Here is a 72,089-nt window from a genome sequence, read left to right on the forward strand (position 1 = left end):
CAATCTGCAAGACGCTATTATCACAAACCAATAATATCCTATGGAATCTAAGCTATGAATCAGACGACTTGGTTTGAGACCGAGCCATGGCGCCCCTGGTCCCCGGAATCATTCTTGCTTCCGAACTTCTCTTGTAGCTTGCCGTCTCTCCCTCCCTCAGTTATAACTTGCCGTCTCTCCCTGGCTCTCTAGTGCTCTACACACGCACGCAACAGAGCACAACAATTGGTGGTGTTACTAGTGAGAGGCGGCGACCTTGAGACTCACGCTGAGGAACCCCGACCCTGATGTTCTGCTCCCCCCCCCCATGTACACACGCCAGTGCACACTCCTGCATGCCCCTGCACACTCATGCACGTGCACGCACTCATGAACACTTGTTCATGTTACGCGCGCACACACACGCTAACACTCGTGCAGGTTACGCATACATACATGCACGCACGTACGCAAACTCTACGAAATATAAAAGGTAAACAATTACAATGGAAGAGATTTCGTTTGACAGAAAATCAGTATTGAGAAGACTGAAGTGAGGGAGAGGAGTTACCTAGGTGTGTTCCATGATGATACAGCAACAACACGAACACAAGAGTACAATACCACTGATTTGGTGAAACACTACACATTACATGGTAAAAAATAATAAAAAATCTCTTGGACGAGTTCAGAGAAATACCTTACAAAATACCTGTATTAAATACGATTTATTAAATGATAAAACATACGTGTATTAAATACAATGTATTAAGTGATGAAACATTCGTGTATTTAATACGCTGTATTAAATGATGAAACATAATTTATGGAAGGTAAGATGGAAAGAGAAGAGTCGAAACGAAGGTGGAGGTGAGGAATCACTGAGGTTACCAATATGTCAGATTGGTGTAGCAACTTAACAAGAGTTAAAGTGCGTGGAGAAGATAAATACTACTAATATTTATGAAGAAACAATGCTGTAACCGAGGATGGTAGCATTGAAAATATGCACAAGGAGCTGAGAGGGACAGACACGATGTTTATAATAAGAAAACCAGAAACAATGGGGCACAGATGGAAGTTAAAAATACAGATGCGTCAAAGAGACGTTAAGAAGTACTTGTCAGTCTCTTGGTAGTTGGGACGTTGTATAGGCGAACCTCATAGTTCAAAGAGGAGAGAAACCACTAATACCACCCACGTAAGAGGCGTTGCCCGGAGCCAGGGGTCGACCCCCCATACACAAATTGGCGCATACAAAAAGTGTAATAGTTGAGTGACTCCTGGGATGAAGGGCAGGTGAGTCAGACTCACTCACTTCCTGAGTCTTGGCAAACCTTGACACATTCACTGACTCACCGTCATTCACGGCTATCGCCCCCTCACCCACTTACTGGCGCCACACTGCCTCACTCACCCACACTTCACAAGCACCCGACTCCTTTACTCTGCCCATCCCTGACTCGATTACTTGATGCAGTCACTGGAGATGACTCCAGGAACGGTCAAGTCCACAAACACGATGACGCACCAATACAAGGTGTACACTCACTTATTCGCGAAGTAACTGTCTCTCGGTCACCGATCTTCCTCTTCCTGTTCCTCTTCCTTTTCCTCCTAGTCCTCTTCTTACACTCACTTCTTCCCTTCAGTCCTCTACATCCTGTCCATATTCCTGTTTCTCTTAAACTGCTCCTCCCTTCAATTCCTGTTCTTCCTCCCTCTTCTTCTCTTCCTCTATAACCCCAAGTTGGAAAAATCTTTGAAACCCAAACAACGTTATGACTCACATCAGAAATGAGAGCAGAAAGATAAACAAGAAGGAACAAGAGAAGGCAACGGTAATACTAAATAAGTAGTAAATATAGAACTGGAATGGTACATATATACTTACAAGATGGAGTAAATTAATTGGAGTGGATACCTTCATTAACAATGTTTCACCTACATAATGGGCTTCGTCAGGTTCAAGAATATAAAGTTGTGCTGTATGAGAGTATCTCAGTGTGAGCTCCGCACCAACCACTAGGTTATGTTGAAATAAAGTGAAAAGTGGTAATTAGAGGTGAAGAGGATGGCTAAGTGATCTACTGAGAAGTGATGTGAAAGATTCATCTCTCCCCTGGGTACGACAGAGTGGTTAAGTGTTGTACAGAGGAGTCAACTAGAAGGTTCATTTCCCCTCCTCAACCCCTCAGCAAATAAAAAATGAGTGAGGCCGAGAGACGAGGATGGTCGTGCCAGACTTATTTCAGAGGGTGAAGCCAGTTCTGAAAGTAGAATGAAGGACTCTGTAGACTGATATGGTAGATGTAGTGGACCATTTTAAGTGCACTTTACCTGTGGAATTTTATATTCCCACAATTTTCATAGTTAGGTAATGACTCATTACACACACTGAGAGTGAATCTTTGTTTCAGAACAGCATCTCTCATGAACGTGAAATGACTTACGAGGTGCTATCAAAAAGTTCCTGGACTGCCGCGAAAAAAATATAGGCTTACCTGATCACTTAGTTGAAGAACTTCCCTTAAGAGGCTATACACTGCTCTACAACTTCCCTTAGGAAGATAACGGACAAATTCTATGGCAAACGTGATAAGTATGCAAGGGATAGGGTTCATCTCTCTGGGGCTGGAGTGGTTGCATTAGCCAATTCGATTGAGGGGGTAATTGATGACTTGTCTAGGACTTTAAACTGATAGATTGTAAAGGTATAGAATTGTAGATGAATGGTTCAAAGAATCGACATGTTAAATTAGATGAAGCCACTGTGTGGCGAAACGTTTCCCTAATAAAGATACCCAAGAATTGCACATGTGTCTAATTTAACAGAGGTATAGGAGTTTGTGGGAAACAATCAGGCTGTAGTATTAGGGTTGAAAACAGCAGATATTACCAGTATACATCAGGGATATGTTTAAAAGACAATATTCAAAATAAAGTTGCTAGTAAAAGCAAATCACTCAATTTCAATATATCATGGAATTACCCAGATAACTGCAATCAAATCTCTGTCCCAGACTTTCGCTTGGCCGATTTCGTGGGACTGAGAAATTACCTGGGTGGGCTAAATTGGGATGACCTGACTATGAGTTACGTAGGTGGTCTTGGTTGCCAATACGACGTTTGATGAACATCAAAATGGTATACAATACCGACAGGTTGGTAGGTAAGACACATAGACAACAGTTAGGCTACATTCTCACTACTTCTACTACTACTATGCACCTCTCCTTCCGACAGTATTTAAGTCTCCGCACTGTCGCTTGATCTTCAGATAGTTCCTGACTATGGAACTGAACTTCTCCAGGCTGAGGGACTGACAACCTCAAATTCTACGACTTAAAGGGTGATGGACTGATTACATCGTCTTCACATCTCTACTGTTCCTGCCTACTTTCTGTATTCGACTGAAGAAGCCTACTGTGTAGGCGAAACGTTTCGGAATAAAGTTGCCTAACTGTTGCCTATGTGTCTTACCAATATGACGTTTTTCGAGCATAGTTCTAGCTGCCCAGACAACCTTTGTTTCGAGTAGGGAAATCAGATCTAACAAAAATGATCCCAAATGAATGAACAATAGATTAAAACATCTCATGGTCAAAAGATAGCAATATATAGGTGTATCAAAAGAGGGAATGGGCAGTTAAGAAATCAATATATTCAATTAAAGGAAGAAATAAAATAAAGAATAAGAAAAGCAAAAAAAGATTATGAGACTAAGGTCGCAAGGGATTCTAAGACTAACCCAAAAGGGTTCTTTCAGGTATACAGAAGTAAGATTAGGGACAAGATTGGCCCGCTTAAGAGTAACTCAGGTCAGATCACTGGCTGTGATAAGGATATGTGAAATTTTCAATACCTACTTCCTCTCAGTTTTTACTCAGGAAGATACTAGCGAAATTCCAGAAACAATAGATTATGTAGAACAGGACGATAATAACCTATGCACGATTGTGGTAACTAGTGACATGGTCCTTAGACAAATAGAGAAATTAAAACCTAACAAATCCCCAGGTCCTGTTGAACTGTTTGCAAGGGTGTTAAAGGAATGTAAAGAGGAACTTAGCATACCTTTGGCTAATCTTTTCAACATATCACTACAAACTGGCATAGTGCCTGATAAGTGGAAAATGGCAAATGTAATACCTATTAACAAGGCAGGTGACAGGTCCTTAGCTTCGAACTATAGACCAATAAGCCTTACCTCCATAGTGGGAAAATTTATGGAATCAATAATTGCCAAAACTATTCGTTGCCATCGTGATAGGCATAACTTGATTAATGAATCTCAACACGGTTTTACAAGGGGCGTTCCTGTCTTACGAATTTACTAACTTTTTTCATTAAGGTGTTTGAAGAGGTAGATCATGGTATTGAATATGATATTGTGTATATGGACTTCAGTAAGGCTTTCGATAGTTCCACATCACAGGCTATTGAGGAAAATTAAGGCACACGGAATAGGAGGAGAAATTTTTTCCTGGGTAGAGGCATGGTTGACAAATAGGCGGCAGAGAGTTTGTATGAAGGGGGAGAAATCAGAATGGGGGCACGTCACGAGCGGTGTTCCGCAGGGGTCAGTGTTGGGCCCGTTGTTGTTCACAATTTACATAAACAACACAGATGAGGGAATAAATAGCGATATAAGCAAATTTGCTGATGACTCCAAAACAGGCTGTCCAATTCATTCTAATGAGGACACTAGAGCACTCCAGGATGATTTGTATAGATTGTTGCAATGGTTGGAGAAGTGGCAGATGGAGTTTAATATAGACAAATGCAAAGTTCTAAATGTTGGACAGGGAAATAACCATGCCACATATAAACTAAATAATGTAGATCTTAATACTATTGATTGCGAAAAGGATTTAGGAGTTTTGGTTAGCAGTAATCTAAAAACAAGACAACAGTGCATTAATGTTCGCAATAAAGCTAACAGAATCCCTGGCTTCATATCTAGAAGTATAAATACGTAATAGAAGTCCTCAGGTTGTTCTTCAACTATATATATCCTTGGTTAGGCTTCATTTAGACTATGCTGCGCAGTTCTGGTCACCGTATTACAGTATGAATATAAATGCTCTGGATAACGTACAGAGGAGGATGACAAAGTTGATCCAATGTATCAGAAATCTTTCCTATGAGGATAGACTGAGGGCCCTGAATGTGCACTCTCTAGAAATGCGTAGAATTAGGGGGGATATGATCGAGGTGTATAAATGGAAAACAGGAAAAAATAAAGGGGATGTAAATAGCGTGCTGAAAATTTCCAGCCAAGACAGGACTCGCAGCAATGGTTTCAAGATGGAAAAATTCAGATTCAGGAAGGATATAGGAAAGCACTGGTTTGGTAATAGAGTTGTGGATGAGTGGAACAAACTCCCGAGTACAGTTATAGAGGCTAAAACGTTGTGTAGTTTTAAAAATAGGTTAGATAAATACATGAGTGGGCGTGGGCGAGTGTGAGTTGGACCTGACTAGCTTGTGCTGCTGGGTCTGGTGCCGTGCTCTTTCCTTAAGTGGAAGTGACCTGACTAAGTGGGTCATTGGGCTAAGCCGGAGGGCGACATGGACCTGCTTCGCATGGGTCAGTAGGCCTGCTGCAGTGTTCCTTCTTTCTTATGTTCTTATACACTGCTCTACAACTTCTCAAAACATTTCTGGAACTCTTTCTTTCCTAACAGCCTGCGATTCTGCTTGAATCTCCTTCACACAGTTAAAATGTCATTTTAATCTGTGGGAAGAGAAAGTCACAGTAGGGGATGACCGCCATATTGTTTTTGGCCAGAAAACGATGGTCATTCTGGTCTTAAATCAGTAAGTGGGGCATAAATTTCACAATGCTTTGACACGACTTTTAAGAAATTCCGACAGAACCTGTAATGTCCTGGATACTCTGACAACAATCTTCATGAATAACCTTCCTCATTATTTCAATGTTGAAACCAGTTTGTGACGCTGATGGACCACCAGAGCATTCACCATCCTCAAGTGACTTTAGTCCTGCTTGGAATCAAGAAAACTATTCAACACACACTGTCCGATCCATTGCTTAGTCGCCAAATATCTGCTGAAGAATTTTGCGAATTGCACTAGCCATTGTACCGAGCTTGTAATCAGATTACACACACACACCTAAGTGTTCTGCAAGGGTTGCTAAGTGTGTCAGGGTAGTGAACAATCCTAGAAGTGATTTTTAATCTGCCTGAGCCACATAAGTGTGGGGAGAGCCACAATTTTGTAAGTGATCTAGAAAATAAAAACGTTGTGGCGCAAAGTGGGCAGGCTAGTGTGTAAGGTGACGTTGTCAAGTGTCACCCAAGAAAGATAATAAAGTGAAACAATCGTGTGACCAGTGAAAGAAATACAGTGAATAGGGTAATTATTAACGAGAAGAAATTGAGGTGGATCTACGCCAGGACTTACATCGAGCTGGATCTACGCCAGGACGTCACATCGACCTGGACAATCTACAGTGCTACAGCTGCACTACAAGTACTGTATCACCTATGAGTGGTTGTTTGGGTGTGGGGTTCCAGGTTCCAATTAACCGCCAAACTGAATGTGAATAGTCTAACTCTCATAGCACGATAAAGAATAGGCACTCAAGTATTCAATAAGGTTTAGCAAATGGTAATCCATTGAACAAGGACTAACTCACTATAAGCAGGTCGAGCATAGGCAACACTGTAAGGGTGGGAGTCAGGTCACAAGAGGTTGTGGACACAAGCGACAACTGAGAATCTACATTACACTCCAAGCACAAGCCACCTACTTTTCAGACACATAATAAACCCACACATAATTCGACACATAATTACACAACACACACACACACACACACACACACACATACACACATACACACACACACACACTAAGTAAGTGCTGGTAAGTCCCAGGAGGTTGGGGTCAGGTCACAAGAAGGTGTGGGCAGCCAAGGACCACTGAGACTTACATTACAATGCACAAGCCACCTACCTTTCAGTACATAATAAACCCACACATAATTCCACACAAAATTACACACACACACACACACACACACACCACAGGGAGATTGACTGGGAAAACCTGGAGCCACATGGGGGTCCCGAAACATGGAGAGCCAGGATGTTGGACGTGGTGCTGGAAAACCTCATGCACCAACATGTTAAGGACACTACCAGAGTGAGAGGGGAGGATGAACCAGCAAGATTGGACCTTGTGTTCACCCTGGGCAGCTCGGACATTGAGGACATCAAGTATGAGAGTCCCCTAGGAGCTAGCGACCACGTGGTTCTGTGCTTTGAATACATAGTAGAGCTGCAAGTGGAAAGAATAACAGGAGTAGAATGGGAAAAGCCTGACTATAAAAGAGGGGACTACATAGGGTTGAAGAACTTCATGCGGGAGGTCCAGTGGGACAGAGAACTGGCAGGAAAGCCAGTAAACGAAATGATGGAATATGTAGCAGCAAAATGCAAGGAGGCAGTGGAAAGGTTCATTCCCAAGGGCAACAGTAACAACGGGAAGACCAGAACAAGCCCCTGGTTTACCCGACGGTGTAAGGAGGCAAAAACAAAGTGCAATAGAGAATGGAAAAAGTACAGAAGGCAGAGAACACACGAAAATAGGGAGATCAGTCGCAGAGCCAGGAATGAGTACGCACAGGTAAGGAGGGAGGCCCAGCGACAGTATGAAAATGACATAGCATCGAGAATCAAGACTGACCCGAAACTGTTGTATAGCCACATCAGGAGGAAGACAACAGTCAAAGACCAGGTGATCAGATTAAGGACAGAAGGTGGAGAACTCACAAGAAATGATCAGGAGGTATGTGAGGAGCTGAACAGGAGATTTAAGGAAGTTTTTACAGTAGAGACAGGAAGGGCTGTGGGAAGACAGCACAGAAGGGAACATCAAGAGGGAATACACCAACAAGTGTTGGATGACATACGAACAACTGAGGAGGAGGTGAAGAAGCTCTTAAGTGACCTTGACACCTCAAAGGCGATGGGACCGGACAACATCTCCCCATGGGTCCTTAGAGAAGGAGCAGAGATGCTGTGTGTGCCTCTAACCACAATCTTCAACACATCCCTTGAAACTGGGCAACTACCTGAGAAATGGAAGACAGCTAATGTAGTCCCCATATTTAAGAAAGGAAACAGAAACGAGGCACTAAACTACAGACCTGTGTCTCTGACATGTATTATGTGCAAAGTCATGGAGAAGATTATCAGGAGGAGAGTGGTCGAACACCTGGAAAGGAACAAGATTATAAATGAAAACCAGCATGGGTTCATGGAAGGCAAATCTTGTATCACAAACCTCCTGGAGTTTTATGACAAGGTAACAGAAGTAAGACACGAGAGAGAGGGTTGGGTAGATTGCGTTTTCCTAGACTGCAGGAAGGCCTTTGACACAGTTCCCCACAAGAGATTAGTGCAGAAGCTGGAGGATCAGGCACACGTAAAAGGAAGGGCACTGCAATGGATAAGGGAATACCTGACAGGGAGGCAGCAACGAGTCATGGTACGTGAAGAGGTATCACAGTGGGCGCCTGTTACGAGCGGGGTCCCACAGGGGTCAGTTCTAGGACCAGTGCTATTTTTGGTATATGTGAACGACATGATGGAAGGAATAGACTCTGAAGTGTCCCTGTTCGCAGATGACGTGAAGTTGATGAGAAGAATTAAATCGGACGAGGATGAGGCAGGACTGCAAAGAGACCTGGAGAGGCTGGACATGTGGTCCAGTAACTGGCTCCTCGAATTCAATCCAGCCAAATGCAAAGTCATGAAGATTGGGGAGGGGCAAAGAAGACCGCAGACAGAATATAGGCTAGGTGGACAAAGACTACAGACCTCACTCAGGGAGAAAGACCTTGGGGTGACCATAACACCGAGTACATCACCGGAGGCACACATCAACCAAATAACCGCTGCAGCATACGGGCGCCTGGCAAACCTGAGAATAGCGTTCCGATACCTCAATAAGGAATCGTTCAAGACACTGTACACTGTGTATGTTAGGCCCATACTGGAGTATGCAGCACCAGTCTGGAACCCACACCTGGTCAAGCATGTCAAGAAGTTAGAGAAAGTACAAAGGTTTGCAACAAGGCTAGTCCCAGAGCTCAAGGGAATGTCGTACGAGGAAAGGTTAAGGGAAATCGGACTGACGACACTGGAGGACAGAAGGGTCAGGGGAGACATGATAACGACATACAAGATACTGCGGGGAATAGACAAGGTGGACAGAGATAGGATGTTCCAGAGAGGGGACACAGGGACAAGGGGTCACAACTGGAAGCTGAAGACTCAGACGAGTCACAGGGATGTTAGGAAGTATTTCTTCAGTCATAGAGTTGTCAGCAAGTGGAATAGCCTAGCAAGTGAAGTAGTGGAGGCAGGAACCATACATAGTTTTAAGAAGAGGTATGACAAAGCTCAGGAAGCAGAGAGAGAGAGGATCCAGTAGCGATCAGTGAAGAGGCGGGGCCAGGAGCTGAGTCTCGACCCCTGCAACCACAATTAGGTGAGTACAACACACACACTCCCCCCTCACCACCAACATCTCACTACTTCCCCTGATCCCTCCCCTCCCTCGATCACCCTCCCCTCCCCCGTTCACCCTAAACCCTCCCCACCCCTCCCCACACCGCTCCCATATAGCCACAGTTCCTCCACTACTTCCACCCCCCCCCCCACACTCTGACATACACACTACTAACCTAACATACAGAACTACATAGGTTTCCCACTCTGAGGCAATCAGGATAAAACAAAAATGGGTTGCCAGAGAGCAACAAGAAAAACCAAGGGACAGGAGGAGGAAACTGCAAAGGAAGATTGGGCAGCAGAGCTCATAAAAAGGGATCATGAATGGGAAAAGAAACTAGAAGAACTTAGCATGAGAATGGAAGAGAGGATAGATATGGAAAGCAGGAAGTGGGAGGTGCATGTCAAAGCAGCAGAAGCTAGGATACAGAGTTTAGAAGAGGAATTGAAAAATCTGAAACAGCCTAAAGAACTAAAGAACATTTTGGGATTGACAACAGAGACTGCTACCTCAGCCACAAATAAGGGGACTGTAGGGAAAGAAGGGGCACAACTGCACAGAGAAGCTCTATCAGAGGAGACTGTAGAAAATGAAAGAGCTAAGCTTTATGTGGAGGCCCTAACAGACAACAACAGAGCCCAAGGAAAGCCGAGAAGGGAAAATGACAGGCCACTGAGCCCAAGTACATTAGCCAGTGAAACTGATGAAAGGAAAGCTGCAGTGGAGGAAACCAAATTAAATGAGGGGATACACAGGGATATGCAGTGGGAGAATGAAAGGGTGAGGTCAGTCTTTGTGTATGGGCTCCAGGAAGTCAAAGGGGAAACATATGAAGCAAGAAAACAAGGGGAAAAAAAGCAATTGAAAGCATCATGAAAGCAATAGGAGAAGACGATATGACCCAGCTGGAAAATTTTTGAATAGGGGGGTTTGTAAAAAAAAGAACCCGGCCAGTGAGAGTGACCTTCAAGGCAGAAGCAACTCGGACCAGGATTCTGCAGGAGAAAGCACGATTAAGGGACATGACGGCATACAGGAAGGTGTATCTTGACCGCGACAGAACACAAGAAAGGCAGAAACTGAGAGAGATGATACAAAGGTGAAAGGAGGAAAGAGAGGGGATGGAGAAGACAGACAGGAGATCCCAGACCCAGGAAGAAGATCAAATACAGCCTCCCTCACAACTTCCTATAGAAGCCTCCGAACCAGGTCAACCACAGTGCAACCAAATACTCTAAATCAAAACACCCATGCCACATCCAATGCCCCCACCCACTACATTACAAACTCCACCCCCACAGCAACAACCCATAGTTCCTTACCAGGTCTCCCACTTCCCCAACCCCAATATACCTCCCAGACCACAGTCTTAGAAAAGAAGTTGAAGGTGTGGTATACAAATGCAGATGGAATAACAAACAAGTATGAGGAGTGGCACGAAAGAATCAAAGAGACATCCCCAGACATAATAGCACTCACAGAAACAAAACTCACCAGAATAATAACAGATTCAATCTTTCCATCCGGATATCAAATCCTCAGGAAAGACAGAGGGAGGAGAGGGGGAGGAGGAGTTGCACTGCTCATTAAAAACCAGTGGGGTTTTGAGAAAATGGAAGGAATGGATGGCACGGGCGAAAGGGACTACTTAGTAGGAACAATCCAGTCTGAGGGACATAAGGTGATAATTGCAGCAATGTACAACCCACCACAGAACTGCAGGAGGCCAAGAGAATACGATGAGAGCAACAGAGCAATGATCGACACACTAGCCGAGGTGGCCAGGAGAGCACACATGGGGGGAGCAAAGTTACTAGTTATGGGTGATTTCAATCACAAGGAGATTGACTGGGAAAACCTGGAGCCCCATGGGGGTCCCGAAACATGGAGAGCCAAGATGATGGATGTGGTACTGGAAAACCTCATGCATCAACATGTTAGAGACACTACAAGAGAGAGAGGAGAGGATGAACCAGCAAGGCTGGATCTTGTATTCACCATGAGTAGTTCGGACATCGAGGGTATCATGTATGAAAGGCCCCTGGGAGCTAGTGATCATGTGGTTCTGTGCTTCGACTACATAGTTGAGCTCCAAGTGGAGAGAGTAGCAGGAATAAGCTGGGAAAAATCAAACTACAAAAGGGGGAACTACTCAGGCATGAGGAACTTCCTTCAAGACATTCAGTGGGAGAGGGAACTGACAGGAAAACCAGTACAAGAAATGATGGACTATGTAGCAACAAAATGCAAAGAGGCAGAGGAGAGGTTTGTTCCCAATGGAAACAGAAATAATGGGAAGAACAGAACGAGTCCTTGGTTCACCCAAAGGTGTAGGGAGGCAAAAACTAGGTGTACTAGAGAATGGAAAAGGTACAGAAGACAGAGAACTCAGGAAAATAAAGAAATCAGCCGAAGAGCCAGAAACGAATATGCACAGATAAGAAGGGAGGCTCAGAGACAATATGAAAATGACATAGCATCAAAAGTAAAGACTGACCCGAAGCTGTTGTACAGCCACATCAGGAGGAAAACAACAGTCAAGGACCAGGTAATCAGACTGAGGAAGGGTGATGGGGAATTCACAAGAAACGACCGAGAGGTTTGTCAGGAGCTCAACACAAGATTTAAAGAGGTATTTACAGTGGAAACCAGTAGGACTCCAAGAAATCAGAACAGGGGGGCACACCAGCAAGTGCTGGATGAGGTACATATAACCAAGGAGGAGGTGAAGAAGCTGCTATGCGAACTTGACACCTCAAAGGCGGTGGGACCAGACAACATCTCTCCATGGGTCCTTAAAGAGGGAGCAGAAATATTGTGTGAGCCATTAACAAAGATCTTCAACACATCATTTGAAACTGGGCAACTCCCTGAGGTATGGAAAATGGCAAATGCAGTCCCAATTTTTAAAAAGGGAGACAGACATGAGGCACTAAACTACAGACCTGTATCACTAACGTGTATAGTATGCAAGGTCATGGAGAAGATCATCAGGAGGGGAGTGGTGGGGCACCTGGAAAGAAACAAGTGTATAATTGACAACCAGCACGGTTTCAGGGAAGGAAAATCCTGCATCACAAACCTACTAGAGTTTTATGACAAGGTGACAGAAGTAAGACAAGAGAGAGAGGGGTGGATCGACTGCATATTTTTGGACTGCAAGAAGGCCTTCGACACAGTTCCTCACAAGAGCTTACTGCAAAAGCTAGAGGACCAGGCACACATAACAGGAAAGGCACTACAATGGATCAGAGAATATCTGACAGAGAGGCAACAACGAGTCATGGTACGCGACGAGGTGTCAGAGTGGGCACCTGCGACAAGCGGGGTTCCACAGGGGTCAGTCCTAGGACCTGTGCTGTTCTTGGTATATGTGAACGACATAATGGAAGGGATAGACTCAGAAGTGTCCTTGTTTGCAGATGATGTGAAGTTAATGAGAAGAATCAAATCAGACGAGGATCAGGCAGGACTACAAAGAGACCTGGACAGGCTACAAGCCTGGTCCAGCAACTGGCTCCTTGAATTTAGCCCTGCCAAATGCAAAGTCATAAAGATTGGGGAAGGGCAAAGAAGACCGCAGACACAATATAGTTTAGATGGCCAAAGACTGCAAACCTCACTCAAGGAAAAAGATCTGGGGGTGAGTATAACACCGAGCATATCTCCTGAGGTGCACATCAATCAGATAACTGCTGCAGCATACGGGCGCCTGGCAAACCTACGGATAGCGTTCCGATACCTCAGTAAGGATTCGTTTAAGACTCTGTATACCATCTATGTCAGGCCCATACTGGAGTATGCAGCACCAGTTTGGAATCCACACCTAGTCAAGCACGTCAAGAAATTAGAGAAAGTGCAAAGGTTTGCAACAAGACTAGTCCCAAAGCTACGGGGATTGTCCTATGAAGAAAGGTTGAGGGAAATCGGCCTGACGACACTGGAGGACAGGAGGGTCAGGGGAGACATGATAACGACATATAAAATACTGCGCGGAATAGACGAGGTGGACAAAGACGGGATGTTCCAGAGATGGGACACAGACACAAGAGGTCACAATTGGAAGTTGAAGAATCAGATGAATCAAAGGGATGTTAGGAAGTATTTCTTCAGTCATAGAGTAGTCAGGCCATGGAATAGCCTAGAAAGTGATGTAGTGGAGGCAGGAACCATACATAGTTTTAAGGCGAGGTATGATAGAGCTCATGGGGCAGGGAGATTATTATTATTATTATAATCAAAAAGAAGCGCTAAGCCACAAGGACTATACAGCGCTGAAGGGCAGGAAGGAAGCGAGGGCATCAGGTGGCAAAAGGGAGATGGATGAGTAATAGGTTACGGATAACAGCGGGGCAGTGGATGGTGAAAGGGTAAAGGGCAGCAAGAGACTGAACTAGAAAGGGCTGAGGGGAGTGCGAAAAGTATCATCAGAGTTTGTGGAGTAAATCAGTCGCTGTCAAGAAGTCAATGAGAGAGTCAGGATTAAAGGAGGGTCCATCAGCAAGAAGGGAAGGTAAAGAGAGAGTAGTAGAACGAAGACGACGGAGGTAAATTCTGAGTGCTCGTTGATAGAGAGGGCAGTCTAACAGAATGTGGCTAATCGATACTGGAACTTGACACTGCTCACAGAGAGGAACAGGGTGCCTCTCCATGAGATACCCATGAGTAAGACGAGTGTGGCCAATGCGAAGGCGGGAGAGAGTGGTCTCCCAACCTCGGCACTGATGACAAGAAGACGGCCAGTAACCTATGCTCGGTTTAATAGAATGAAGTTTGTTACCGAGCAGAGCTGACCAACGTTGTTGCCAACGGGTGCGAAGGTGGGTAGCTATTGCAGCAAAATAGTCCAGAAATGGAACACCTGGATAGGAAATTGGTAGGTCATGTACTGCTGACCGCGCAGCAGTGTCTGCCTGTTCATTGCCCTGTACGTCGACATGACTAGGGACCCAACAAAAAACAATATCTTTATGTTTGGTAGAGATACGGCGTAGCCAAAGTTGGATACGGAGAACTAGGGGATGAGATGTATCAAATTTTCGTATAGCCTGTAGAGCACTAAGAGAGTCTGAGACTACTACAAATGATGACACAGGCATAGATGCGATACGAATAAGTGCTGCAAGAATGGCATACAGTTCAGCAGTAAAAATGCTAGCTCAAGATAGTAAATGCCCCCGCACGACGCTGTCCGGAAACACTGCTGCGAATCCGATGCCGTCTGAAGACTTAGCCATCTGTGTACAGAGCGGTGGCATGAGAATGGGAGTGGAAGTGATCAAGAAAAAGAGAGCGGGAAGCCACCGTAGGCAGTTGAGCTTTCGAGCAAGGGAGTGAGAAAGAACAGACCCGAACAGCTGGAACTTCCCAGGGGGGTAGGGAAAAGTGAGATGCTACATGAACATATAAAGGTGGTAACTGAAGGGAAGACAAGAGTGAATGTAGGCGAAGAGAAAAGGGACGGAGCAAACAGGGGCGGCGAACGAATAAAGAATGTCTACTAATATCGGTGACCATTCTATAAATGGAAGGATTGTGTAGATCGTGAGAGCGTACATAGTAGCGAAGGCAATGGGCATCACGGCGATCAGACAAGGATGGAACATTTGCTTCTGTATAGAGGCTCTCAACAGGGGAAGAGCGAAAAGCACCAAGGCACAAACGTAAGCCTTGGTGATGGATAGAGTTAAGGCTAGAGAGAGTAGCAGGAGAGGCCGCGGAATAAATCTGGTCACCATAATCGAGTTTCGATAAAACGAGGGCTGAATGTAGGCGAAGCAGAGTTCGACGATCAGCTCCCCAGGAAAGATGAGCAAGGGTTTTAAGAAGGTTTAGCCGGCTGTGACAAGTTGCCTTCAGAGAGGTAATGTGAGGTTTCCAGGATAACCGACGGTCAAAGAGAAGGCCTAGAAACCTGACTGTATCACGTTCGGGGATACGGGAGCCATAGAGATACAAAGGATGATCGGAGATAACAGAGCGTCTAGTGAAAGTAATTTGGTGAGTTTTGGTACTTGAAAATTTAAACCCATGCGTGGTGGCCCAAGTGGAAACACGGTCGACCGCATGCTGGAGAGAAACTGCAATAAGGTGACAGTCAGCGCCTGCACAAGCAATAGCGAAGTCATCAACATAGAGTGATGACCAAATATTGGGTGGAAGAACAGAGGCCAAATCATTTATAGCAAGGAGAAAAAGTGTTGTGCTTAGAACACATCCTTGAGGGACACCTTCAGCTTGGACGAAGTCCGGGGAAAGAACATTATTGACTTGAACACGGAAATGTCTGTCAGTTAAAAAGTTCTTAAGGAAGGATGGTAGATTGCCTCGGAGGCCTAAGGAATGGGCCTGGGCCAAAATATTATACCTCCAAGTTGTCATATGCCTTCTCAAGGTCAAAAAATATGGCAATAACTGAGTGATTATTCGCAAAGGCATTACGAACATCGTATCCAAGCGTAGTAAGGGGTCTATGGTAGAACGACCCTTGCGAAAGCCATATTGACTAGCGGAGAGACTATTGCGAGTCTCTAAATACCACATTAAACGTCGATTTACGAGGCGTTCCATCACTTTGCAAACTGCACTAGTAAGAGCGATGGGGCGATAATGGGAGGCATCATGTCCTGTAGTACCCGGTTTGCGGAAAGGAAGAACAATGGCAGATTTCCACAGCTGGGGAAGAACTCCTTGTGCCCAAATAAGATTGAAGAGGTGTAAGAGGACTACAAGGGCTGACCGATGTAAATGTTGTAACATACGAATATGAATGTCGTCAGGCCCAGCTGCCGATGATCGGCAAGCTGAGAGCGTTGCCTCTAGTTCTTGAAGTGTAAAATGCACATTATACTGTTCTTCTCTGAGAGAAGAAAAGTCCAAGGGTACTAACTCTCTGGCAGACTTTGACGAAAGAAACGAGGGGCATAGATGGAGCCCTCGGGAAATACGGACCAGATGTGTGCCAAGTTCAATGGCAACGTCGAGAGGGTTTGCTACATCAACACCAGTGACCCGTAGAACAGGAGCCGGGTCAGGAGAGTATTTACCACTCAATTTCCTCACTTTTTTCCAGACTGCACTCATAGAAGAAGCAGAGGTGATGGTGGAAACATAGTCTCGCCAACAAGTGCGTTTAGCTTCACGGATGACACGACGAGCGATCGCACGCTTCTGCTTAAAATCAACAAGTCTCTCAGCGGTTCTATTGTACCGGTACCTGCCCCATGCAGCATGTTTCAAACGTACTGCACGAGCACAAGCAGGAGACCACCAAGGAACACACTTCTGAGAATGCCTGCCTGAGGTTTGGGGTATAGAATGAGAAGCTGCGGTATAAACTGATGTCGAGAAGATGTGTAGGAGCTCATCAATGGAGGATGAAGAAGGAACCTCACTAAAAGCAGTGAGGTGCGAGTAAAGATCCCAATTTGCCTGATCAAATTGCCAGCGAGGGCTACGGAAAGGTGGTGAATAGGAAGGAAAAGTAAGAATGATCGGAAAATGATCACTGTCATGTAAGTCTGGTAGAACAGACCAGGTGAAGTCTAGTGCAGTGGAGGAAGAGCAGACTGATAGATCGATGCAAGAGAGAGTATGAGTACGAGGATCAAAATGGGTGGGAGTACCCGTATTTAAAACATGGAGGGGGTGAGAGGCGAGAAAAGCCTCCAACTGAATGCCACATGAGTCACAATGAGACCCCCTCCAGAGGAAATGGTGGGCATTAAAATCACCAAGTAACAGAAGTGGTGGTGGTAAGGATGAAACAAGAAAGGCAAAGTCTGGGATAGAAAATGCTCGAGAAGGAGAGAGATATAAAGAACATATTGTAAACCACTTATTCAAGTGGATACGGGCTGCAGTGTAATGCAGCGAGGTATGGACAAATAGTTGACAGTACGGAATATCATTGCGTAGAAAAAGGGCACTTTCATTAAACGTCCCATCTGAGAAAGGATCCGAAGAATACAATAAATTATAGCCTGAGATAGGTTGGAAAACAGCCGAGTGTAATTTTGGTTCTTGTAAGCAAGCACCAACAGGGGAAAACCTGGAAAGCAACATCTGAAGCTCACCCCGATTACCCCTGAGGCCGCGGATATTCCACTGTAAATAGGCCATGATTGGCGATGAAGAAAATATCAGGAATCTGTAGGTAAAGGCACCTACGGACTAGAGGGGTTAGAAAAGTCAACGTGTGGTGGCATTGGAAGATGTTCAAGTAGTGAAGGAACGGAGCGTTGCGAAGAATGGGGTTGTGAAGATGGAGGAGAGGGAAGAGAAGGAACAGGAAGTGAATCAGTGTCCATTGAAGGTTTAGTCTCTGCAATATATTCTGAAATGGCTTCAAGTGTTTCTGAATTCAAAGATGTATGGGAGACCATATTGGAGATAGGAGGAGGAGGGTGAGTAAAGATTGGGACAGTAATGGACTGTACCAAAGTAGAGGGGGAGGGAAAAGTGTAAGGGACTGGAGATGAAGTGTGGGGGGGGACAGAAGAGGCAGAAACCTGGGAGGTGGCAGAAGAGGGAGAAACTTGGGAGGGGACGGGGGTGGAAGGCATAGTACGAGGAGGAGGGTGAATCTCCACACTTGTAATAGAGCCAGAGAGAGGGGAAGAACTAGGTACAGAGACTGGAAAGGTAAAGTGTGGAGGTGGAAGAAGGGAAGGAAGGGGCAAAGAAGATTTGAGCAATGTGGATTTTTTGGACTTCTGAGTAGAGGGGCGATTGATATTAGGTGTCGTCCGAGGTCTTGTCGATACTGGGGCTTGTGAGGAAGGACACGAAGATGTGTGAACAGACTGAGTTGTAGTCGGGACGTCAGAGCCAAGGACAGCAAAAGGATTAGATGCCGTAATGGCTATGGGAGGGGTAACAACAGAGGAGGCTGCAGAAGATGGGACCCCAGAAGTGGGGGGATGTTTGGAAACACGAGAATAAGAAACACGGGGTAGTCTCCCTTGGAGGCGGAGATGAGTAACTGCCATAGCATAAGGGAGACCTTCTGCCTCTTTGAGGCAATGGATTTCACGTTCATTTAAGTAGACCTGGCAACGGCGGGAGTACGAAGGGTGAGCTTCATTACAATTAAGGCAAGATGGAGGTTGACTGCAAGATGTATTAGAATGGTCGTCGGCACCACAGACTGGGCATTCGGCCATAGATCTGCAATATTTCGCTGGGTGACCAAAACGCCAGCAATTTCTACATTGTTGCGGTGTAGGTATCACCTTTCGAACTTGTAACCGATGTCCCGCGACATATACAGAGGACGGGAGTTCTCGGCTGTCAAAAGTTAAACGAGCCACATTGTAAGGGTAATGTCTCCGCCCCCGGGCAGGAAGGACATAAGTGTCTACTTTGAGGATTGGGAGATCCTGGAGTTCCAGCTGTTCAAAAATGTCATTGCCACATGAATGGAAATTCTGTTGGACTATGGTATGGGGCATAATGACAGTACCACTACAAGAATTGAGAGAAAGATGTTTTTCAATAGTGATAGGAGTAGTATCGATATTCGAAAGGAGAGAAAGATCATGAGCTTGGGTAGCATTCTGGACAGTGACGATGCGCGTACCGCTCTTGAGAGCGTGAAATGAAATATCTCTGCCAACATAACGCAGGAGCACTTTGCCAATACTATGGTCAGAAAGGTAGGCAGAAGAAGAAGTTGGTCTTAAAGTAAAGAATTTAGTCCATTGTGTGGTCCGAAACTGAGCGTGGAGAGGGAGTGCTTGACGTGTCGGTCTTTTCCGAGTAGAATGGGAAGGTAACGAAGGAGCATCATCAGGAGATTGACGTTGGCGTTTAGGAGTAGGACCGGGGTTGGTCCGGCATGAAATGGGCGGGCGATTCGAAAATTGCCATACCGTAGAGGGAGAAGCCGGAAGCATAGTCAAAGGAGAGCGGAGTTCAGACAAATCGAAGGAGTCAGTCGAAGCCCCGGTACCTGAAGCGGGTGAGGAAACAGCACCAGCAAGAGGTACAGGGGCATCAGGAGTGTCCGAAGAGTGGTCTAAACACAAGGCAGGGTCAGAATGGGGTGCGGTATCAAGAAGGGGCCCAGGGGTAGTGGTTTCATGGACTAGGGCTGCCATGGTTAGGTTACTCCTTTGCTTTTTGTTTTTAAGAAAAAAAAGAAAGAAGAAAAGAAAAAAAGAAAAAAAAGAATAAAAAAAGGGGGGAGCGGGGAGAAATAGTTCCCAGGAGGAATGAAAGGGCCAGAAATCTCCCTCCGCGCCCAAGAGGACCTCAACACCGCTAGTAGCGCAGATGCAGCATGGAACCCGTGTCATACCCTACCCTTCATGCCAGTAAACCAGCAATCCGGGATAGCAACCTCACATCTGCCAAGCTACCTCGGTGGACAAAAGAGAGGGCGGCCGGATATCCGCCACAAAGCATACCTCCTTCGGCCACCACCCCCGGAATCCGAAAGGTGGCTTCCAGAGATACACCCGTCGCCCAAAAGACACCCAAAGCTACTCCGGGATACCTGAGAGGGATCATCCCCAGGCAATCCAGATTCCACGGCAAACTACGCCACCGCCAAGAACCTCAACGGAATGGGATGGACCCCGGTGTCCTTTCCCCTACCTAGGAACTAGCGCGCCTGTGGGAGAAATCCCGAAGGCCAAAAAAGGAAGGGCAAAAGGGAGGGGTGAGGAGGAGGAGGAGGAATGGAAAAAGGGGAGGATGGGGAAGATGGGATAGGGGAGGGGAGAATGGGGGGTAATTAGGTTCAGTCTGAGGAAGAAGACCGACAGGGCTAATTCCTCAGACCAAGAGCCTCTTCACCACGCCAAGGAGCCCCCCTTGAAGAGGATGGGGCAGGGAGAGAGAGGACCTAGTAGCAATCAGCGAAGAGGCGAGGCCAGGAGCTGTGACTCGACCCCTGCAACCACAAATAGGTGAGTACAAATAGGTGAGTACATACACGGGACCAAAAGCAGTAACTCGACCCTTGCAACCACAAATTGGCAAGTATAAATAGGTAAGTACAGACACACACACGCTGTTCTTTCTTTCAAAGATTCCATTCTGTTCAATCACAACAACAAAGTGACATGACAAACAATGTACTCACATGTCTAACCATTTTAATGGAACGAATCCCTTCACTTCAGCATTTTTCCAGGTGTAAATTATGATTTGTCTGTTTCGCCTGCGTTCCAAAAACTACGTCTAGGGACTTCAAACTTTCCCAGTAATTTAGGTGCTCGGTTGAATTTTTACACTGAAAGTTTTCTGTTTATTCTCTAGCATCTGCAATTTCGCCCGCCTTAAAATGGTCTGGTTGTGCAGTAATATTCCAGCCGAGAGGACAAGTGACTTAACGAGCACCATCACTGGCTTGACATCTCTGTTTTGAAGGTTCTCGTTATCCATCCTATCATTTTTACTCTCCAGGGTGATGATACTGTTCTGATCCTTAAAAGCGAGATCCTCCTACATTACCACTCAATCCTTTACGTTAATTTTGAGCTAAACTGAGTGGTTAACTTTATACTCAGTTCCACTTTTTATTTCCATATCGAAGTAGCCGAAAATTGTCCTCATTGTACACCATATTGCAATCAATGTCCCACAGAAAGACTTGGTTTATATCTGCTTGGAAATTTTCAGTGTCCTCAGTGAATGACAAACTCATGCTAATTCTAGTATCGTCTGCAAAGGATGATACAGTACTATAATTTATGTCCTATGTCGAATATGAAGACGAGGAAAAGGACAGAGGGAAAATAACTAGAAATACTGACAAGAAGCAGTCTGGTGATTACTGATTCAGACCAATGCCATTGACAGCAGTCTCGGAGAAGCAGAGACAGTACTGGAAGGTCTGAAAATGGACCTTCCCTGTGAAAAATTTTTAAGTCTTTAACTGCGGAACAGGCAACTGAGTCTGTGAATTCATTGGCCAGAACGTCAGGATGTCCAGCCTCCCAGTATAAGACAGCCACTTTGTGTCTGCTGGAAAATTGCTTCCAGAGCTAAGAGACAGTAGTCAGGAAAATAAATTTAAAACACTGAAATAGCATCGATGGTTTACAGAAGGAAAAGATAAGTGGTGATAAACAAAGGAGCATACAATGTCTTCACTGTGTGGGGAGGAGCCCAACAGTATCTTCACTGTGTAGGTAGGAGCACCAGTGTCTTCACTGTGTAGGGAGGAGCACCACAGTGTCTTCACTGTGTAGGGAGGAGCACCACAGTGTCTTCACTGTGTAGCGAGGAGCACCACAGTGTCTTCACTGTGTAGGGAGGAGCACCACAGTGTCTTCACTGTGGGGAGGAGCACCACAGTGTCTTCACTGTGTGGGGAGGAGCACCACAGTGTCTTCACTGTGTGGGGAGGAGCACCACAGTGTCTTCACTGTGTGGGGAGGAGCACCACAGTGTCTTCACTGTGTGGGGAGGAGCACCACAGTGTCTTCACTGTGTGGGGAGGAGCACCACAGTGTCTTCACTGTGTGGGGAGGAGCACCACAGTGTCTTCACTGTGTGGGGAGGAGCACCACAGTGTCTTCACTGTGTGGGGAGGAGCACCACAGTGTCTTCACTGTGTGGGGAGGAGCACCACAGTGTCTTCACTGTGTGGGGAGGAGCACCACAGTGTCTTCACTGTGTGGGGAGGAGCACCACAGTGTCTTCACTGTGTGGGGAGGAGCACCACAGTGTCTTCACTGTGTGGGGAGGAGCACCACAGTGTCTTCACTGTGTGGGGAGGAGCACCACAGTGTCTTCACTGTGTGGGGAGGAGCACCACAGTGTCTTCACTGTGTGGGGAGGAGCACCACAGTGTCTTCACTGTGTGGGGAGGAGCACCACAGTGTCTTCACTGTGTGGGGAGGAGCACCACAGTGTCTTCACTGTGTGGGGAGGAGCACCACAGTGTCTTCACTGTGTGGGGAGGAGCACCACAGTGTCTTCACTGTGTGGGGAGGAGCACCACAGTGTCTTCACTGTGTGGGGAGGAGCACCACAGTGTCTTCACTGTGTGGGGAGGAGCCCCACAGTGTCTTCACAGCACCAGTGTCTTCACTGTGTAGGGGGAGGAGCACCACAGTGTCTTCACTGTGTGGGGAGGAGCACCACAGTGTCTTCACTGTGTGGGGAGGAGCACCACAGTGTCTTCACTGTGTGGAGAGGAGCACCACAGTGTCTTCACTGTGTGGGGAGAAGCACCACAGTATCTTCACTGTGTGGGGAGGAGCACCACAGTGTCTTCTTCACTGTGTAAGTAGGAGCACCAGTGTCTTCACTGTGTGGGGAGGAGCACCACAGTGTCTTCACTGTGTGGGGAGGAGCACCACAGTGTCTTCACTGTGTGGGGAGGAGCACCACAGTGTCTTCACTGTGTGGGGAGGAGCACCACAGTGTCTTCACTGTGTGGGGAGGAGCACCACAGTGTCTTCACTGTGTGGGGAGGAGCACCACAGTGTCTTCACTGTGTGGGGAGGAGCACCACAGTGTCTTCACTGTGTGGGGAGGAGCACCACAGTGTCTTCACTGTGTGGGGAGGAGCACCACAGTGTCTTCACTGTGTGGGGAGGAGCACCACAGTGTCTTCACTGTGTGGGGAGGAGCACCACAGTGTCTTCACTGTGTGGGGAGGAGCACCACAGTGTCTTCACTGTGTGGGGAGGAGCACCACAGTGTCTTCACTGTGTGGGGAGGAGCACCACAGTGTCTTCACTGTGTGGGGAGGAGCACCACAGTGTCTTCACTGTGTGGGGAGGAGCACCACAGTGTCTTCACTGTGTGGGGAGGAGCACCACAGTGTCTTCACTGTGTGGGGAGGAGCACCACAGTGTCTTCACTGTGTGGGGAGGAGCACCACAGTGTCTTCACTGTGTGGGGAGGAGCACCACAGTGTCTTCACTGTGTGGGGAGGAGCACCACAGTGTCTTCACTGTGTGGGGAGGAGCACCACAGTGTCTTCACTGTGTGGGGAGGAGCACCACAGTGTCTTCACTGTGTGGGGAGGAGCACCACAGTGTCTTCACTGTGTGGGGAGGAGCCCCACAGTGTCTTCACTGTGTAGATAGGAGCACCAGTGTCTTCACTGTGTAGGGAGGAGCACCACAGTGTCTTCACTGTGTAGGTAGGAGCACCAGTGTCTTCACTGTGTGGGGAGGAGCACCACAGTGTCTTCACTGTGTGGGGAGGAGCACCACAGTGTCTTCACTGTGTGGAGAGGAGCACCACAGTGTCTTCACTGTGTAGGGAGGAGCACCACAGTGTCTTCACTGTGTGGGGAGGAGCACCACAGTGTCTTCACTGTGTAGATAGGAGCACCAGTGTCTTCACTGTGTGGGGAGGAGCACCACAGTGTCTTCACTGGGGAGGAGCACCACAGTGTACTGTGTAGGAGCACCAGTGTCTTCACTGTGTGGGGAGGAGCACCACAGTGTCTTCACTGTGTGGGGAGGAGCACCACAGTGTCTTCACTGTGTGGGGAGGAGCACCACAGTGTCTTCACTGTGTAGGGAGGAGCACCACAGTGTCTTCACTGTGTAGGGAGGAGCACCACAGTGTCTTCACTGTGTAGGTAGGAGCACCAGTGTCTTCACTGTGTGGGGAGGAGCACCACAGTGTCTTCACTGTGTGGGGAGGAGCGCCACAGTGTCTTCACTGTGTGGGGAGGAGCACCACAGTGTCTTCACTGTGTGGGGAGGAGCACCACAGTGTCTTCACTGTGTGGGGAGGAGCACCACCACTGTGTGGGGAGGAGCACCACCACTGTGTGGGGAGGGGCACCATAGTGAAGGTTGGACCAGTGAATACCATACTGTCGACATTGTTTAGAAAAGTAGATACATTATTAGATGTGAGAACTAATGGGTGGAATAATGGTACACCTGTTAAATGTCTGTTCAATGGTACACTTGCTAAATATCTGTTCAGTCAGGCTGTTGCTATCAGCAGTCCCCTGGTCCACACAGCCATTACTGCTTCGTTGATCTGACACTTGATGGAGGCAGTGACACAGTTTTCTCTTGAAGACTTGTATACTTGTTCCGGAAATATTTCTTATCTGTGTTGGTAGCAAGGTGAAGACTTGGACCACATATGTTGACTGTTCTTTTATTGTGCCCAAAGCTGGATTTATCTTACACTTACCCCCATGTCCCTCATTCCAGTAAGTTACGTTAGTATGTAGATTTGGCATTCCAGTATCTTCCAAGTGTATATTATCAGGCATCTCTTCACTCCAGAGGTCATTCCAGGGGCTTTGTGGTGAACCCAGCAGTCTAAATGCTTTTTTGACTACGGGGGAATGGAGGTGTCAGGTCAGAGCAATATTCCAAATGTGAGAGCACAAAAGTGATTTGACATTCTCTCTATCTTCCCTGTAAGACAAATGCAGAGTGAAGATGTATCGTGGATGATTTATACGAGACGAAACGTTTCCTTAATAACTCTTCTAATACAGCATTTGTGTTTGACATGTGACGATATTAATCACAGTTTGTAACCTAGTTCCCTGTTTTGAATGTTCTCATTATTACCCTGTCATTTTTCCAGCGTTTGCTGCATCTGCTTTACTGTGTTCCCTAAGTGTAATATCATCTGACATTATTATTCTTAAATTTTTTTACTCGTACTTGTTTCTTCTGCTCTATGACAACCTCTCCCCTTTATTATGTGCTCGTTTCGAGTCCATTCCTTTCACGTCTTAGAAACTACAATGTGATCTACTTAGCTAACTCTTGGATAATATCTGCTGAGAGATCCAGGATGATCGCCCCCGCGGCCCGCTCTGTGATCAGGCATCGTGGTCGACTGGTGATTACTAGAAAAGGACAGGTGGATGAGAAAATGACAAGCTGATGAGAAAAATACAGGTGGATGAGAAAAACAGGTAGATAATGAGAAAAAGACAGAAAGATGTGAGGAGCTGACAGCCGGAGACGATGTCATTCTTTGCATCAATCAACAGGATAAGCTTGACTGAAAAATATAAATATATTGGAAAAATTGCTTACAATTGTAAGACTTTTTAGTGTGTAATGTTTTAAGACTTCACATGGAGTTTTAAGACTTTAAGGCCTTTTTTTTAGTGTTTTATGTCTTTTTACATAGTATTTTAAGACTTTTTTACATAGTATTTTAAGACTTTTTTACATAGTATTTTAAGACTTTTTACATAGTATTTTAAGACTTTTTTTACATATTTTAAAGATTTTATACAGCGTTGCAGGACTCTTTTACAATGCCGAGAGGAAAGTGTGTGTGTACTCACCTAATTGTACTCACCTAATTGTGGTTGCAGGGGTCGAGACTCGGCTCCTGACCCCGCCTCTTCACTGATCGCTACTGGATCCTCTCTCTCTCTGCTTCCTGAGCTTTGTCATACCTCTTCTTAAAACTATGTATGGTTCCTGCCTCCACTACTGACAACTCTATGACTGAAGAAATACTTCCTAACGTCCCTGTGACTCGTCTGAGTCTTCAGCTTCCAGTTGTGACCCCTTGTCCCTGTGTCCCCTCTCTGGAACATCCTATCTCTGTCCACCTTGTCTATTCCCCTCAGTATCTTGTATGTCGTTATCATGTCTCCGCTGACCCTTCTGTCCTCCAGTGTCGTCAGTCCGATTTCCCTTAACCTTTCCTCGTACGACATTCCCTTGAGCTCTGGGACTAGCCTTGTTGCAAACCTTTGTACTTTCTCTAACTTCTTGACGTGCTTGACCAGGTGTGGGTTCCAGACTGGTGCTGCATACTCCAGTATGGGCCTAACATACACAGTGTACAGTGTCTTGAACGATTCCTTATTAAGGTATCGGAACGCTATTCTCAGGTTTGCCAGGCGCCCGTATGCTGCAGCAGTTATTTGGTTGATGTGTGCCTCCGGTGATGTGCTCGTTGTTATGGTCACCCCAAGGTCTTTCTCCCTGAGTGAGGTCTGCAGTCTTTGTCCACCTAGCCTATACTCTGTCTGCGGTCTTCTTTGCCCCTCCCCAATCTTCATGACTTTGCATTTGGCTGGATTGAATTCGAGAAGCCAGTTACTGGACCACATGTCCAGCCTCTCCAGGTCTCTTTGCAGTCCTGCCTCATCCTCGTCCGATTTAATTCTTCTCATCAACTTCACGTCATCTGCGAACAGGGACACTTCAGAGTCTATTCCTTCCATCATGTCGTTCACATATATCAAAAATAGCACTGGTCCTAGAACTGACCCCTGTGGGACCCCGCTCGTAACAGGCGCCCACTGTGATACCTCTTCACGTACCATGACTCGTTGCTGCCTCCCTGTCAGGTATTCCCTTATCCATTGCAGTGCCCTCCCTTTTACATGCGCCTGATCTTCCAGCTTCTGCACTAATCTCTTGTGGGGAACTGTGTCAAAAGCCTTCCTGCAGTCTAGGAAAACGCAATCTACCCACCCCTCTCTCTCGTGTCTTACTTCTGTTACCTTGTCATAAAACTCCAGGAGGTTTGTGATACAAGATTTGCCTTCCATGAACCCATGCTGGTTTTTATTTATAATCTTGTTCCTTTCCAGGTGCTCGACCACTCTCCTCCTGATAATCTTCTCCATGACTTTGCACACAATACATGTCAGAGACACAGGTCTGTAGATTAGTGCCTCGTTTCTGTTTCCTTTCTTAAATATGGGGACTACATTAGCTGTCTTCCATTTCTCAGGTAGTTGCCCAGTTTCAAGGGATGTGTTGAAGATTGTGGTTAGAGGCACGCACAGCATCTCTGCTCCTTCTCTAAGGACCCATGGGGAGATGTTGTCCGGTCCCATCGCCTTTGATCACCTGGTCTTTGACTGTTGTCTTCCTCCTGATGTGGCTATACAACAGTTTCGGGTCAGTCTTGATTATCGATGCTATGTCATTTTCATACTGTCGCTGGGCCTCCCTCCTTACCTGTGCGTACTCATTCCTAGCTCTGCAACTGATCTCCCTATTTTCGTGTGTTCTCTGCCTTCTGTACTTTTTCCATTCTCTATTGCACTTTGTTTTTGCCTCCTTACACCGTCGGGTAAACCAGGGGCTCGTTCTGGTCTTCCCGTTGTTACTGTTGCCCTTGGGAATAAACCTTTCCACTGCCTCCTTGCATTTTGTTGTTACATATTCCATCATTTCATTTACTGGCTTTCCTGCCAGTTCTCTGTCCCACTGGACCTCCCGCAGGAAGTTCTTCAACCCTATGTAGTCCCCTCTTTTATAGTCAGGCTTTTCCCATTCAACTCCTGTTATTCTCTCCACTTGCAGCTCTACTATGTATTCAAAGCACAGAACCACGTGGTCGCTAGCTCCTAGGGGACTCTCATACTTGATGTCCTCAATGTCTGAGCTGCACAGGGTGAACACAAGGTCCAATCTTGCTGGTTCATCCTCCCCTCTCACTCTGGTAGTGTCCTTAACATGTTGGTGCATGAGGTTTTCCAGCACCACGTCCAACATCCTGGCTCTCCATGTTTTGGGACCCTCATGTGGCTCCAGGTTTTCCCAGTCAATCTCCCTGTGGTTGAAATCCCCCATAACCAGCAACTTTGCTCTGCTGGAGTGAGCTCTTCTTGCCACCTCAGCAAGTGTGTCCACCATTGCTCTGTTGCTCTCTTCATATTCCTCTCTTGGCCTCCTGCAGTTCTGTGGTGGATTATACATCACTGCAATGACCACTTTGTGTTCCCCAGACTGAAGTGTACCTGCTATGTAGTCTCTTTCTCCCGTCTCATCTATGCCTTCCATTATCTCGAATTTCAATTTGCTTTTTACGAGCAGAGCAACCCCACCTCCCCCCCTGCCCCTTCTATCTTTCCTCATGATCTGGTATCCTGGTGGGAAGATTGCATCTGTTATTGTCTCCGTGAGTTTTGTTTCTGTAACTGCTATGATGTCTGGGGACTTCTCATTGATTCTTTCTTGCCATTCCTCATGTTTATTCGTTAATCCATCTGCATTTGTGTACCAAACCTTCAACTTCTGTTCTAATACTGTGTGTGTGTGTGTGTTAATTACCATTTTGTCCTAGGCACATGTCGATTAGACACTAGGCCTGTTGTATATGCGTGCGTACGCATATACATATGTGTGTGTGTGTGTGTGTGTGTGTGTGTGTGTATACTCACCTAATTGTGGTTGCTGTGGTCGAGACTCAGCTCCTGGACCCGCCTGTCAATGTTTTATCCACAGCGGCATATTACCAACCATTCTGAAAAAAAATACTCCGCCTTTGCCTATGATAAATACCTCGCAACCACTTAAACTTCTGTAAATTCAACTATACCTTACCAAAATATAAGGTAATATAAATACCTCAAGAGCACATAGAGTAGAAGCTAGGCTGAAGTAGGTGTCTGTCACTTGAGTAACTTACCCTGCATGGCTCCCGGCTCTACCTCAACTGCCAGAGTCACACATCCTGACGGGGGGAAACAAGTTTGTTAGAATTGTAAGCAAGACACTACGCAAGATTTAAAACAAACTGGAACCGCAAGGGTATATAAATACCGACAAGGCGGAGTAAATAACACTTAGATACAGTTTTTTTTTCAAGTCAGTATAGAATGCACGAAAAAGATTATATGTATATACAGCACTGCAGATATTACCATACACCTAACCTTCCTTCCTGCGTGTGTGTGAACACACACACACACACACACACACACACACACACACACACACACACACACACACACTTCTGATGTATTCAATACTGACCTTATAAAGTCCACTGTATGGGCTTAACGTTGTTGTTAATACAGGTACTCACGGTGTCATTAACCACACTTCAAACAGAAGTCAAATACTCAACAAAAGTGTAAAGAACAAACAGGTAAATGACAAGTACAAGACGCGACAAAAACAAGTGAGGGCCCCGGGACGGGAGTATAACAAGCGAACAAAAACAAGTGGGGACCGGGACGAGTGTAACAAGTGAACAGAAACAAGCGAGACCCAAGGCGGGAGTGTAACGCGTGAGCAAAAACAAGTGAGACCCCAGGGCGGGATTGCAACACGTGAACAAAAACAAGAACACATTCAAGAGTACACATTCATTAAGAATATAACAGCATCAATGTTAACAACCAAGTAATAACATTAATTGTGAGTATGATGGCACCAGAGTAGACAAAGATGACACAAAAGAATGAGACAATTACAGCTGACCAAACATTTACAGTAACACTCCTATAAAAGTACATTACTTACAAGCCTTTACAAAATAAACAATAAAAAATACTAATTGCAAATTGTCAATAACAATACTATTACATGTACCACCACTACTACTACCAGTGCTACTATTACCACAACCCACTACTACTACTACTAATAATAATAATAATAAAATAATCTTTGGTCCCTGATAACTACGTCCTCTATCCTATTGTATCTCACCACTGAAAAGGTATATACCGGAAAACAAGACATGTTTCACTGGCTACACGATCCAAGAGCGGTATCCCTTATATCCCATTATCCCAGAAAGCAAAAAGGAATAATACAGAGTACCACACAAGTTTTTATTGGAGTCAAATATCATCACTGAAGATCTGACGTCAAACAGAAGTGGCATTCACAAGTTATCGCCTGGAAACTGATATCCTAATTTCAATAAAAATGGCAAACTGGCACCACCCATGTGGCCGAAAACCAATCAGACACTTCCACTAAGACACAACAGCCATTTAGCACCAAACAAGAGGCATTCTATAGCTATCAGAACGAGACCAATATTCCCACCAGTTTAATAGACCTGGCAAAGTACGAATTACAGCCTACATGGCCCAATATTATTCCTATTACAATCAGAACTAAGCGCTAAACACGCCTCAATAACAGTACGAATTTCCTTCAGAGGAAAATACACCATCACTAAGTCTGGGGCGCTCAGAAATTACATTTTTAAGTTACCAACGTAGAAGCCTAGCAGATTACATGAACCATTCACAAATTGTCAAATAAAAATCAGTATTTTAATGTTCCCAGATTCAATAAAAATGGCACTTATAGCCCAAAATCAATCCAAACTTTTTTTTTTTTTTGGGGGGGGGGGGATTCAGCAGCATTAAAGATTTGAAGCCAATCAGAATATGCATTCTCTAGTTGCTACACAAAAACCATTTAAATAAAATTGGCAAATTTAAAATCATACAACCCAAAATCAATGCGAAACTTCTCTTTTGTTCTGTTTCAAATTTTCTACAGTTCTATTACGATTTTTTTTTTTTTTACATTCTTTAAGAAATTGAATACATGGTTTAGAAAACCAACAAAATGATAAATAAGACGCTGTGCAATACTTGGGAATCATTTTTCTGACAGCCTGTCGTCTACCTAATACCTGTGCCTTCCTACCCACATAATGATTAGTAACAAAAAAAAGTGCAATACCGTGACTGGAACAGTACACAAGTAACCTGCAAACAGAAGAGAGGAGCTTACGACGACGTTTCGTTCCGACTTGGACCATAAACAAAGTCCAAGTAGGACCGAAACGTCGTCGTAAGCTCCTCTCTTTATGTGGGGGTTACTTGTGTATAATGATTGTTTCTGGGATCACTGCCCCCGCGCCCCGCTCCTGGACCAAAACTCCTAATTAGTGACCTGATTAACACTTAAAAAGTACTGATGAAGTGACAGGCGGCCCAACTAAGCACCACAACTCAGCTGATCAGAAACTGATAGATTTTCATTTTTTTTTTTTACACTTACATTATGAGTGATGATGAGTGAGAAACGACAGAACACAAGATGCAGCTGTACAGTGTTGACAGTAAGTTTCAGTAATACGGTCACATCAAGAACACTCAAGACGAGGCGCTGGCGCCATACCCACCCACCTAAGATGATGCTAAGTAGTTGACGGCGCTGTGATATCTCAGAGAGAGAGAGAGAGAGAGAGAGAGAGAGAGAGAGAGAGAGAGAGAGAGAGAGAGAGAGAGAGAGAGAGAGAGAGAGAGAGAGAGAGAGAGAGAGAGAGAGAGAGAGAGAGAGAGAAGTCAGTAACAAGACTTCTGGCCTGGTATAGAAGAGTGTTTCACTTGCAGCCACGTGACGCACACGCACGCGCACACGCCGGGTGGATGGTTGGGAAGGGAGAGGAGGTACGAGGGGGGAAGAAGGGTAGAGATGACTCACTCGCAGGACTCAGACCAGAGCAGATCCTCGGGCGCCAACACTGGATCGATGCTCTCCCTCCTTCACCCCTTCCCAACCCGTTCCCATAACCCCCTCCATCATCTCTCCCGCCCCTCCTTTATTCCCTCCTTCAATCCCTCTCTCAACCCCTCCTTTATTCCCTCTCACAACCCCTCACTCATCACCCACAACTTCCCTCACACCATTACTCCATCTCAGTCACTTCCAGGCAGTGATAGGAACCGTTGTTGGCCAATGATTGTGGTATTGCAGTCTGATGTCTTCACGTCTGGGACAGTTGACACCTGCTTCAAGACAGGTGTACCACAGCTCAACAATGTACAGCACTCCTTCACTGCCAGGATAAAATCAATGAAGCTTCACAAGGGCCAAGGGCACTGATTAATAATACTGATGTTAAAATTTGGAAAAAAAAAATATGCAAAATCTGGGAAACAGGCATTTTAAAGTCTATGAGTGAGTGAGTAACATTTCAGTGTTCAAAACACTGGGCATCTGTAATGTTGCACCCCTCAAGGAAGGTTCCTTGATGTTGGTGAGGGGCTCTTGATTTAGGGAATTGGATCTGTGCTCCAGTTCCCCGAATTAAGCCTGAATGCCTTCCACATCCCCCCCCAGGCGCTGTATAATCCTCCGGGTTTAGCGCTTCCCCCTTGATTATAATAATGTAATGTTGCAGCTAACTGCATATTAACACTGATGACGTCATCGTTTCCATATGGTTGGCAAATCTGTAACTGCTTGTGTATTTATTTCTATGCAAATTTATGTATTTTTTGTATGTATTACATATTATTTTTGAAATTTATATATCTTGTTCAGTTTTGGATTTCGACGCCCAGCTGCCATCACAGCATGGCTGTTCTAACAACTGGACGAGGTAGTGCTATAAGAATGATCGAAGATACGGGTATTGGAGTTAAACCCTCCAAGAAAGACCAGATATTGAAAACTTTATGTAAATATTACACTAAACCCAACGTGTTAATATAAAAATGTTAGCGGTAAAATCTAGGCTAAGAAACCTAAGGATGGCCTTCACATATCCAGATGCTCCCTTTAATTTACGCATGTGCGAGCAATGCTTAAGCACATTGTACCAGTGTGTAACACTGAAAACAAATCAACACTAGAAAAAGTTCAAATGCATGCATCCATATTAGTACGACGCTGAGAAATAACTACAGGGAGTGGTTGCCCCAACTGTCTCCCTGGTCTCTGAAAAACCAAGAATAAACAAGGTTAACTACGACACTTTACCCGGACACTAGCAACAACAAAGGGATACAAATAGAATCTAAATGCCGAAACTAATAATTGAGACGTAAGGGCAGTAAAAAAAAAGAAGTTAAATTTGATAAATAATGACATTAGGCATCAAGTCAGTACCATCTTTCAAATGTTAAATAGATGGTGGTATCTGGTTAGTCTACGTTGGTGTTGGTCATAATGCTACCCCACCCACTGATAACAAATGCTGGTGTACCAGCGCTTGGTATTCAAGTCACAAATAATGAACTCGGCAAATTATGTCTTTGTTTATATAAAATGGCAGAGTTAATTCACATCACAAAAGAGGAGAGGCAGAACCCAGAGGTAATACCGACTCCGGCAGAGAGAAGGGATGCCCTACACTACTGCTATTTTTTCCTCCAATGTGTACCACACCAGCACACACTTCCTTACTGCCACCCTCCCTCTCTCACCGGGCGTCTAACACTATAAAGATGCACTCACCATGGTGCAGACCCTACCCGACATGCTCGACCACCAGGGTACAGGAAGCAGCAGCAACACTACCACTAGCAGCAAAAACATCAGCATTAGTAACAGTACATCAACAGCAGTATAATTATTTATTATAATATAGGAAGGAAGCGCTAAATCCGTAGGGGTCACACCGCACCTAGGGATACGAAACATTCAGGCTCGATCTAAGGAAGAAGTCCCATTCCTTTGATCAAGAGCCTCTCACCGGCTTTCAATGAACCTAACTTGAGCGAAACAGTAGTAATACCAGAAGTAACAGCACAACTAGCACTCATAATAGTATCGGCATCAGCATCAACAGCAAGAAGGCAAGGTACTCGTCCCGCTTGCTCACTCTCATTTCTGACATGGACAGGGACATAAATTATAGCACTGTATCATCCTCTGCAGAAGATACTAAAATTTGTATGAAGGTGACATCCATAGAAGACATACATAGAGAGCCTCCAATCTGATAGAGATCAAGTCTTCTAGAGGACTGCTGGATAAAATTAAGTTACAAATTTACTGAGGAATGGAGGAGATAAAAACAAGAGCGGAGTACAAGACAAACTCAAACCACTCAACAGAATACATAACAAATACGAGACCTGGGAGTGATAATGTCAGAACATCTAAAGTTCAGGGATTATTATAATCAAAAAGAAGCGCTAAGCCACAAGGACTATACAGAAAAGTTCAGGGAGCACTGCTAAAAATGCTATCGCAACTGCAAGAAACATGATAGGTTAGATAACTAGAACTTTCAAAATAAGAGATGCCAAGACAATGATGATACTCTTCTGGTCACTCGTTCTCTCTTGGCAGGAATACTGTTGTGTACTAACGGACTCTTTCACGGCAGGTGAAACGGCTGAGTCAAAGAATATGCAGAGGACCTTCACAGCTCGCATAAACTCAGTAAAGCACCTAAATTTCCTAGTACTGTGTTCCTTAGAACGTAGGCGAGAAAGATATATTATAATCTACATCCTGTTCCTCATCCTCATATCAGAGAGAGATGTAATCCGCAGCAGTGTCATCCTTGCAGACGATACTAGGATCTGCATGAGACTGTCATCTATTGAGGACAGACACGGGTAACCTCCAAGAAGATGTAAACCAAGTTTTTCAATGGGCAACGGAAAACAATATGATGTTCAATGAAGACAGATTCCAACTACTCCGTTATGGAAAACTGGATGAGATAATAATTAGAACAGAGTATACTACAAACGCTAATCATACAATAGAGAGAAAAAAATAATGTGAGGGACCTGGGAGTGGTAATGTCTGAGGATCTCACTTTCAAGGATCACAACAGTACCACGGTCACAACTGCAATGAAAATAAGAGGAAGGATATTGAGAGCGTTCAAAACAAGAGATGCCAAGCCAATGATGATCCTCTTCAAATCATTGTTCTATGTTGGAATACTGCTGTACATTAACATCTCCGTTCAAAGCAGGTGAAATTGCCGATCTAGAGAGTGTACAGAGAACCTTTACTGTACACATAAGTTCCATCAAACACCTCAACTACTGGGAACGCTTGGAAGCGCTTGACTTGTACTCGCTGGAACACAGGCGAGAAATATATCATAACCTACACTTTGAAAATCCAAGAAGGAATGGTCCGAATCTGCACACAGAAATCACTCCCTACGAAAGCAAAAGACTTGGCAGGCGATGCAAAATACTCCCAATGAAAAGTAGGGGCGCCACTGGTACACTAAGAGAAAACACCATAAGTGTCCGAGGCCCAAGACTGTTCAACAGCCTCCCACCAAGCATAAGGGGAATTACCAATAGGCCCCTGGCTGCCTTCAAGAGGGAGCTGGACAGATACTTTAAAGTCGGTACCGGATCACCCTGGCTGTGGCTCATACGTTGGATTACGTACGGCCAGCAGTAACAGCCTGGTTGATCAGGCCCTGATCCACCTAGAGACTTGGTCGAGGACCGGGCCACGGTGGCGTTGATCCCCGGAATGCCCTCCAGGTAGGTTGGTAGACCTAGAAGATATTACACATATGAACAAAAGAACCTTAACCTGTGCAGAATACCTCCAATGGAAAGCAGAAGAGGGATGAATACACTGAGAGAGAACTCAATAAGTGTTAAGGGACCACGACTCTTCAACACCCTCCTTTCACGCATAAGGAAGATTACCAACCCCTAGATGTCAAGAGGAAACTCCACAGATTTCCTAAAATGGTTACTGACCAACCGGGTTGTGGTGCATACGTTGGACTGCGAGCGGCGGGCACCAACAGCTTGATCGATCAGGCCTGCAACTAGGAGTCCCGGCCTGGTACCGAGCCGATACCTCCGGAAACGACTCTAAACTTGCTACATATAATTAGACGGTTCCAAGGAACGATGAAGTCCTCAGGGGCGTAGCAATAACCTTACACGATGAAATTCTTCGGATTATTAACCCCCAAGAATTGTTAACAGTATACCCCTAGAAAGCCAAGCAGTGGTTTATTTCTATTAGGGTCCTTACTAGGCTGCGACTTACAACAGCCAACTCTAAGATACATATTTACTGCTGGGGGAATGCCTTGATATCGCATTACATATAGGTCCTGCTCCTAATACGTGGCACACATACAATAACAATGTGGCACACATACAATAACAATCTGTTTCGTGTATTTTGTAGACATGCCAGCGTCTTAAGAGCGGTGTTGATTCTGCCAGAGGCGACGCTCAAACACTCCTACACCATGGTGACGATGATGCTACTAACAACTGTGTGGTGTTGCGGGAGCAGGAGGGGCAGGGCAGTGCCACTACTCCACATTACACATCTGCACAAGCAACCATAGGTACACATCACTAACAACTTTACACTGTTAAACTACAACTGCCAGGTGAACACAAGAAATCAACCTTGATTCAGGCGACCATGTAAACGTGGGAAAGTCCTTCATACAAATGTTAACTGATACTTGGTAATGTTTATGGTGACGGTTTATGGAGCTTGTTAGTTTGGTAAAGCTTGTCACTACTTTCCTCTATTTTGGTGTAAGCTTTTCTAACTTAGAACACACTTTATAAAACACAAGTAGTAAAGCTAGCCTTTATCTGCTGGATTTGTCTTCTACTTCCTCAGATCGAACCCCGATTGTCTACCTTTACCTCAGGCGCTGTATTACCCCTACAAGTTTAGCGCTTACCGCTAAATGTATCAGATGATGTTTCACCTAAATATGGCTTGATCACAGTAAAATAGGGGAGCTACTTTAAACACACGAGATAACTCAATATGCAAAAAACTTCAAAGTTCTAACATCCTTCAAATATATAAAATGATTAAAAACCGCTAAACCAGTATGGGTTGTACAAAGAATACTAATAGACCCCTATACACAAATAACCTAGTCTTCAAAAAGATATTTGCAAGCACTCGTGATCAAACAGGCTAGTAATTGTTTTGTTTTTTTAGGTACAGGTACACATAAATAGTTACCTGGAGGTTATTCCGGGGATCAACGCCCCCGCGGCCCGGTCCATGACCAGGCCTCCCGATGGATCAGGGCATGATCAACTAGGCTGTTACTGCTGGCCGCACGCAGTCCAACGTACGAGCCACAGCCCGGCTGATCCGGCACTGACTTTAGGTATCTGTCCAGCTCTCTCTTGAAGGCAGCCAGGGGTTTATTGGCAATTCCCCTAATGCTTGATGGGAGGCTGTTGAACAGTTTTGGGCCCCGGACACTTATGGTGTTTTCTCTTAGTGTACCAATGGCGCCCCTACTTTTTATTGGGGGCATTTTGCATCGCCTGCCCAGTCTTTTACTTTCGTAGAGAGTGATTTCTGTGTGCAGATTTGGGACCATTCCTTCCAAGATTTTCCAAGTGTAGATTATGATATATCTCCCTCCTGCGTTCCAACGAGTACAAGTCAAGTGCTTCCAAGCGTTCCCAGTAGTTAAGGTGCTTGACAGAACTTATACGTGCAGTAAAGGATCTCTGTACACTCTCTAGATCTGCGATTTCACCTGCTTTGAATGGAGATGTTAATGTACAGCAGTATCATACCTAGTTTAACATAATTGTAAATTACTTAGGATACCCCCCCCCCACCAAAAAAAAGTCAAAAGTAACTTATTTCCACTATGGTTCTTGCTTATGTTGAACTGTGTGAGCACAGCCTGAATAAACAGATCATCAACCTGGGAACCTGTCTGAGACCGGGTCGACAGGGGGGGGGTTTGATGATCTCCAAATCTACGTTCCTAGCAACATTATTATAATCAAGGGAGAGCGCTAAACCCGTAGGATTATGTAGCGCCTGTGGGGGGGGGGAGGATGTGGAAAGTATTCAGGCTTAATTCAGGGAACTGGAGCACAGATCCAATTCCCTAGATCAAGAGCCCCTCACCAACGTCAAGGAACCTTCCTTGAGGGGATCCTCGCAACAAACATAAGAGTAGGTAATCACCAACCAGACTTGTTGGTCTGGTAGTTAATACGATGAACCCATGTTTCTATTTCAGAACAAAAATGAAAATGTCAACATTTTTGCCAGTTGCCAGTGTAAACACTAGTCTAGTGAGAGATGTTTCTTTTGATAGCTGGAAGTATTTGGTTGTTATTCTCTACATTATTTGATGTAGTCTTTTCAGACCTCACTAATGAAAGGCAGTGTTCAAAACTTAATTGATAGGTTTTCAGAGTGGCTAAACAATAAAACGTCTAATGAAATTTGAGCTCTCAGAGGTCAATTGATGCGGGTGAGGGACTCTTCATCTGGGAAGCTGAATCTATTTTCTCCTTCCTTGAAACAAATCAAACTTAATCGCCTCTACACAAATAACCCGCACATAGGAGAAAGCAGCTTACGATGACGTTTCGGTCCGACTTGGACCGTAACGTCGTCGTAAACTCCTCTCCCGTATGTGCAGGTTATTTGTGTATTGTTCCAGTCACGGTATTGTGCCTTTTTGTTATTTAATCGCCTCTCCCTTGTGCGCTGTCGCCTCTCTCCCTCGGGCGCTGTGACCCCTATGAGTTTGACGCTCCTCCATGAATGTAATAATAATAATGAAATTTGGTTTTATTTTACTATTATTGACAAGTCTTTAAGCTTTATTAATACTATTGTGTGGGAGAGGTCAGACTTCCCGGTCAAATGTTCTGCAGTTATTCCCATCTCTCACAGTGATACACGCACAATATTTATTATTTTTATTATCACACTGGCCGATTCCCACCAAGGCAGGGTGGCCCGAAAAAGAAAAACTTTCACCATCATTCACTCCATCACTGTCTTGCCAGAAGGGTGCTTTACACTACAGTTTTTAAACTGCAACATTAACACCCCTCCTTCAGAGTGCAGGCACTGTACTTCCCATCTCCAGGACTCAAGTCCGGCCTGCCGGTTTCCCTGAATCCCTTCATAAATGTTACTTTGCTCACACTCCAACAGCACGTCAAGTATTAAAAACCATTTGTCTCCATTCACTCCTATCAAACACGCTCACGCATGCCTGCTGGAAGTCCAAGCCCCTCGCACACAAAACCTCCTTTACCCCCTCCCTCCAACCCTTCCTAGGCCGACCCCTACCCCGCCTTCCTTCCACTACAGACTGATACACTCTTGAAGTCATTCTGTTTCGCTCCATTCTCTCTACATGTCCGAACCACCTCAACAACCCTTCCTCAGCCCTCTGGACAACAGTTTTGGTAATCCCGCACCTCCTCCTAACTTCCAAACTACGAATTCTCTGCATTATATTCACACCACACATTGCCCTCAGACATGACATCTCCACTGCCTCCAGCCTTCTCCTCGCTGCAACATTCATCACCCACGCTTCACACCCATATAAGAGCGTTGGTAAAACTATACTCTCATACATTCCCCTCTTTGCCTCCAAGGACAAAGTTCTTTGTCTCCACAGACTCCTAAGTGCACCACTCACTCTTTTTCCCTCATCAATTCTATGATTCACCTCATCTTTCATAGACCCATCCGCTGACACGTCCACTCCCAAATATCTGAATACGTTCACCTCCTCCATACTCTCTCCCTCCAATCTGATATTCAATCTTTCATCACCTAATCTTTTTGTTATCCTCATAACCTTACTCTTTCCTGTATTCACCTTTAATTTTCTTCTTTTGCACACCCTACCAAATTCATCCACCAATCTCTGCAACTTCTCTTCAGAATCTCCCAAGAGCACAGTGTCATCAGCAAAGAGCAGCTGTGACAACTCCCACTTTGTGTGTGATTCTTTATCTTTTAACTCCACGCCTCTTGCCAAGACCCTCGCATTTACTTCTCTTACAACCCCATCTATAAATATATTAAACAACCACGGTGACATCACACATCCCTGTCTAAGGCCTACTTTTACTGGGAAAAAATTTCCCTCTTTCCTACATACTCTAACTTGAGCCTCACTATCCTCGTAAAAACTCTTCACTGCTTTCAGTAACCTACCTCCTACACCATACACTTGCAACATCTGCCACATTGCCCCCCTATCCACCCTGTCATACGCCTTTTCCAAATCCATAAATGCCACAAAGACCTCTTTAGCCTTATCTAAATACTGTTCACTTATATGTTTCACTGTAAACACCTGGTCCACACACCCCCTACCTTTCCTAAAGCCTCCTTGTTCATCTGCTATCCTATTCTCAGTCTTACTCTTAATTCTTTCAATTATAACTCTACCATACACTTTACCAGGTACACTCAACAGACTTATCCCCCTATAATTTTTGCACTCTCTTTTATCCCCTTTGCCTTTATACAAAGGAACTATGCATGCTCTCTGCCAATCCCTAGGTACCTTACCCTCTTCCATACATTTATTAAATAATTGCACCAACCACTCCAAAACTATGTCCCCACCTGCTTTTAACATTTCTATCTTTATCCCATCAATCCCGGCTGCCTTACCCCCTTTCATTTTACCTACTGGCTCACGAACTTCCCCCACACTCACAACTGGCTCTTCCTCACTCCTACAAGATGTTATTCCTCCTTGCCCTATACACGAAATCACAGCTTCCCTATCTTCTTCAACATTTAACAATTCCTCAAAATATTCCCTCCATCTTCCCAATACCTCTAACTCTCCATTTAATAACTCTCCTCTCCTATTTTTAACTGACAAATCCATTTGTTCTCTAGGCTTTCTTAACTTGTTAATCTCACTCCAAAACTTTTTCTTATTTTCAACAAAATTTGTTGATAACATCTCACCCACTCTCTCATTTGCTCTCTTTTTACATTGCTTCACCACTCTCTTAACTTCTCTCTTTTTCTCCATATAATCTTCCCTCCTTGCATCACTTCTACTTTGTAAAAACTTCTCATATGCTAACTTTTTCTCCCTTACTACTCTCTTTACATCATCATTCCACCAATCGCTCCTCTTCCCTCCTGCACCCACTTTCCTGTAACCACAAACTTCTGCTGAACACTCTAACACTACATTTTTAAACCTACCCCATACCTCTTCGACCCCATTGCCTATGCTCTCATTAGCCCATCTATCCTCCAATAGCTGTTTATATCTTACCCTAACTGCCTCCTCTTTTAGTTTATAAACCTTCACCTCTCTCTTCCCTGATGCTTCTATTCTCCTTGTATCCCATCCACCTTTTACTCTCAGTGTAGCTACAACTAGAAAGTGATCTGATATATCTGTGGCCCCTCTATAAACATGTACATCCTGAAGTCTACTCAACAGTCTTTTATCTACCAATACATAATCCAACAAACTACTGTCATTTCGCCCTACATCATATCGTGTATACTTATTTATCCTCTTTTTCTTAAAATATGTATTACCTATAACTAAACCCCTTTCTATACAAAGTTCAATCAAAGGGCTCCCATTATCATTTACACCTGGCACCCCAAACTTACCTACCACACCCTCTCTAAAAGTTTCTCCTACTTTAGCATTCAAGTCCCCTACCACAATTACTCTCTCACTTGGTTCAAAGGCTCCTATACATTCACTTAACATCTCCCAAAATCTCTCTCTCTCCTCTGCATTCCTCTCTTCTCCAGGTGCATACACGCTTATTATGACCCACTTCTCGCATCCAACCTTTACTTTAATCCACATAATTCTTGAATTTACACATTCATATTCTCTTTTCTCCTTCCATAACTGATCATTTAACATTACTGCTACCCCTTCCTTTGCTCTAACTCTCTCAGATACTCCAGATTTAATCCCATTTATTTCCCCCCACTGAAACTCTCCTACCCCCTTCAGCTTTGTTTCGCTTAGGGCCAGGACATCCAACTTCTTTTCATTCATAACATCAGCAATCATCTGTTTCTTGTCATCCGCACTACATCCACGCACATTTAAGCAACCCAGTTTTATAAAGTTTTTCTTCTTCTCTTTTTTAGTAATTGTATACAGGAGAAGGGGTTACTAGCCCATTGCTCCCGGCATTTTAGTCGCCTCATTCGACACGCATGGCTTACGGAGGAAAGATTCTTTTCCACTTCCCCATGGACAATAGAAGAAATAAAAAAGAACAAGAGCTATTTAGAAAAAGGAGAAAAACCTAGATGTATGTATATATATATATGCATGTGCGTGTCTGTGAAGTGTGACCAAAGTGTAAGTAGGAGTAGCAAGATATCCCTGTTATCTTAGCGTGTTTATGAGACAGAAAAAGAAACCAGCAATCCTACCATCATGCAAAACAGTTACAGGTTTTTGTTTCACAGTCATCTGGCAGGACGGTAGTACTTCCCTGGGTGGTTGCTGTCTACCAGCCTGTCAATCACAAAATATAACCAGGTATACGCCAAGTATAGCTGGTGGTGTGTATGTTGTTAGGGGTGGGTGTGGGTGGGAGGTAGGGAGGGACATGGAGGGTTGGAGTGGAAGCATGTGGCGAGGCTGGAAGGCTGGAGGGGGTGGGAGAAGGATGGGACAGGGATGGGAGAGGAGGAAGAAGTGAGGGAGAGAGCATAGGCGGAGGAAGTAAGGGGGAGGAAGGATGGGCGAGAAGTAGGGGGGACGATGGGAGGAAATATGAGTGATGATTGGAGGGGAGGGAAGGGGTGGGGAGGAAGGAGGGACGGCGAAGGAAGGGGCGGGGGAGGGAGGAGGGGCGGGGGTGAAAGGAGGGGCGGGGGAGGAAGGATGGGCGGGGGAGGAAGAAGGGGCGGGGGAGGAAGGAGGGGCGGGGGAGGAAGGAGGGGCGGGGGAGGAAGGATGGGCGGGGGAGGAAGGAGGGGCGGGGAAGGAAGGAGGGGCGGGGGAGGAAGGAGGGGCGGGGGAGGGAGGGGAGTGAGAGGAAGGAGGGGCCGGGGATGAAGGATGGGCGGGGGAGGAAGGATGGGCGGGGGAGGAAGGATGGGCGGGGAAGGAAGGAGGGGGGAGGAAGGAGAGGGGTGGAAGGGGCGGGAAAAGGAGGGTCCGGGGGTAGGGAATGGGAGGGGGAGAGGAAACATTCTCCAACATAACGGAAAAATTACCAGCACTATTGTTCGTTCGTCGGTACTAGGCTAGATGTCGCACTCATGTTATTCCTTGAAGTCTAGTTTGTGTGTAACTCCAGTAAGCTTACTTCAAGACCAGTGAGACAGTTCTAATACCCAAAACAACCTTCAGTATCTCTCTCAGTGAAAAAAAAAAAAACAGAATAATGACATTAGGCAGGCGTGCGTAATCTGGTGTTAAGCCTATACAAAATATCAAAATCTTGTACGAGTTTTACCACATGACTTTGTCTAACGAGGCGCTGAGAGCTCTTCTGATTCAAAGTATAATTAAGCTTTAAACATCCTTGATAAATCACCTACCTGGAGATAGAAAAAATCTACTTACTTTGAGCCACCATATTATTATTATAATCAAAAGAAGCGCTAAACTGCAAGGGATGGTCAACTGACAGGTTCAATCTTAGCATACCTCTCATTTTGACTCCAAGTATTGAAGAATTGAGACACTTATGCAACATATGGGAATCTTTATTGACGAAACGTTTCGCCACACATTGGCTTCATTAGTCCAATACAAATCATAAGGTTGTAAGGAGAGGAATTTGAGGTAATCAGTCCCTCAGCCTGGAGTCGATGTGTTCAGTCCATCAATCTTAGTGCAAAGGTTGTCCAACCTTAGGACGAAGACCTACTTCGACTAGTGGATGGTACCACTATGACCCCGCCGCCTCCTGCTTCGTCTCGCCTGACTAGCTGGAGTCTACCTACCTGGAGGTCATTCCGGGGATCAACGCCCCCGCGGCCCGGTCCACGACCATGCCTCCCGGTGGATCAGGGCCTGATCAGCGAGGCTGTTACTGCTGGCCGCACGCAATCCAACGTACGAACCACAGCCCGGCTGATCCGGCACCGTCTTTAGGTATCTATCCAGCTCCCTCTTGAAGACAACCAGGGGTCTTCCCATAATGCCCCTTATTGCTGGTGGGAGGCTGTTGAACAGTCTTGGGCCCCAGACACTTATTGCGTTTTCTCTTAGTGTACCAGTGACGCCCCTACTTTTCAGTGGGGGTATGTTGCATCGTCTGCCAAGTCTTTTGCTTTCATATGGAGTGATTGCTGTGTGCATATGAGGGACCAGTCCCTCCAGAATCTTCCAGGTGTAGATTATGATACATATCCCGCCTCCGCTCTAGTGAGTACAAGTCAAGTGCTTCCAGGCGCTCCCAGTAGTTAAGGTGTTTGATGGAACTTATATGTGCAGTGAAGGTTCTCTGTACATTCTCTAGTTCTGCAATTTCACCTGCCTTGCATGGGGATGTTAATGTACAGCAGTATTCCAGCCTAGAGAGAATAAGTGATTTAAAAAGGATCATCATTGGCTTAGCATCTCTTGTCTTGAATGTTCTCAGTATCCATCCTATCAGTTTCCTAGCAGATGTGACAGCGGCATTGTGGTGGTCCTTGTAGGTGAGGTCTTCGGACATTACCACACCCAGGTCCTTCACATTACTTTTCCACTCTATTGTGTGATTGGAGTTTGTAGTATACTCAGTCCTAGTTATTATTTCCTCCAGTTTTCCATAACGGAGTAGTTGGAATTTGTCTTCATTGAACATCATATTGTTATCTGTTGCCCATTGGAAAACTTGGTATATATCTTCTTGGAGCTTTGCCGTGTCCTCAGTGGATGATACTCATGCCGATCCTAGTATCGTCTGCAAAAGATGATACAGTGCTGTGGTTTACATCTCTGTCTATGTCTGATATGAGAATAAGGAACAGGATAAGTGCGAGTACTGTGCCGTGTGGGACAGAGCTCTTCACTATGGCAGCATCTGATTTAACTCTGTTTACCACTACTCTTTGTGTGCGATTGGTTAGAAAGTTGAAGATCCATCTGCCTACTTTGCCGGTTATCCCTTTAGCACGCATTTTGTGTGCTATTACACCATGGTCGCACTTGTCAAAGGCTTTTGCAAAGTCTGTGTATACTACATCCACATTCCGTTTGTTTTCCAGTGCATCTAGGACCATATCATAGTGGTCAAGCAGTTGCGAAAGGCAGGAGCGACCTGTTCTGAAACCATGTTGCCCTGGGTTGTGCAATTTTTGGGAGTCCAGGTGGTTTGCTAGCCTGCTTCTTAGAACTCTTTCAAAGATTTTTATATGGGACGTTAAAGCTATTGGTCTATAGTTCTTAGCTACTGCTTTGCTGCCACCTTTATGGAGTGGGGCTATATCCGTTGTTTTTAGTGACTGTGGAATCTCGCCTGTGTCTAAGCTCCTTCTCCATAGCATACTTAGGGCCCGTGAGAGGGGTTTCTTGCAGTTCTTAAAGAACACCGAGTTCCACGAGTCTGGGTCTGGGGCTGAGTGCATGGGCATGTCGTCGATAGTATTCTCAGTCTAATGGAGTTATGGTTATGCCAGAAATTTGGAATACATTGGCAGGGTTTTGAGGCTCATTCATGAAAAAAATCGTTTGGATTGTCTATCTTTAGACTGATTAGTGGCTCGCTGAACACAGTCATATTGAGATTTCAGTATCTCACTCATTTCTTTGTTGTCATCTGTGTAGGATCAGTCTTGTCTGAGCAGGGGCCCTATACTAGAAGTGGTTTTTGCCTTGTTTTTGGCATATGAAAAAAAATATATCGAATTTCATTCAATTTCACTAATCGCTTTTAGCTCCTCTTGTCTCTTCTGGATCCTGTATGAGTCCTTTAACTCAATATTTTTCACTTCACTGGTTAGCGCTTCCTTCCGTGTATCAGATAATCTGGCATTCTTGAGGAGCTCAGTGATTCTTCATCTTCTCCTGTAGAGGGAGCGTCTCTCTCCATTTTACTTTTCTTTCTTCTTAGAGGAATATACCTTGAACATGCTTCAGCTACCAGGTTGATCTTTTCAAGGCATTGGTTAGGATCCACGTAATTTAAGATATCTTCCCAATATGTTTCATTTAGGGCATAGTTTACCTGATCCCAGATGATGTTTCTGTTTTAGTTGAATTTGGTAAAGGTACCCTCATAGCTGTATGCGTTTTGCTGATCAGAACTCCTGTGCATGTAAGTCTGGACTTCTATTAGACTGTCATCAGAATTTGTTGTTTTTGATATTGTTATGTTTCTTACCAGGTCCTCATTATTTGTGAAAATAAGGTCTAGTGTTCTCCAGTTCTGTTGGCTCCACAATCTGCTGACTTAGGGTGTGTTCATTGCAGAAATTCAGCAGCTCCTGTGCGAGTGACTTTTCATCTGAGCTACCCCCAGGGATTATTTCTGCTACATTATTTGCCATATTCTTCCATTTTGTATGTCTTAGATTGAAGTCACCAAGCAGCAAGATGTTTGGGGATGGGGCTGGAAAGTTTTCCAGACAGGAGTCAATTTTTGATAGTTGTTCTTTGAACTGCTGGGAAGTTGCATCTGGTGGCTTATATACAAGTTCAATTCCTTCGTGACTATGTATATGTAGTTTAAAGTTTCAGCTTATATGATAGAATACATATACATACGAGTACATAGAATGTAGGATACCCAGAATGTAAAAGATCTAAAAGGGCCTCGTAAAATTTTCTTGCATAAACGGACATCTCTGAAGATGTTTGTTTGGACTAAAGAACCTTTTGACTATTGTTCACTGGTTTTCGTGCTTGATTACTGCGACCTGCTTATATGATTACCTTGCATAGCTTAATTATAAGAAAGCAAAAGGTGGAACGATAATGTATTCATGGCCACGTATAAAACATTCATAAAGAACAATGACTGGTGACATGCGTTAGGTGTGTTTGAATAAGGTAACCACAAGGCATGTACACAGGCTGGGCCAGTGAGACAAGGTAACTACAGGACATGTAACACCGGTGATGCAGGTTGAATGAGTGGGTCAAGCTAACTACAGGACATGTAGCTCTGACAAGGGCTACCCAACAATGATAGAGACTCGTGTCTGACTGGTGATACACGAGAGACGTAGTAAGGAGCGGAAACTACTTAGCAGAAGACAAAGTAACATGGGCAGGGAGACCGGAAATGACGCAGTAGTACAGCCAACAGTTGCTAAATCTGCATTTATTAATGTAAACAATGTATAATGAATACATAATTTTATCAGGTACAGACGGAGAAAGGTGGGGAAAGGGTGAAGCGGGAGAAAAATGGAAAGGAGTGATGATGGAGTGAGGGGAACCCCTCAAGGGAGGTTCCTTGACGCTGGTGGGGGGCTCTTGATCTAGGGAATTGGGTCTGTGATCCAGTTCCCTGAATTGAGCCTGAATGCCTTCCATCCCACCCCCCGACATGCGCTGTATAATCCTACGGGTTTAGCGCTCCCCCATGATTATAATAATAATAATGGAGTGTGGGAAGGACGGAAGAGATGAAGAACTAACAAGGAAAGGAGTAGAATGAAGAGGGGAACGGGGGGGGGGAATAGGTGGATTGGAAAGGAGCGAAGAATGGCAGAAAGGAATGGAGATGGGAAGGGAAGAAGTGAAGGAAACGGGGAGAATGGAGGGAACAGAGAAGGATGGAGGAGTGGAGGGAAAATAGGGAGTGGAAAGAGAAAAGCAAGGGACGGAAAGGAAGGTTGTTTATCGAACAAAGCTAGGAATACTCGCAGTGTTCTGCTACTTCTATTGTAAATATTTCAATTCCAGAAACAAAAGCTAGCTGTTTTCCCTGTCACATTCCTTCACAAAGAATGAAATAATAATACATGTCAGCCTGAAATGAGAAACTTCAATAGTGCAACGAGGATATCATCAGGCATACTATTGTGTTCAGTAGCTATGAAGGCTTACAAGGTTTCTACCTGGAGGGCATTCCGGGGGATCAAAGCCCCCGCGGCCCGGTCCACGACCAGGCCTCCCGGTGGATCAGGGCCTGATCAACGAGGCTGTTACTGCTGGCCGCACGCAATCCAACGTACGAACCACAGCCCCACTGATCCGGCACCGACTTTAGGTATCTGTCCAGCTCCCTCTTGAAGACAACCAGGGGTCTTCCCATAATGCCCCTTATTGCTGGTGGGAGGCTGTTCAACAGTCTTGGGCCCCGGACACTTATTGTTTTCTCTCTTAGTGTACCAGTGACGCCCCTACTTTTCACTGGGGGTATGTTGCATCGCCTGCCAAGTCTTTTGCTTTCATAGGGAGTGATTGCTGTGTACATATTAGGGACCAGTCCCTCTAGAATCTTCCAGGTGTAGATTATGATATATCTCTCTCGCCTGCGCTCTAGTGAGTACAAGTCAAGCAAAGACACATTTACAGTTAGGCTGTAATTAACTCTCAGTCTCACATACGAGAAATGAAATCTATGAATCTATGACACAAATGATAAAATGGATAGAGATGAGGAAGGCAGTGAAACAGTAGGGAATTTTGTAATTATAATCATGGGGAGCGCTAAACCCGTAGGATTATACAGCACATGGGGGAGGGGATGGAAGGTGTTCAGGCTCAATTCAGGGAACCGGAGCACAGATCCAATTCCCTAGATCAAGAGCCCCCTCACCAGCGTCAAGGGGGCAGGGGAAGGGAATTACTCTCCATTTTGTGGCACCAATTATTGGGTGAACCTCCCCATTATATGGTGGATTAATGGATGAACCTCTCTTCTATGCATCACCAATCACTGAATGAGCCTACCCACTATGTGGCGCCAGGGCACGAGTCACTGAATCTTCATTATACAGCAGCAACCAATGGATGAGCCTCTTCACTATGTGATGCCAATCAGCCATGCAGTCATTAGGCTCTGCAGGTGTCTTAAGACGTGTAAGACACAATGCACTTTCTGACAAGACTACAAGCACTAGGAATCTCTGGCTCTGCTCTACACCTGAGTGACTACCTTCAAGGTAGGGTAGCTCTTAATGGAGCAGTGTAAGCTACTCAGTGGGTGCCAGCGTACCGTAATTGGTGTATTACTATGGAATGTTTACTTCGGGAACCTTCTGTTGCCTATGCATATGACTGCACTCTAATATTTACTCATACAAGAAAGGAAAAAGCCAGCTGCCCTGATGCACAACAATTAGCAGCTTGCAGCTAGTGTTGCATTATTATAATTTGTTATATTATTCCCTTCCCAGGAACCTTGGCTAAGTGGTATGTAAAGTACTAGCAACTGTATAGCCCCCATACACTCTTTATTAGTAATAAATAATTATCTTTCCACATATAATGGTTCATTTTCCGCAGTACAATTTCCCTGGTAGTTTTTGTACAAGTGAAGCTGAATGGTGGAAAATGTTTTATGGAGAGGTGAAAAGGAAAATTGCACCTCCTGATATTACATTAGTTCCTTTAGTTTCTCCTCACAGTGCATCCATCACCTTCAGCTCTGAAACTAGTCTAGTTGCAAACTTTTAGACTTTTTCAAGTTTGTGAACGTACTTCCTATGATAGGGCTCCACTCTGGCACTGCATATTGTAAGAACCCATACATACGTTGTATTCAGAGTTCTAAAAAATTCTTTAATGAGGTTCCTGAAGACTATTCCTAGATTAGCATGTTTTGTAAATACCGTAACAATGACCAGAGCCCTGGTAAAGTGGGGAAGAAGTATAAGGAAGGACTGAAATGGGTTAAGGGATGGAGAAGAGGAGAGGGCGCAAAGGCAAGTGACCCAACCACATTGGATTTTTACTTGACAGTGTGTGTGTGCACTCACTCACCTAGTTGTGGTTGCAGGGGTCGATTCACAGCTCCTGGCCCCGCCTCTTCACTGATTGCTGCTAGGTCCCCTCTCTCCCTGCTCCATGAGCTTATCAAACCTCGTCTTAAAACTATGTATGGTTCCTGCCTCCACTACCTCACTTTCTAGGCTATTCCACTGCCTGACAACTCTGAGTGAAAAAATACTTCCCAACCTCCCTTTGACTCATCTGAGTCTTCAACTTCCAATTGTGACCCCTTGTTTGTGTGTCACATCTCTGGAACATCCTGTCTTTGTCCACCTTGTCTAGTCCGCGCAGTATTTTATATGTTGTTATCATGTCTCCCCTGACCCTCCTGTTCTCTAGTGTCGTCAGGCCGATTTCCCTCAATCTTTCTTCGTGTGTGTGTGTGTGTGTGTGTGTGTGTGTGTGTGTGTGTGTGTGTGTGTGTGTGTGTGTGTGTGAAATACATTTTTTCGTGCTCATGAAGTTTAAGGAGGGAGCATACCGCACTGCCCAGCACAGGCACACGTGTACACAGGAAAGGTGTTAACACGCATGCCAGTGCATTAGGCATGCATTTTTTTTTTCCATGAAGCTGAGTTCTTGGAAACTTATCGAATTTACACAGTTGTACTCCAGCAACTGGTTCGAAGCGATATCTACCCTTGGATCCTTTCCTTTCGTCAACTTTCGTTGTTTCCCAGTCTTTAATCCGTCTCCGTTGTACCCTGTCCTTTCCTGGCATTTATGACCTTACACTTGGTCAAACTAAACTCTAGCAACCATCCTCTGCTTTTAATTGGGGACATTCTGCACCGTCTGATGAACTCTTGCTTCTGTTGGAGTGATTTCGGTGCAGATTTGAGACCAGTTCCTCAAAAAAATTTCAAGTGTAAATTATAATACACCTTTCTCACCAATAATTCATTCCTAAGAGTAAAGATCAAGGGATCTCAAGCGTTCCCACTAATTTAGGCGTCTGAATTTATATGGGAAGCGAACATTCTCTGTACATTCTCCAACTCTGCAGTTTCACCTGCCGTAGAAGGGATTGTTAGTGTCCAACAATATTCCAGGCTAGAGAGAACATACGATTTAAAGAATATCAGTGACTTGGCATCTCTCTGTCTTGAAGGTTCTAATTATCCAGCCTGTCATTTTCCTTGTGGGTGTGATAATACTCGTGATCCTTGAATGTGAAATCTGAATTTATCATTCCCAAGTCCCTCCAATAATATTCCATTCTATTAAGTGGTTTGAGTTTGTTTTATATTTCGTTCCAGCTTTACTGAACGTCATATATAGTTTTATGTGGCTCACTAGAAAACTTGGTTTATTTTAGCTTGGAAGTTGTGTCCTCAATGGACGCCACTTTGGGTAAATTGAGGTATGTATGTCTTGTTAACTTAGTTTATATTTTGAATAAAATTATTTAACGTTTGTCTCAGTGTCAGAAATGGTTATACACAAGGGCAAAAATAGCAGGAGGCATCTCCCTCAAGTTACAAGTCCCGGGAGAACAATTATGAGCTCAACCTCACAATACACATCGCACATCTTCACGCTAAGCTATTCACGTCTTTATTAACTTGTTCTCTATAAATAAGTAGTGACAACATATACAAGAAATTTTTGTCATTAAAAATATATCGGGAAGATTTTATTACCTTGGATCTCCTTACAATTAAATTCATCCGTAACAATACATCAAAAAGGTACACAATGTCTAGCACAATAACACAATACAGTGACGGTGTTATGAAAAGTAATAACAAATAGTAGCAACCATCACAGAAAAGCAATACAGTCTTAGCGACACTGTACTGCGAACTGGTCTATTATACAATATAGTTTGTCATTATTTTGGATTTTTTTTTTAAGTGAAAATGCAGGTTCCCCTCAGACATTACAGATGTCTGATTGGCCTTAAAGCTAGCCTACCCAACCTTAGATACACATACAAACTGAACTCAGAGTAAAAACGTGTGAACGCGACGTTTAGCATAGTAAAACAAAAATTAAGGCAACACCCTAGTAGCGGCAATATTGTCCGTTATGTAGAATGGCTTCCCTTGCTCCCTTACCCCAGCAACGCTTATACGTCACTACAAACACAAAAGATACACTCATAGCGTGGTACCACTTAAAATAAATAAACCACACACACATTGAATATATATATATATATATATATATATATATATATATATATATATATATATATATATATATATATATATATATATATACACACACACACATACATACACGGTTCAGAGTGACCCAGTAGCGACCAGTGAAGAGGCGGGGCCAGGAGCTAGGAATCGACCCCTGCAACCTCAACTGGGTGAGTACAACTAGGTGAGTACATACATACATACATACACACATGCACATGCACTTTAAAGTTTACTTTAATCCAATTTCAGGGATTGAAGCATCCTTGAATTGCAGCCATAATGAACCTCGTAAAATCAGTTATATTTAAATATTACAAACTACGTATAACCGCAAGATACATACCTGGAAATCTTAAAATAAGCACTCTGGAATCTTGTGGTGAACTAAAGCTTCCGGGATTCACAGCAACCTTACATTTTTTTACAGCTAGTCAGTAAACAACATTTTTACCAATATTGTTGTTTTAGTGTTAGTTATCCAGTTATTGCTTTTTATTTACTTACTCTTTCATTTACCTTAAAATGTTTATAAATTAGCTGAGAATTACATCACCATTGTGACTGATAAACATTTACAAACTATGTTGTATGGGTTATCTGCACCACAATGGTCTTTGCGTTTGCGGGAGCGATAGTTTCCAAACTTTGTGATCACCTCTCACCAACTTTGGCAATAAATGATAGAACGAAATGTTACATTCTCAATAATATTAAACTTTGTATATGCGAGACTAACTCATGAAAAACGATAAATTTGAGAGTCTAGAGTTTGAGGAGAGGTTGGCCAAGCAGCAGCCTTTCATGGCTTATGTAATTTCGTCTTATTATTAATATAAACAGAATCGTTATCTGTAGTAAATGATGTAAATCTTATATCTTTGATATTGTGTATGATATTCATGTTTATTAGGCCTTGCATTTACTATATGTACCCCAGTGAAAATGTCACTGGCTTTTTTTTAATTATTATAGTTTAAACTAAATTTACTAGCAATGTATGCCTAAATCAATGATATGTTTATTGCAACTATATAACTATAATAGTTAAAACCGTCTGTAAAAGCATATATAAATAACCATAATAAAGCTTATCTGACGGTATCTAAGGCCTAATTCAGGTTAGCGGCCGACCCCTGTGATATTTGTAATGTTAAACAATAGTACACGCTTGCCGGCGCACGTCTCTTATCTTACTGTGTCTGCCTGTCTTCCTTGCATATCTGATAGTACAGGTAAGTGTGCGAGTAGCAGACAAATGGAAGAAAGATACAACGAGAGTGACGTGTTGAGGCCACATTAAAGGAAGCTTGCACCAGGGTGAGAATATGGACAAAATAGACAACCTTCCACCACCTTCGAAATACATTTACGTATCCAGGCACAAGAATTACTTTCGTCTTTTTCCACCATCTCATCCACAGAACGTAGTACGTGTCATGATACGGAAAAATACAAAACTAAGTCATAATATTCATGGGAGGCATTAAACCCGTTAGAGTCTTACAGCGCCTGGGAAACTGGAGGAAATCAGGCTTAATCCTAGAAAAGTGTGGACAACTTTAATTCCTTCAAGTAACAACTCATCGCTCTTCCACTCCCCTTCAAGGAACAAATGGAAGCTATACAGGTATGGAGGGGAAGGGATGCTTTGCTTGTCAGGAAACAGGAGTGTTTCCTGACATGGGTCTTAGGAAAGAATCAAAATTTTCAGAATTACCATACCTTTTAATATACCAGTTGTCCTTTCAAAGGAAGTATAAAGTAAAGTTTGACGTAGCAGTTGTGACTGAGGATGCCCAGCTGCCAAACTGATAAGCATCACATGAGGTGCTGTTAACGGTCTAGATTACAGGTGATATATGTATATGTATGTATACATACATATATACATGTATTTTGACCGCGGGGTTCAAAGCAAGGCAGTAAGCAAATTTAAAGCGAGGCAGTAAATAAGTTGAAAATGAGATAGTAGGTTAAAAGTAGGTGAGAAGAGTAGCAGGGACGGATGTGATTAAGACTGAAAGCATGTAAATATAAAGTACTGGAGTGGTTAATGTATCTGAAGTGTACGAAAAAATAGTAGGTACCCAAGGATTGGCAGGAAGCATGCAGAGTTCCGTTCTGGAGATTATCTGGTAAAACAACGCTTATTTTTGTCATATATATCCACAATAGTCCGTCTCATTCGGGTAGGGGAGAATTCTTATCTCATTTTGATTAAAAAAATAAGTTCTGAGCAACATGTTAGATTCTGGCTGGTACTGTTACGTGTCGATCAGGGGTTTGTGTGGAAGCAAAGGAAAATGAGCATATTTAGTTTACACATTTATAAATGTATTTGGCGTACGAGTGGGTGGTTTTGTGAGCGACTTGGGTAGTGTTGTAAATATTTGGAAGATGTGGTAAGTTATTAAAAGTAAACAGTCTTACGCGATGTCAAATTGGAGATTCAATGTATTCAAAGGATTACAAGAGGCGAAAGCTAAGTGTGCATTGTCGAGGTATGGGCTTAAAAGATAATTAATCTAACATGAAAGGGAGTTGGTCCAGATGCTGTTTACTGATTACCTGGAGAGGGTTTCGGGGGTCAACGCCCCCGCGGCTCGGTCTGAGACCAAGCCTCACGATGGATCAGGGCCTGATCAACCAGGCTGTTACTATTGGCCGCACGCAAGCTGGCGTATGAACCACAGCCCGGTTGGTCAGGTACTGACTTTAGGTGCCTATCCAGTGCCTTCTTAAAGACAGCCAGGGGTCTATTGGTAATCCCCTTTATGTAGGCTGGGAGGCACTTCAACAGTCTTGAACCCCGGACACTCATTGTGTTGCCTCTCAATGTACTCGTTGCGCCCCTGCTTTTCATTGGGGGAATGTTGCATCTCCTGTCGAGTCTTTTGCTTTCATAAGGAGTGATTTTCGCGTGCAGGTTTGGTACCAATCCCTCCAGGACTTTCCAAGTGTGTATTATCATGTATCTCTTTCGCCTGCATTCGAGGGAATACCGATCAAGGACCTTCAACCGTTCCCAGTAATTTAGGTACCTTATCGTCTTATATGTGCCGTGAAAGTTCTTGTACACTCTCCAGGCCTGCAATGTCGCCAGCCTTGAAGGGGACCGTTAGTGTACAGCAGTATTCCAGCCTAGAGAGCACAAGCGATTTGAAGAGAATCATCATGGGCTTGGCGTCCCTAATTTTGAAGGTTCTCGTTATCCATCCTATCATTTTCCTAGCAGATGAGGTAGAGATCCTCTGGCATTATCACTCCCAGGTCCTTCACATTACTTTTCCGCTCTATTGTATGGTTAGAATTTGTCCTATACCCTAATACATTTTTAATTTCCTCAAGTTTCCCAAATCTGAGTAGTTGAAATTTCTCCTCGTTGAACTTCATATTGTTTTGAGAGGCCCATTCGAAGATTTGGTTGATGTCCGCTTGGAGTCTCGCGGTGTCTTCGATGGAAGTCACTGCCATGGTAATCCGGGTGTCATCCGCAAAGGAAGACATGAAGCTATGACTTACATCTCTATGTCAGAAATGAGGATGAGGAATAGAATGGGAGCGACTACTGTGCCTTGTGGAACAGAACTTTTTACCGTGGCTGCCTGGGACTTTACTCTGTTTACTATTACTCTTTGTGTTCTATTTGTCAGGAAGTTATAGATCCATCTACCAAATCTTTTGGGAAGTTCATAGATTGCGGGTGAATGAAATTGTTGGTGTAAAAAAAAAAAAGTAGGTGAACACAGATAAGAGCAACATAATGAGAGTAAGAGGTCTAGGAGGTGAGAGATGGAGAGGAGTAAAGAGGATATGCCCGAAAAGCATTGCATAACCAGGGGCTTTTCTATGCAAATTATTGTAAAACATTGTTAATACAATATCTGCCAACCCATGTATCTTCATGGTTTGTTTTTAGATACTTAGGAGTGGATGTGTCGGCAGATGAATATGTGAAACATAAGATGGATCACAGAATAGGCGAAGGAAAACAAGAGTATCTCGGGATATGAAAGAAAATGGTCAGTGGACGCAAAATGAGAAATGTACAATGGCAGTGTACCAACACTTCTTATACGAGTACAAGACATGCATGGCAGGGTCTTTGGACTTTGCAAGAAGGAGGCGACCGAAGGCAAAGGAAATGTCATGTTTGAAATGCATTGCTGTGAATATTATGCAGACAATAAGGATTGGAGAAATCTGAATAAGGTGGTGGTGTAAAATGTATATACCAAAAAAGCAATAGGGGTTGCTGACGTTCAATGAATGGTTGCAGTGTAATCAAGATAACATCTATTAAAGGAAAAAGTGAAAATTGAAAAAATGAATTCTGTGGTTCTTGAGATCTGCTCAAGACACATTCCATTAAGAAAGAAAAGATGTAAACTAGAGAGAGAGACGTTCCCTATACAGATGAAGGTGAAGTTACAGAGCTGCTGAGTGGGGTCAATATATCTGAAATACGAAGGGAAGCACTAGCCAATGAAATTACAAATATTGAACTTAAGCTGAAGGAATCTTATAGGATACAAGAATCACAGGAAGAACTAAAAGCCATAAAGGAAATAGGAAAATAAAAATGCTTCTTCTCTTATGCCAAATCTAAGGAAAAAACAACATCCAGTATTGGGCCCCTGCTTAGGCGGGATGGGACATACACAGATGATAGCCAAGAAATGAGCGAGATACTAAAGTCCCAATATGAATCAGTGTTCAGCGAGCCACTGCCCACTCTTAGGGTCGACAATCCAAATGAATTCTTTATGAACGAAACTCAAAATTTGGTCATCTCAAAAATCTCGGATATTATTCTAACTCCACAAGACTCTGAAGAGGCAATTAATGACATGCCCATGCACTCTGCCCCAGGCCCAGACTCGTGGAACTCCGTGTTCATCAATAATTGCAAGAAGTCCCTATCGCGTGCCTTCAGCATTTTATGGAGCATGGACACAGGGGTCATCCCACACACACACTAAAAACAACAGACATATCCCCACTCCACAAAGGTGGCAGTAAAGCAATTGTAAAGAACTACAGACCGATAGCACTAACATCCCATATCATAAAAATCTCTAAGAGGGTTCTAAGATGCAAGATAGCCATCCATCTAGATACCCATCAATTACACAACCCAGGGCAACACGGGTTTAGAGCAGGTCGCTCCTGCCTGTCCCAGATACTGGACCACTATGACAAGGTCCTGGATGCTGTAGAGGATAAACAAAATACAGATGTAGCATACACAGACTTTGCAAAAGCTTTCGACAAGTGTGACCATGGTGTAATAGCATACAAAATGCAGGATTAAGGAATAACGGGAAAAGTTGGTAGAGGGATCTACAACTTCCTGACAAATAGAACACAAAGAGTAATAGTAAACAAAGTCCCAGGCAGCTACGGTAAAAAGCTGTTCCACAAGGCACAGTACTCGCTCCCATTCTATTCTTCATCCTCATTTCTGACATAGACAGAGATGTAAGTCATAGCTCCGTGTCTTCCTTTGCGGATGACACCCGGATCACCACAGCAGTGACCTCCATCAAAGAAACCGCGAGATTCCAAGCGGACATCAATCAAGTCTTCGAATGGGCTACTCAAAACGATATGAAGTTCAACGAGGAGAAATTTCAACTACTCAGATATGGAAAACTTGAAGAAATTAAAAATGTCAGGGTATACCACACATTCTAACCATACAATAGAGCGGAAAAGTAATGTGAAGGACCTTGGAGTGATAATGTCAGAGGATCTCGCCTTCAAAGACCACAACAATGTATCTACCTCATCCGCTAGGAAAATGATAGGATGGATAATGAGAACCTTCAAAACTAGGGACGCCAAACCCATGATGATTCTCTTCAAATCGCTTGTGCTCTCTAGGCAGGAATACTGCTGTACACTAACGGCCCCCTTCAAGGCTGGCGACATTGCAGACCTGGAGAGTGTACAAAGAACTTTCACGACACACACACAAGTGCGATAAGGTACTTAAACTACTGGGAACGGCTGAAGGTCCTTGATCTGTATTCCCTCGAACGCAGGCGAGATACATGATAATATACACTTGGAAGGTCCTGGAGGGATTGGTACCAAACCTGCACACGAAAATCACTCCATATGAAAGCAAAAGACTCGGCAGGAGATGCAACATTCCCCCGATGAAAAGCAGGGCCGCCACAAGTACACAGAGACAACACAGTAAGTGTCCGGGGACCAAGACTGTTCAATTGCCTCCCAGCATACATAAAGGGGATTACCAATAGACCCCTGGCTGTCAGTACCTGACCAACCGGGCTGGGGTTCGTACGTCAGCTTGCATGCGGCCAGCAGTAACAGCCTGGTTGATCAGAGCCTGATCCACCGAGACCTGATCTCAGACCGGGCCGCGGGGGCGTTGATCCCCGAAACCCTCTCCAGGTAAACTCTAGCCAGGCTCCAACTTTCGAGATGTGCTCTTGTGGAAAGACAACTTTCTTTGGTTTGATAGAAAGAGGCTGACATGTTAAAGCGCATATCAATATATAATACATTAAAAAGCCATATCTCGTTCAGAAAAACATTCCCCAATAAAAGTTGTCTTCCCTGTACTTCAAGACTGTTGCTGCCGTGTATCAGCCATCTGGTCCGTCTATCCAGCAGCCAGGTCAGCTGTCTACCAGCCATCTGGCCTGTATGCTAACTATATCTATTTCGGTCGCTGTGCGATCCAACAATACTGCATAACCTAGGCACTCCAATGCATGCGACTGGAATAGTGCAGTGTGGCATAAGTTTCTAATGTCATTATAGATTTGAAGACTTTTTACGAATACAGTGAACTGAATTTTAACTAATACCTCAATTTCTTTAGTGAAAATGACAAAAACGGATCTACACAGTCCAAAACTAATTCAAATCTTTCACTAAGAAACATTAGCTTTGAAAGTTTAAAGCCAATCTAAAAAGACGTTACCTTGTCATCTGACAGAGTTCAATATCACTGAACATACCAGCACTTAAAGTCTGAAGGTGTTCATAAGTTGCAGTGTCAAGTTTTCCACACTCAAGTTTTGAAAGTAATAGAGTAAGAAAGACATTCGCAGATTATCACATGGAAACCCACATTTTCATTTCTCCCAATTTCATGAAAAATCACAATTTGGAGCCTATTCAAGCCAAAATCAATCCAACTTTTTCAAGTAGGATACACCGGCGTTTGAGGTTTAGAGCTGAACTGAAGAGATTCTCCAGTTATTTCGTGGAAACTGATTTATCAGGCAACCAGTCCAGCTGTCTATCAGGCAGACAAGCCAGATGTGTCTGGCAGTCAGGTCAGCAGTCATAGACCAGCTATCAGGCCCCAGTGCCAGCTGACTCTCTGACAGCCAGTCTAGCAGTCTATCAGAAAGATAGGCCAGGTGTTTATCAGGAAGCCATCACATCCACTTGCTGGTTCTGTCATCTTACACACCAGGCTGGGACAGGAGGGGGGGGGGACAGTCCCACAATTAAGGGTAACCAACGGCACACATTTCCACCTGCAAAATATGCCTTTGTGGCATCGTTATAAAGCCAGAACCCAGCAGATGGTACTATGACCACCTGGCTGCAGCCAGGTGTGTAGTGGAGGCAGGTGTGAAGTGTATAGGTAGATAGAATGGACAGTCAGGGAGACCCTGTCCTGACGACTAGCAGGGTCGTTCACCTCTTCTATCTCTCTTTCCCTGACATATACGCCACTGAGGACATGATGGTACTCCTGCTCACGTCACCCACGTGTACTCTGCCCTGCTGGCAGACATCACCGCCGAAAATTTTTGAAATATATGTACGTTGTGTAGCGTTGTTGCAAACGTTGGTGTAGCCTTAACAAGGAACCTCATACATGTTGCTGGCACCACCACCAGGCAGCCTACCTCATCCTTGGCTGCTCCGGTACACCCTACACCCTCGCCGCCACTATGTGTATCCAGTACTTGTGGGAGGGAATACTAAATCACAGTCAATCACAGATGTACCTCAAGAGAGGAGGACAACAACACACACACCTCCGACACCTCAGAGACAACTGGCGCTCATTGGTCCACTCACACACACCATCATCTCACTCATACCTACCACACACACTATTTATTATCATTTATTGCCACTCTAATACATTTCGACACGCTCTGTGCATCAGCGTATCTAGTCAAGGGTATGCAAAGCTAAGATACACATGTGTTTTTAGTAATAAACATGTGAGTGTACGAACAAGTAGGTTTTAAAGAGGAGTTGGCATCTGAGCAACATACAAGACGCGACGTCATAGATGATGTCATCCCCGCCACTCATGATCCAGACAGTGACGTCACAGATCAATAAAATCCTCAATAGATGCAGGGAAACACACCCAGTAAAGCAACACACGCCTCCTTCATGGAAACACACCCAGTAAAGCAACACACGCCTCCTTCATGGAAACACACCCAGTAAAGCAACACACGCCTCCTTCATGGAAACACACCCAGTAAAGCAACACACGCCTCCTTCATGGAAACACACCCAGTAAAGCAACACACGCCTCCTTCATGGAAACACACCCAGTAAAGTAACACGCCTCCTTCATGGAAACACACCCACTAAAGCAACACACGCCTCCTTCATGGAAACACCCAGAAAAGCAACACACGCCTCCTTCATGGTAACACAGTACAGCAATACACGCCTCCTTCAGAGAAACACAGTGCACCAATACACGCCACCTTCAGAGAAACACAGTACAGCAATACACGCCTCCAGAGAAACACAGTACAGCAATACACGCCACCTTCAGAGAAACACAGTACACCAATACACGCCACCTTCAGAGAAACACAGTACACCAATACACGCCTCCTTCAGAGAAACACAGTACATCAATACACGCCACCTTCAGAGAAACACAGTACACCAATACACGCCTCCTTCAGAGAAACACAGTACACCAATACACGCCTCCTTCAGAGAAACACAGTACACCAATTATTATAATCAAGGGGAAACACTAAACCCCTAGGATTATACAGCGCCTGGGGGGGGGGGATGGAAGGTATTCAGGCTCAATTCAGGGAACTGGAGCACAGATCCAATTCCCTAGATCAAGATCCCCTCACTAGCGTCAAGGAACCTTCGTGAGGGGACAGTGCAACAATACACGCCTCCTTCCTGCAACATCACAGTTACATGGGACCTAAACACCAATATAAACATCTGTGTTTCCAGTATATAATGGACTGAAATAGCTAGTGTTGTATCTACACTTTAACATTACATTAGACGCTGAATATTTCTTACCTCAGTAACTGTCTATATCAAATAAAGATTTATATTTGTACACAGATGTCCACGAGACATATTGAAATCTGTTGGGGCTGATGCTATAATTGTTATCTCTGTTGGAACTGTTATAGGTTGCTTTATATCTGTTGTCACTGCTGCAACTACTTATTTTTTAAACTTCGGCCATCTCCCACCGAGGTAGGGTGACCCGACGAAGAAAACACTTTTACTGTCATTCAGTCACTTTCTTGTCAGAAGTGTGCTGACATTAGTTCAGATGACCCTCCTAACTGTAACATCCTCACCCACCTCCAAGACTCAAGGCTGGTTAACCGCCTTTTCTTGAATCCCTTCACAACTGTTGCCTTGCTCACACTCCTACAGCACGACAAATCATAAAAGCCCACTTGTCGCCACGCTTATCTAACATGTTCACACAAGGCCTACTTTTACTGGAAAATAATCTCCCTCTCTCCTACATTATTATAATCAAGAGGAAAGCGCTAAACCCGTAGAATTATACATAAGAACATAAGAAAGGAGGAACACTGCAGCAGGCCTGTTGGCCCATACTAGGCAGGTCCTTTACAATTTATCCCACTAACAAAACATTTGCCCAACCCAATTTTCAATGCCACCCAAGAAATAAACTCTGATGTGAAAGTCCCACTCAAATCCAACCCCTCCCACTAATGTACTTATCCAACCTAAATATGAAACTACCCAAAGTTCCAGCCTCAATAACCCAACTAGGTAGACTGTTCCACTCATCAACTACCCTATTTCCAAACCAATACTTTCCTATGTCCTTTCTAAATCTAAACTTATCTAATTTAAATCCATTACTGCGGGTTCTCTCTTGGAGAGACATCCTCAAGACCTTATTAATATCCCCTTTATTAATACCTATCTTCCACTTATACACTTCGATCAGGTCTCCCCTCATTCTTCGTCTAACAAGTGAATGTAACTTAAGAGTCTTCAATCTTTCTTCATAAGGAAGATTTCTAATGCTATGTATTAATTTAGTCATCCTACGCTGAATGTTTTCTAACGAATTTATGTCCATTCTGTAATATGGAGACCAGAACTGAGCTGCATAATCTAGGTGAGGCCTTACTAATGATGTATAAAGCTGCAGTATGACCTCTGGACTTCTGTTGCTTACACTTCTTGATATAAATCCCAGTAATCTATTTGCCTTATTACGTACGCTTAGGCATTGCTGTCTTTGTTTAAGGTTGCTGCTCACCATAACCCCCAAGTCCTTTTCGCAATCTGTATGGCTAAGTTCTACATCATTTAACTTATAAGTACTAGGGTTATGGGCACTCCCAAGCTTCAGAACCTTGCATTTATCTACATTGAACTGCATCTGCCACTTTTCTGACCAAGAATAGTTTGTTTAAATCCTCCTGAAGTTCCATAACATCTACGTTTGAATCAATTATCCTACCTATCTTTGTGTCATCGGCGAATTTGCTCATATCACTAGTAATTCCCTCATCAAGATCATTGATATATATTATAAACAACAACGGGCCCAAGACTGATCCCTGTGGAACGCCACTTGTTACAGATCCCCACTCGGATTTAACCCCATTTATGGACACTCTTTGCTTCCTGTCAGTGAGCCATGACTCGATCCACGAGAGCACTTTTCCCCCAATGCCATGAGCTGCCACTTTCTTTAACAGTCTATGTTGCGGAACTCTGTCAAAAGCCTTACTAAAATCTAAGTAAATAATATCAAATTCTTTATCGTGGTCAACAGCCTCAAAAGCTTTACTGAAGAAAGTTAATAAATTAGTTAGACAAGACCGGCCTCTTGTGAATCCATGCTGAGTATCATTAATCAAGCTATGCTTATCGAGATGGCTTCTTATAATCTGAGCTATAATTGACTCTAGTAATTTGCCTACAATTGAGGTCAGGCTTATTGGGCGGTAATTTGACGGTAACGACTTGTCCCCTGTTTTAAAAATAGGAATTACATTAGCCATCTTCCACATATCAGACACTACACCTGTTTGAAGAGATAAATTAAAAATATTAGTTAATGGTTCACAGAGTTCCATTTTGCATTCCTTAAGAACCCTTGAAAAAACCTCATCAGGACCCGGCGACTTATTTTGCTTCAGTCTGTCTATCTGCTTCACAAATTCAAATTCAAATTCAAACTTTATTCTCTATAAGTATTACAATGCTGAGTTTACAGAATTTGGTTATTGTGTGGTTTACATGTAGTAAAATAATAATTACAGAGTGTACCACTAGAACGCCTAGCATGGCTAGGCATTTCGGGCAGACTTATATTAAATCTTAGGTTTAAAATGTTACAGAATTATGAGATAAGTTGGTATTATGGCTAAGTGATTAAATACTAGTTGTGAGTTTAGCAATGTGAATGCTTTTGTTTTGGCACTATACATAGTTTCAGTATTGGTGTATCACAGGCCAACTTTTGACTAGTTAAGATTCATTATTTTGAGATTGAGATTGATATTTCTGTTTATGGTCAAATGGGTGAGTGAGTGTAAGTGTGAACCACCAGGTGGTATTCGTATTATTAGTTGACAGGGTGTATCAGGGAGATAAGATGTTTTCTGATGGTAGTTTTGAAGGTGATGAATGTGTCTGCAGTTTTGGAATTTTCAGGTAGGGTGTTCCAGATTTTAGGGCCTTTGACATACATTGAATTTTTGTAAAGGTTTAGTCGGACACGGGGAATGTCATAGAGATGTTTGTGTCTGGTGTTGTGCCTGTGGGTTCTGTCACAACTATCAAGAAAGCGTTTTAGGTCAAGGTTAATATTGGAATTTAAGGTCCTGTAGATGTAGATTGCACAGTAGTAAGTGTGGATGTACTGAACAGGGAGTAAGTTTAGATCTATGAAGAGTGGGGGGGGGTGTTGCCAGGGATGGGATTTAGTGATTATTCTTACTGCGGCTTTTTGTTGGGTTATTATTGGCTTTAGGTGTGTTGCTGCAGTTGAACCCCAAGCACAGAGAGCATAGGTGAGGTATGGATATATAAGTGAATGGTATAGTGTGAGAAGGGCAGTTTGCGGCACGTAGTATCGTTCTTGGAGAGGATCCCAACCGTTTTGGATACTTTTTTGGTTATGTGTTGGATATGGGTGCTGAAGTTCAGGTTGTTGTCGAGGTATAGGCCTAGGAATTTGCCCTCATTATGCCTGGTATAATATTAGAGTGTTGTCGATCTTAATGTTAATTTGCGCATCTCCTGCTCTGCTACCAAACATAATGTAGTAGGTTTTGTCAACGTTAAGCGTAAGTTTATTGGCTGTCATCCAAGTCGATATTTTGATCAGCTCCTCATTAACAATGGTGTTGAGGGTTGCAAGATTAGGGTGAGAGATGACATAAGTCGTGTCGTCGTGTCAGGTGTCGAGATACGTTTGGAAGATCATTGATGTATATGAGGAAGAGCAGGGGACCAAGGACACTTCCCTGCGGAACTCCAGTATCAAGTGGCTGTGTTGTTGATGCTGTGTCTTTAATGGTGACATACTGATACCTATTAGTAAGGTAAGATTTGAAATATGCAAGCGCATGGCCTCTTATACCATAATGGTCAAGTTTGTGGAGTAGGATGCCGTGGTCTACTGTGTCAAAAGCTTTTCTAAGGTCAATAAAAATTCCTAGTGGATATTTCTTATTTTCCAATGCTGTGTAAAGCAGATCTAGCATTTTTATAATTGCATCGTTAGTGCTTTTATTTTCCTGAATCCAAATTGGCAGGGGTGGAGTATGTTTTGTGACATTATGAATGAATATAGTCTCCTGTGCACGAGTTTCTCAAAGATTTTGGATAGCAATGGTAAGTTTGATATTGGCCTATAGTTGTTTAAATCTGTAGGGTCACCACCTTTATGTATTGGTGTAACCCTTGCCGTCTTGAGTAGTTTCGGGAAGGTGCTAGTCTCTAGTGACTTGTTAAAAAGCAATGAGATAGTGACTGTGATGTTACATAATTTATCTTCTTCTAGCCCACTATAAAAATTAATTACTGGAATATTGTTAGTGTCTTCCTGTGTAAAAACTGAGAAAAAATAATTATTAAATTATTATTATTATTATAATCAAAAAGAAGCGCTAAGCCACAAGGACTATACAGCAATAATTATTAAAAATCGAGCACATTTCATTCTCTTTGTCAGTAAGGTGCCCATAGTTATTTTTAAGGGGACCTATCTTATCTCTAACTTTTGTTCTATAGACCTGGAAAAAACTTTTTGGGTTAGTTTTAGAATCCCTAGCAACTTGAATTTCATAGTCCCTTTTAGCTTTTCTTATCCCCTTTTTAATGTCCCTCTTAATGTCAATATACTGATTCATAAGATGACCCTCACCTCTTTTGATACGCCTATAAATTCCTTTCTTATGCCCTAGTAGATATTTGAGCCTATTATTCATCCATTTTGGGTGATTTCTATTTGATCTAATTTCTTTATATGGGATAAACGTTCTTTGAGCAGCATGTATAGTGTTCAGAAAACTTGTCATATTGATAGCTCACTTCGTTACCCCAGTCAACAGATGATAAGTGTTCTCTAGCCCATCGTAATCTGCTAAGCGAAAATCTGGGACTGTTATTGAGTTATCGCTACTATCGTACTTCCATTCAATACTAAATGTAATTGATTTATGGTCGCTAGCACCCAGTTTGTGGTCGCTAGCACCCAGCGCCTGTGGGGGGATGGAAGGTATTCAGGATTAATTCAGGGCACTGGAGAACAGATCCAAGTCCCTAGATCAAAAGCCCTCACCAGCATCAAGGAACCTTCCTTGAGGGGTCCTATACCCACAAGTTTCTGCTGCATACTCACATTGCATTCTTAAATCTACCCCATACCTCTAAAATATATTTAGTTGGATTAGGCTAAATTAATTTCGCTTGTTATAATAAGGTTAGGTAAGTTTTCTAAGGTTCTTTTGGTAGAAAATAATTAACTTTTACATTAACATAAATGAAAAAATGTATCTTCAAACGTATAAGAGAAAATTTTAGAAATGACTTAATTTTAAATGAGTTCTTGCTAATTGACCAGTTTTAACTATTCGGCACGACACACACACACATACACACACACACACACATATATATATATAGGGAAGTACCTGGAGTTTACCTGGAGAGAGTTTCGGGGGTCAACGCCCCCGCGGCCCGGTCTGTGACCAGGCCTCCTGGTGGATCAGCGCCTGATCAACCAGGCTGTTGCTGCTGGCTGCACGCAAACCAACGTACGAGCCACAGCCCGGCTGATCAGGAACTGACTTTAGGTGCTTGTCCAGTGCCAGCTTGAAGACTGCCAGGGGTCTGTTGGTAATCCCCCTTATGTGTGCTGGGAGGCAGTTGAACAGTCTCGGGCCCCTGACACTTATTGTATGGTCTCTTAACGTGCTAGTGACACCCCTGCTTTTCATTGGGGGGATGGTGCATCGTCTGCCAAGTCTTTTGCTTTCGTAGTGAGTGATTTTCGTGTGCAAGTTCGGTGCTAGTCCCTCTAGGATTTTCCAGGTGTATATAATCATGTATCTCTCCCTCCTGCGTTCCAGGGAATACAGGTTTAGAAACCTCAAGCGCTCCCAGTAATTGAGGTGTTTTATCTCCGTTATGCGCGCCGTGAAGGTTCTCTGTACATTTTCTAGGTCGGCAATTTCACCTGCCTTGAAAGGTGCTGTTAGAGTGCAGCAATATTCCAGCCTAGATAGAACAAGTGACCTGAAGAGTGTCATCATGGGCTTGGCCTCCCTAGTTTTGAAGGTTCTCATTATCCATCCTGTCATTTTTCTAGCAGATGCGATTGATACAATGTTATGGTCCTTGAAGGTGAGATCCTCCGACATAATCACTCCCAGGTCTTTGACGTTGGTGTTTCGCTCTATTTCGTGGCCAGAATTTGTTTTGTACTCTGATGAAGATTTAATTTCCTCATGTTTACCATATCTGAGTAATTGAAATTTCTCATCGTTGAACTTCATATTGTTTTCTGCAGCCCACTGAAAGATTTGGTTGATGTCCGCCTGGAGCCTTGCAGTGTCTGCAGTGGAAGACACTGTCATGCAGATTCGGGTGTCATCTGCAAAGGAAGACACGGTGCTGTGGCTGACATCCTTGTCTATGTCGGATATGAGGATGAGGAACAAGATGGGAGCTAGTACTGTGCCTTGTGGAACAGAGCTTTTCACCGTAGCTGCCTCGGACTTTACTCTGTTGACGACTACTCTCTGTGTTCTGTTAGTGAGGAAATTATAGATCCATCGACCGACTTTTCCTGTTATTCCTTTAGCGCGCATTTTGTGCGCTATTACGCCATGGTCACACTTGTCGAAGGCTTTTGCAAAGTCTGTATATATTACATCTGCATTCTTTTTGTCTTCTATAGCTGGAATGGGGACCCTCATCCTCAGAGAAGACAATAAACGTACCTCAGGGAAAACTCAAGGTTCTCCCTGGAGCTGTTTGAATATTTTCTTCTCCTATCAACCCCTATATTTTATATTCTATGTGAACATTTATTAATAAACAGAATACATTTACAGAAAAACATAAACATGAATACAATAGTACAATGTATTAAAGATCACGAATTTTCTCCAGCTCCTCCGAGGCCGTACGCGAGCCAAGTATGCAACATGCATTTCCCCTTTGGATGGCCACGCTGAGGTGCTGGAACACGAAAGTGGCTGCCCTTGGGTTCCTGGTGGTGTCGACGAGCCTGGAACCCAATTCGTTAAGGAAACGTGTGGCATTTTTTCCCCAGGATCCCAAGGTCTCTGATCCCACTGGGACAAATTGATACTGTTGGCTTATGTCCCTGTACTTGCTGATCTTGTACTCCTCCCTGTGGTCAGCAGCTCCTCCCTGTCGCCCCATACTGTGATGGATATAGGTGTCAGCTAGTGTGGACACACAGGTATAGTCGCATGCTAAGAGCTTGCCATTCTTCCAAGGATAGTTGGTGATCCCATTGGGGCAGTTTGCTGGGTTGTGGGTATTGTTGGCTGCTAGTGATCGGGGCTCCCTCTCAGCTGGGCATCCAGCTGTAGCAAGGGTTCTCTTAATGATGTCGTTGACCTCATTGTGTCTTGCATGCCAGCCCTTGGTTTTGGAACAGTTAAGACCATGTAGACCGTATTGGTCTGCTTGCGCTTCGCCGCAAATACTTGTATATTCTGTGTGAATTGGGGCAGCGAGGTGCAGAGCCACTGCAATAAGGAGGGTCTTAGGGTCGAGTCGCGTTCCCATTGCCGATATGGGAACTGTTTGGACTTAGTCCCCGGAGTGAGGTGCACTCACAGCCTGGAGACGGGAGGTTTCCCTTCCTGATGTTGTGACCCTGAGCATGTTGGCAAGCACCTTTTCAGCGATCGGGCCATCCCAGCTTGACTGTGAGCCAGTGCTGCACTAGGGTTTGGTGCTGGAGCAGCAAGTCTTCCATTCAGTGATGGCACTGGCATAGCTAGGGTCTTGTATTCCTGCTGAGTCACTGAGGATATCAGGAAGAATTTGTCTTATCAACTCGTTTGATGCTATGGAAGAGGATAGGAAAGCTGGTAGAGCAATCTGGGTCTGTGTACTCCTAGCCCCCCCAAGCCTGACCGGAAGTGAGGCTTGCAACCACTGTCCATCTTCAAGGGAAAGATTCAATACACTCTCTAGCATGGTCTTAAGGAGAGTCATATTCCTCGAGTTTTGGACTGCTGAAGGCTGGGGAGCATCTCAGAAAGTAGGTAAGTTTTGGGATTGACAGGCACCTGGTGAGTAGGTAGAAGGCTTCGTGTGTGTCAATGTCTTTCATCCTGCTTTCCATCGTCCGGAGGTCTGAGACTTTTATGTTCATATGTTTTATATATATATATATATATATATATATATATATATACTTATCTTGGCTTATATCATCTTATATATATTTGTGTATGCAATATTTAAATGAGTTCTTGCTAATTGACCAGTTTTACATATTCGGCACGACATATATATATATATATATATATATACACTAGACAAAACATTCACAAAAATATGATACAAAGTAAAACAACATAGGTAACTCAGAGCAACATCTCGAATACTTCGTCCAGCTCCCCAGCGGTAGGCCGCATGCCCAGAATGCTGCAGGCATTTCCTCTCTGGATCGCAACACTGAGTCTCTGAAAGAGGAAGCTGGTCGCCCTGTGGTCCTTGGTTTCTATGATGAGCTTTTCACCTAGCTCTTTGAGGAACTTTAGAGCACACTTGCCCCATGCTCCAAGGGTCTCCGACCCTATTGGAATGAAGTTATAGCAAGGGGGAAGGTCTTCATATTTGCGGATCTTCTGAGTCTCCCTGTGGCTGGCAGCTCCACCCCCTTTCACTACGGAGTATGGCAAATAGGTGTCTGCCAATGTGGCGGCACATGTGTAGTCCCAGGCAATCTGCTTTCCATCCTTCATATATTATATTATATATATATATATATATATATATATATATATATATATATATATATATATATATATATATATATATATATATATATATATATATATATATATATATATATATATATATATATATATATATATATATATATATATATATATATTATGTATGCCTGAGCTTGTTACCACCTGCAGCTCATAAGACTGCCATCCCCACGAGCCCCTTTGAGGCGGGGTAGATGGCAGACCAAAGAGGCCTAGCTTCTCCCTACGAGCCCCGTGAGGGCGGGGAATGTGGCTAGGCCTGGGGACAGTTGGTCCCAAAGATGAGGGGGGTATTTGTGCCTCCTCCTATGGGAGACTTACGTCTCAAGATACTCCCCAGATAGAGAGCCAAGGCCGGGTCACCACTACTTGGGAAAGACCCGCGCCAGGAGAATACCGGCGAATATATATATATATATATATATATATATATATATATATATATATATATATATATATATATATATATATATATATATATATATATATATATATATATATATATATATATATATATATATATATATAATATATATATATATAGCTGAGGAACTTTTAAAGGGTAAGGAAGAAAGGGAGGCGGTAATTTCATGCCCTGGCCAGGGAGGTATACCATCTTTTAGGAGTGAAGAAGAGCAGAATGTAAGTGTGGTGGAGGTACGTGAGGCATTACGTAGAATGAAAGGGGGTAAAGCAGCTGGAACTGATGGGATCATGACAGTTCTGTTAAAAGCAGGGGGGGATATAGTGTTGGAGTGGTTGGTACTTTTGTTTTAATAAATGTATGAAAGTGGGGAAGGTACCTAGGGATTGGCAGAGAGCATGTATAGTCCCTTTATATAAAGGGAAAGGGGACAAAAGAGATTGTAAAAATTATAGAGGAATAAGTTTACTGAGTATACCAGGAAAAGTATACGGTAGGGTTATAATTGAAAGAATTAGAGGTAAGACAGAATGTAGGATTGCGGATGAGCAGGGAGGCTTCAGAGTGGGTAGGGGATGTGTAGATCAAGTGTTTACATTGAAGCATATATGTGAACAGTATTTAGATAAAGGTAGGGAAGTTTTTATTGCATTTATGGATTTAGAAAAGGCATATGATAGAGTGGATAGAGGAGCAATGTGGCAGATGTTGCAAGTACTATATGGAATAGGTGGTAAGTTACTAAATGCTGTAAAGAGTTTTTATGAGGATAGTGAGGCTCAGGTTAGGGTGTGTAGAAGAGAGGGAGAATACTTCCCGGTAAAAGTAGGTCTTAGACAGGGATGTGTAATGTCACCATGGTTGTTTAATATATTTATAGATGGGGTTGTAAAAGAAGTAAATGCTAGGGTGTCCGGGAGAGGGGTGGGATTAAATTATGGGGAATCAAATTCAAAATGGGAACTGACACAGTTACTTTTTGCTGATGATACTGTGCTTATGGGAGATTCTAAAGAAAAATTGGAAAGGTTAGTGGATGAGTTTGAGAATGTGTGTAAAGGTAGAAAGTTGAAAGTGAACATAGAAAAGAGTAAGGTGATGAGGGTATCAAATGATTTAGATGAAGAAAAATTGGATATCAAATTGGGGAGGAGGAGTATGGAAGAAGTGAATATTTTCAGATACTTGGGAGTTGACGTGTCGGCGGATGGATTTATGAAGGATGAGGTTAATCATAGAATTGATGAGGGAAAAAAGGCGAGTGGTGCGTTGAGGTATATGTGGAGTCAAAAAAACGTTACCTATGGAGGCAAAGAAGGGAATGTATGAAAGTATAGTAGTACCAACACTCTTATATGGATGTGAAGCTTGGGTGGTAAATGCAGCAGCGAGGAGACGGTTGGAGGCAGTGGAGATGTCCTGTCTAAGGGCAATGTGTGGTGTAAATATTATGCAGAAAATTCGGAGTGTGGAAATTAGGAGAAGGTGTGGAGTTAATAAAAGCATTAGTCAGAGGGCAGAAGAGGGGTTGTTGAGGTGGTATGGTCATTTAGAGAGAATGGATCAAAGTAGAATGACATGGAAAGCATATAAATCTATAGGGGAAGGAAGGGGGGGTAGGGGTCATCCTCGAAAGGGTTGGAAAGAGGGGGTAAAGGAGGTTTTGTGGGCTAGGGGCTTGGACTTCCAGCAAGTGTGCATGAGCGTATTAGATAGGAGTGAATGGAGGCGAATGATACTTGGGACCTGACGATCTGTTGGAGTGTGAGCAGGGTAATATTTAGTGAAGGGATTCAGGGAAACCGGTTATTTTCATATAGTCGGACTTGAGTCCTGGAAATGGTTAGTACAATGCCTGCACTTTAAAGGAGGGGTTTGGGATATTGGCAGTTTGGAGGGATATGTTGTGTATCTTTATACATATATGCTTCTGAACTGTTGTATTCTGAGCACCTCTGCAAAAGCAGTGATAATGTGTGAGTGTGGTGAAAGTGTTGAATGATGATGAAAGTATTTTCTTTTTGGGGATTTTCTTTCTTTTTTGGGTCACCCTGCCTCGGTGGGAGACGGCCGACTTGTTGAAAAAAAAAAAAAAAATATATATATATATATATGCTGGAAGGCATGCCTGCCTTCCAGCAGGCATGCGTGAGCGTGTTTGATAGG

The 72,089-nt window shown here is 43.9% G+C and overlaps 1 long non-coding RNA gene across 1 annotated transcript; it reads right to left on the reverse strand.

Moving 5' to 3' along the window:
- Nucleotides 1–28,618: 28,618 nt before the first annotated feature.
- On the reverse strand, nucleotides 28,619–59,765 carry LOC138853478 (uncharacterized). Its single transcript, XR_011392664.1, has 3 exons — nucleotides 59,618–59,765; nucleotides 28,876–28,920; nucleotides 28,619–28,710 (listed from the first exon to the last, which is right to left on the reverse strand). It is a non-coding gene; the product is annotated as an uncharacterized lncRNA (long non-coding RNA).
- Nucleotides 59,766–72,089: the final 12,324 nt, after the last annotated feature.

This window comes from Cherax quadricarinatus, chromosome 31 (assembly GCF_038502225.1).
Source record: "Cherax quadricarinatus isolate ZL_2023a chromosome 31, ASM3850222v1, whole genome shotgun sequence".
Lineage (NCBI taxonomy): Eukaryota > Metazoa > Arthropoda > Malacostraca > Decapoda > Parastacidae > Cherax > Cherax quadricarinatus.